Below are 72089 nucleotides of genomic sequence, written 5' to 3' on the forward strand. Positions count from 1 at the left end.
AGTTTCAGTTGGCTATTCATTTTGGCAAAATGGGAAAAAGGGCCTGCTGTCACGAGACATGGGACACCTCCAGGATCCAGTGCTATCCTGTGTATAAACTTACATTTATAAGTGCTTAAACATGAAATGTGTGTGTATAAATAATTCACAAGAGGGCACTTAGAGTGGAAAGTCTCATTTATTTATTTTATTTTAGACAGAGAGAGAGAGACCAAGGGAAAGGGGCAGAGCAGGAGAGAAAGAGTCTTAAGTAGGATCCACACTCAGAGCTGAGCCTGATGTGGGGCTCGATCCCATGACCCTGGGATCATGATCTTAGCCAAAACCAAGAGTCAGACGATCAACCGACTGAGCCAGCCAGGTGTCCCAAGGAAAGTCTTATTTTGACACATGAAATAAAGTTCTTCCATGTAATGAACGCCAAGTCAATAAATGCAGTAAGATTTTTACTAAGATGCATGAGATTAGCAAATTAGACATATATACTGTAAAAATCCATGTAATTGGAAACAAGAATTTCATGCTATCAGTCACCTAGTTAGAGAATGTCACCATGTAGCACTTTCTTATAAACAGCTACTTAACATGAAACTTAGGATAAAATTTCAGACCATGTCCAGAGGATGCTATAGGTAAAATAGGAAATATTTTAGTAAGGTATATACACAATTCTGATATAAGTGAATTTGAAATGCTATATACAATTAACATCAGAAAACAACACGGCAAGTTTTATAAAGCGAATAAATACCAAAGTGATCAATCACATGATATGGGTTACTGATTTAAAAAAGACTAAATAAATGAGGAATTTTTTGGTCCTCTTAAGGTGATTATGATCCATGTGTAGAATCATAAAGGGCATGGTGAATATTTTTTTAAACACATCTCAACAAGTTAACTTTTAGATGTGCAATTAATAATTTAGAAAGACTTAGATTAAAAATTCAACTTTAAATATCACATATTAACTGTCACAATTATTCCAGTAGTAATAGCTTCAAGTAAAATTTGGAGAAGTTCATTATCCAGGATTGGTGTGTTAACGATGGATGTTGACGTATTGTAGCTTGTATTTTCAGTTTTGTGTGATTATACTTGGGACAGAGCTGTGACATAAACCACGTAACAGTTGTCTCTCAGAGATAAAATATTGACCTGGTTAAAATGATTTCTTGATTTTTTTATGTATATCCCTTTTCTATCTAATAAACAGAAAAATAGGATTTCTTGGGACTTGATGAAAATATTTAGAACAAGCACGATTGTTCCTTTAAAATGAACCTGGACAGTTTCAGATATATGCACAAAAATTTTAAAACTCCATGTATTTTTAACTTTAGGAAATAGTGTTACTAGCATTAAATTTGAACATTAACTTCTTAGAAAACTTGGCAACATATTTAGATATTTGTCACTTCACTTTAGAAAGATTTTTTTCTTTTTTCTTTTTTTTGTCTTAATGAAATAAGTTGTTCTAAATGATAAAGTCTAATTTTTGACCTACATTATGGGGACCCTGTATCGCAAACAAGCCTCATTCACTTGTAGCCAGGTTATTTATAACAAAAATATAAAGCGATTGAGGATAGTTCCTCTTATTTTCTTATGATAACCTCATTCAAAGACAACCACACCATTTGACAAGGAAAATACACAATACAGTATACATGAATCTCTCCAGGACTATTAAAAAGATAAAGGCCAAGAATTTTTGCATTTCAAAGGGTCTTGGTCCAATTTTCACAAAACAAACAAGGGAAAAAATGCTGAAAACCACTTATATTTTCCAAAGGTGACTCCACAATATTGAGACTTTACCACTTCAACAGAGCAGATAATTAAACAATTGCATTAATTATAAGTTGACAAAGCACAAGTAAACCTGATGAATTATTACTACAGGTTACAAACATAGCAAAGAGGAATTTAGTAAAAAATAGTTTTTAGAATAGCAGTAATACTTTAGAATTTCTTCCAAAATTCTACATAAATAATAAATCTTACATTGGATGTATCTCATAATATTTCACTAAAAGATGTGCATCACCTTTTTTAGGAAATTATAAACCACGGTCAGGATTTTTGATATGAATAAATGGTTAAGAAATAGAAGTTCCAAGTGCTTTCTTAAAGTTGTTTGCTTATCATTAATTATTCAGGTCATATGTAGGCAGCACTCCTCAATGTATTCAACCAAAAATGAAGATCAAGGTGTCTGTTTCTGAATCTCAGCAACTCTGCTAAGTTCTTGGCCATTTGGGCATTGCAAACTCCATCCTAATTGTCAAGGAAAGAAATCTTGGAAGGTTTCAGTTCAGGACACTTCTTTTCCAGATGTATCAACAAATCTGCAGGGAAAACGTGGCCCCTTACAATGGAGTCTTTCCTTGGGTTAGAAATTTACAGCATCCTTTTTCATGTTGTTTATGGCAGTGGCCCCGATTTCCCCCAAAACACTAAAATAGAACACTTGGGTTACTTCAACAATTAAGGAAAAGTACTCAAGACAATGTTACAGTCCCAATTCTGATGTAAATGCGTCTCCTCCTCCATATTTATAAAAACGTTAAAACCTAGCAACTAAAAAAAAAAAAACAAAACAAAAAACGAAAACAAAAACCATTCTGGAGGTGGAATCCTCATAAGTAAAGTAAAGCAGTTTGACGAATCACAGCCACGATGAGTATGTTGGGATTCCACCCCCTCATCTGGACAGTAGAATCCACCTCGACGAGACATCCCTGCCCCTAATGAATGCCTGAAACAACATGAAGTTACCTTTGTCATGTTGCTTCTCTAGTAAACAGACAGTGCGGCCAAATGCAATTTACAGTCATGTAGGGAAGTGTGAATTCTATTCCACCTGTACATATTTCAACCTAGCTAAAGGACGGAAAAAGTCATCTTCTTCACCCAAATCAGATAAAACAAGAAAAGAAGCCAATCAGTTAAGTTCTAAAAATAATCTGATGTTTTCAAAGTAAAAATATGAAGCTGGCATCACAATAGAATATTGTGACCAGGAAAGCATAAGGGAAGGAAAACATGAGACTACTCTCACTGAAAGGAAAAAGGAAGGAAAGAGGGAGGGAGGAAGGAAAAGAAGGAAGGAAGGAAGGAAGGAAGGAAGGAAGGAAGGAAGGAAGGAAAGAAGGAAGGAAGGAAGGAAGGAAGGAAGGAAGGAAAGAAGGAAGGAAGGAAGAAAGGAAGGAAGGAAGGAAGGAAAGGAAAAGAAGGAAGGAAAAAATGAAGCAAACAAAATTGAAGTAAATTGGGTTTCATGGAAATTAAAAATACAATCATAGAAATTAAAATAGTGTTAGGCAGAAATTAAAGAGCCGATGCAATAATGAAGAAAATCAAATTGTTGAAGTTTTTATAGAATGGACTGAAAAACAAATGATAGATAGCTGTCATCACTGAAAGAGGGGACCAGAACAAATAAACGGATGGATAGATGGATGGATGGATACATAGGTAGATACGTATATGTGAATATGTATGCGTGTGATATGAATATACATAATAGTTATGTGAAAAACAGACATATGTGTTTGTTTATCCATATTCATTTATTTATATCTATAATACTAAAAAGTTCTCCAAGATGAAGAAAAAAATTTACTTCACCAATTCCAAAACAAGTAGTAAACACTGGCCCACTCCCCAGTGCATCATTATGGTAGAGGTTAAAGAATAAAATTATACAAGCATGTGAGAGAAATAAGTCTACCTACAAAGAAACAAAAATAATACAGAATGCATACTGTTCTGGTCTATAATAAGTATCAGAAAATAATGGTATATCATCTTCAGAATTTTGAGATAAAGATTTCGAGTTCATAAAAATAAACACACATAAGCAAAAATCAGGAAAAAACGCACGGCCATTCTTGACAAAATAATTTTTTGTAGAATTTTTAACTTAAAAATTATAATTTAACTGTGGAATATGGCATTTTTATGAATGATCTAAGATAACTGAATATGTGGAAGAAGAGGGAGGGAAGGAGAGACCCCAAAGACCTCGGGAGACCATCAAATATTAACAAATAACATATGTGAAAGTAAATACGGTAAGAGAACCTGTGAAGAGAATAAAGTGTGAAAAATTATTTACTAACATTAGTAGACACATTAAAAGACATGTAAAAGGAGATAAAAACATTTTGAGGTACCTTTTGTGATAAAAAGAAAAGAAATTAAGACCACAGACATAAACTTCAAAACCTCTATAGTAGTGTCTTCCGTAGAACTTTCTGTGATTATGGGAATGATCTTTAGCTACACTTGCCAGTACCTGTGGCTATGAGATGGTGAAACTGACATTTTAGTTTTATATGTTCAATTTAAAATAGACACACCTAATGGGTACCATATAGGATTACTGGATATTGCAAAATATACGCTCTAAGGGGAGGAGAGGTTAGCATGTGGCTAAAGCTGTACTTAATTGGTCAGTAACCGGTGGTTGCCTATTCTGGGGGTGATGATGGGGAGGAGGAGAGGTGTGGTATTTTAAGGATGACGTAGTGACCAGTTTTTGCGTCTTCTCAGATGAAATTATGAAGTGGCCTCCATCTGGCGTATTTTATCATGGTCTCAGTAACTTTGTCTGAGGTTGGTGCTCGGCGTGATCGTTTACAACACGGTCTGGTGGTGAGCACCAGGCTGGTTCTTGAATGTCCAGGACTGATTCTTTTATTTTCCTCTTTTTCACCAACATAGGCCGGGTAGTACATTATTGCCTGCTTCCAACAGGGCAACATGTCAGGTTTTTGTTTTTGTTTTTGTTTTGTTTTGTTTTGTTTTCCAATTTATAAAATAGCCAAGGTACAGAAAAACCAATTTTCAGAATATACTTCTTTCTTTAAAAAAAACTAGTTCCTTTCACTAGCTTTACTTTTCCTCCTCCGGAACTATATTTTGGGGAGACCTCAATTGTTTCCAGCTCCCTGACACTGTAGTAGGAGACAAGCAGGGAAGGGACACTGTGTTTTATCCCAGGAAACTCAATTTATGCCACCTGACTATGTCACTCACGAATTCTCATCGTTCCTCTGTTTTGTGGAGATCCTGGCCAATCCTCTTACTTTTGTGAGTGCTTTCGCTCCTGGCTCAAGGCCACCCTCCCCAGTACTTCTCAATTCTTGGCGACTTCAATATCTGCAGACGTGGTCTCTCCCATGTCCTGACATCTCCGTCATTTGACCTCCTCTTCTTTACCCATTGATTCCAAGGCCATTCCCTAAAATTTATCACTCAAAACCAAACACCCTGTCAAAATGATAATTCCAAATACCCCCCTTCCAAACACCACCTTCAATTTTTCCAGCCATTCCTCTAATCTTCTGGCTCCCCATCTCTTGCATCCCAACAAGGGCCCACAATGCCCTGATCTTACCACCTGTTTCATCCACGAACCCCACCTTTCCTTTTATTCCTTTGAAACCTACCTCAATTTCAAGGTCAGTCATTTAGAAAAAATTGGGGGGGCACCTGGGTGGCTCAGTCAGTTAAGCTTGCAACCCGGGCTCAGGTCATGATCTCACCGTTCATGGGTTCACGCCCCACATCGGGCTCTGTGCTGACAGCTCGGAGCCTGGAAGCTGCTTCAGATTCTGTTTCCTCCTCTCTCCACCCCTCCACTGCTCGTACTCTGTCTCTCTCTCTCTGTCTCAAAAATAAATAAACATTAATTTTTTTTAATTTTATTTATTTATTTTGAGAGAAAGAGAGCACAGAGAGGGGCAGGGAGAGAGGGAGAGAGGGAATCTCAAGCAGACTCTGCCCTCTCACAGTGCACAGGCCCATGTGGGTGCCAAACCCACCAACCACGAGATCGTGACCTGAGCTGAAGTCAAGAGTTAGTCACCTGATAACCGAGCCACCCAGGCACCCCTCCAGGTCAATCATTTTAATCATTCCCATGAATATACCATCAGTCCGGTTGCCTAATCTGCCTTCGCCTTACTAGAGGGAAAAACCACATATCTGTTTAAATCTGAATCTGCTCTATCCATGCCTACACTTGCAAGCTGGACATATTTGGAGATAAATATAACTGTGTTAACTTAATCAATGTAAGAACTCTTACTCTTAAGCGCAGTTAAAAGAAGAGAAAGATAAGTCACGGGGTAACAATATCTGTATTTGCACAATCTATTCTGTAACATAAAGGCATGATAATGAGTTCATACAATTCCTTTCAAATGATTTCCGTTTTGTTAGCGATTATATTCTTCGATGGTTTCTCTTTCCGTTTTTTTCTTGATACAGCTTTAATGAACTAGGACACCTAAAACTTGCTATGAAGACATCGTAGTTCACCTCGACCACTTCCTTCTGCAGCTTTGAAACATTTGTATGTGTGAAATATAAACAATAAATACAAATAGCTACCATAATATGTATACCGTGCCTTTTTATCCCTGTAATTAACATTGCTTAATAAGGATTGAAAAATTAGTATGCATTGTGACGTAGAGAATGTGTGGATTTCTTATACAGCAGATGGAAATATTTGAGACAAGGCTCTCGTAAAATGGACATTAATGGTACCGTTTTTCAGTACACACAATTCTAACTGCAACCTAGCGTAGGCATAACACTAAGTGAAATTGGGTAGTTAAACATGGACGGAGGCACAAAGGAGTACGTGTTGAGTCACATAGAATAACATATGGTAAGGAAATGGGTGATAGCCAATCAAGTCATGGTTTTATGACAGATTCTTCCCTTAGAGAAGTAAAATTCTCCTATCAAGTTCAGAAAACCATCTTGTTCACTCCTACTGAGATGTTTACACTCTAAAAAGCAAGTCACATCGATGGAGCGACCAAAATGAAATTGGACAGTGGGGGGTGGGGGGAGAAGTCTCTAAACAGATCTGTGCTATACATGCTAAAAAATTTAGAGTATTAGGCTAGGCTAGTCAATGGGAAATATATACATTTATATATTTATTTATATTTATATATATTTATAAATATTTATATATTATAATATATTATAATTTTTAATATTTATATATTATATATTTATATTAATTTTTATATTATATATTTATATTGATTTTTATATATTATATATTTATATTATATATTATATATTTATATTATATGTATTATATATTTATATTATATATTATATATTTATATTATATATTATATATTTATATTATGTATATTATATATTTATATTAATATTTATGTTATACATATTTATATATAATATATAAATATATACATATATTCTTCAAAAGAAGAATTGTTTACCTGTGAAAGTGACTTAGTTAAATTACTTTCACATTTTGAGAGAATTTGATATTAAATAATGATAAAAAAGTGGATTGTGTTAGTCATAAAATAACCGACAACTTTGGTGATCCGTGGACTTGACATCTTCCACTCATACCAGCCTCATGGCATAGCTTATCCAGTGTTTCTCCTCCTAATCAGTCAAGCAGGAATATCAGAAAACGAGTATTTTGTGAATACTTATCATGTAATGACACTTTAATTACTGCAGTGAATCTTTACAGGACCTTATGAGGTATACATTAACTCTAATTTATATATGCAAACAAGCTCAAAAGGATTAAGTAACTGGTAATGATATAATATAATCAGCAAATAATATGGTCTAGAACCCTACCTGTCTTTTAAATATAAGCTCTAGCCCTGTAATGCACTGCCTCAATGTCATAATCTTTATAAGTTTCAATTCACTCAGATTTTTTCTTAAATGAGGTTATAATGCACAAATAAAAATGTTTATCTTGAAGACTCAGAGTTTTTTTTTATTTTATTTTTAAATATTTATTTATTTATTTCTTTTTAATATAAAATTTATTGTCAAATTGGTTTCCATACAACACCCAGTGCTCATCCCAACAGGTGCCCTCCCCAATGCCCATCACCCACCCTCCCCTCCCTCCCACCCCCCATCAACCTTCAGTTTATTCTCAGTTTTTTAAGAGTCTCTTATGCTTTGGCTCTCTCCCTCTCTTTTTTTTTTCCCCTTCCCCTTCCCATGGTCTTCTGTTAAGTTTCTCAGGGTCCACATAAGAGTGAAAACATATGGTATCTGTCTTTCTCTGTATGACTTATTTCACTTAGCATCACACTCTCCAGTTCCATCCACGTTGCTACAAAAGATCATATTTCATTCTTTCTCATTGCCACATAGTATTACATGGTGTATATAAACCACAATTTCTTTATCCATTCATCTGTGGATGGACATTTAGGCGCTTTCTATAATTTGGCTATTGTTGAAAGTGCTGCTATAAACATTGGGGTGCAAGTGCCCCTATGCATCAGCACTCCTGTATCCCTTGGGTAAGTTCCTAGCAGTGCTATTGCTGGGTCATAGGGTAGATCTATTTTTAATTTTTTGAGGAACCTCCACACTGTTTTCCAGAGTGGCTGCACCAGTTTGCATTCCCACCAACGGTGCAAGAGGGTTCCCGTTTCTCCACATCCTCTCCAGCATCTATAGTCTCCTGATTTGTTCATTTTGGCCACTCTGACCGGCATGAGGTGATACCTGAGTGTGGTTTTGATTTGTATTTCCCTGATGAGGAGCAACGTTGAGCATCTTTTCATGTGCCTATTTGCCATCTGGATGTCTTCTTTAGAGAAGTGTGTATTCATGTTTTCTGCCCATTTCTTCACTGGCTTATTTGTTTTTTGGGTGTGGAGTTTGGTGAGTTCTTTATAGATTTTGGATACTAGCCCTTTGCCTGATATGTCATTTGTAAATATCTTTTCCCATTCCTTTGGTTGCCTTTTAGTGTTGTTGATTGTTTCCTTGGCAGTGCAGAAGCTTTTTATCTTCATGAGGTCCCAATAGTTCATTTTTGCTTTTAATTCCCTTGCCTTTGGAGATGTGTCAAGTAGGAAATTGCTGCGGCTGAGGTCAGAGAGGTCTCTAGGGTTTTGATGGTTTCCTGTCTCGCATTCAGGTCCTTTATCCATTTTGAGTTTATTTTTGTGAATGGTGTAAGAAAGTGGTCTAGTTTCATTCTTCTGCATGTTGCTGTCCAGCTCTCCCAGCACCATTAGTTAAAGAGACTGTCCTTTTTCCACTGGATATTCTTTCCTGCTTTGTCAAAGATTAGTTGGCCATACTTTTGTGGGTCTAATTCTGGGGTTTCTATTCTATTCCATTGGTCTATGTGTCTGTTTTTGTGCCAATACCATGCTGTCTTGATGATTACAGCTTTGTAGTAGAGGCTAAAGTATGGGATTGTGATGCCTCCCGCTTTGGTCTTCTTCAAAATTACTTTGGCTATTTTGGTTCTTTTGTGGTTCCATACAGATTTTAGGATTGCTTGTTCTGGCTTCGAGAAGAATGCTGGTGCAATTTTGATTGGGATTGCATTGAATGTGTAGATAGCTTTGGGTAGTATTGCCATTTTAACAATATTTATTCTTCCAATCCATGAGCATGAAATGTTTTTCCATTTCTTTACATCTTCTTCAATTTCCTTCATAAGCTTTCTATAGTTTTCAGCAAACAGATCTTTTACATCTTTGGTTAGGTTTATTCCTAGGTATTTTATGCTTCTTGGTGCAATTGCGAATGGGATCAGTTTCTTTATTTGTCTTTCTGTTGCTTCATTATTAGTGTATAAGAATGCAACTGATTTCTGTACATTGATTTTGCATCCTGTGACTTTGCTGAATTCATGTATCAGTTCTAGCAGAAGTTTGGTGAAGTCTATTGGGTTTTCCATGTATAATATCATGTCATCTGCAAAAAGTGAAAGCTTGACTTCATCTTTGCCAATTTTGAAGCCTTTGACTTCCTTTTGTTGTCTGATTGCTGATGCTAGAACTTCCAACAACACTATGTTAAACAACAGTGGTGAGAGTGGACATCCCTGTCGTGCTCCTGATCTCAGGGGAAAAGCTCTCAGTTTTTTCCCATTGAGGATGATATTAGCCATGGGTTTTCATAAATGGCTTTTATAATGTTTAAGTATGCTCCTTCTATCCCGACTTTCTCGAGGGTTTCTATTAAGAAAGGATGCTGAATTTTGTCAAATGCTTTTTCTGCATCGATTGACAGGATCATATGGTTCTTATCTTTTATTTTATTAATGTGATGTATCACGTTGATTGATTTGCAAATGTTGAACCAGCCCTGCAGCCCAGAAATGAATCCCACTTGATCATGGTGAATAATTCTTTTTATATGCTGTTGAATTCGATTTGCTAGTAGCTTATTGAGAATTTCTGCATACATATTCATCAGGGATATCGGCTTCTGGTTCTCTTTTTTTTGCTGGGTCTCTGTCTGATTTAGGAATCAAAGTATGGTGTCTTCATAGAATGAGTCTGGAAGTTTTCCTTCCTTTTCAATTTTTTGGAAAAGCTTGAGAAGGATAGGTATTATCTCTGCTTTAAATGTCTGGTAGAGTTCCCCAGGGAAGCCATCTGGTCCTGGACTCTTATTTGTTGGGAGATTTTTGATAACTGGAAGAATCAGAGTTTTTCTATCTTCTGAGGAAAGGGCCCAACTTTTTTCTACCACAACTAAATGGAAAGAAATATAATGGAGATATTTAGTAAGGGAAGCTACAACATGTCCTATTCATTTTATGAGAGCACATTATAAAAATTAAAAGATCTAGGATGAGCAGCATTGCCATCTGCTCTATTCTTTCACCCCCTCAATTCCGTCCCCAGATACCGCCAGGTACAATATTTGGGATGTTGGCGATTCTGGTAGTCACCGCCATGACTTACAGATGCTTGCAGAACCACTGATTTATCAACTTTGAACATTACCTATTGATGGTTGTCATTAAGTCATGAGCATTCCAGCTGATTTAAATTACTCTCTACCTCCTTAATTCTTTTCTCCCAACCTGATGCTATATGATTTTACCCTCACCTATTATTGGTTGTTAAGTAATATGCTTAACCTCCAATGTCCTCTCTCACCAGTTTTAGTTATTTCTTGTCTCCCCACCATGTAAAATAAAAATATCATGTCTCACTACTACCTTTAACAACATCTCGACATTTTCCTCTTAACAATTTTATTGTCTGTTTCAATGTCCAGGTTATTGATGTCATTTTTATTCTTTATAAATAAATCGTTAAATAAATAATTATATGCTCAATTATTCCTCTGAAATGTCTACATCCTCTTAAATCATTATAAACAGAAATTACTGGGTTGCCTGGGTGGCTCAGTCAGTTAAGTGTCAGGCTCTTGGTTTTGGCTCAGGTCGTGATCTCACAGTTTTGTGACTTTGAGTCCCATGTCAGGCTCTGCATTGTCAGTGTGGAGCTTGCTGGGGAGTATCTGTCTCCCTCCCTTACTCACGTTGTCTCTGTCTCTCTCAAAATAAATGAATGCACTTAAAAAAAAAAAAAAAGATGAGGCACCTGGGTGGCTCACTCAGTTAAGTGGTCAACTTTAGCTCAAGTCATGATCTCACAGTTCTTGAGTTCAAGCCCTGCATCGGGCTCTGCGCTGACAGCTCAGAGCCTGGAGCGTGTTTCAGATTCTGTGTCTCCTTCTCTCTCTGCCCCTCCCCCACTCATGCTCTGTCTCTCTCTCTCTCTCTCTCTCTCTCTCAAAAATAAATAAACATTAAAAAAATTAAAGAAATTACTGAGAAAACATTTGTCATTTTCCTGAGCTAAGTGGTAAGCTAAAATTACATTATTATTACATTTTTCAATTATTTTATTATGTTACATTATTTTATTTTTATAAAATTTTTATCACTACTATGTCACATAAATAAATCTGTTATTGCAGGGAAAACAATATTATTGTTTTATTCCTGTTTAACTGCTCAAAATAATACCACATTTAATTTTGCTTTCCACAGAAGAGAATAAGACTGGTTAGAAAAACAAATAGTGTTAAAATATCCATGCAACTCAAACCAATCACGTATTTAATGCAATCCCTGTAAAAATACCCAAAGTATTTTTCACAGAACTAGAACAAACAATCCTAAAATTTGTATGGAACCAAAATAACCTCAAAGAGCCAAAGTAATCTTGAAAAAGAAAAGCAAAACTGGAGGCATCACAATTCCAGATTTCAAGTTATATTACAAAGTGTTAGTAATTAAATCAGTAAGGTTTTGGCATAAAAATAGACATATAAATTAATGGAATGAAACAGAACCCAAAAATAAATCCACGATTATATGATCAATTAATCTTTCACAAAGCAGGAAAGAGTATCCAATGGGGAAAAGAGAGTCTTTTTAACAAATGATGTTGGGAAAACTGGACATGAGCAGGTACAAGAATAGAACCGGACCACTTTTTTGCACCATACACAAAAACCAACTCAAAATGGATTGAAGACCTAAATGTGAGACCTGAAAACATGAAACTCCTTGAAGACAGAATGGGTAGTTTGATTTCTCTGACCTCAGTTATAGCAACAGTTTTCTAATATGTCTCCTGAGGCAAGGGGAATAAAAGCAAACATAAACTACTCAGACTACATCAGAATGTAAAATTTCTGCCTAACAAAGGAAACAAGCAAAACTAAAAGGCAGCCTACTAAATGGGAGAAGATATTTGCAAATGACACATCCAATAACGGGTTAGTATCCAGAACTGATACAACTCAACTACCCACGAAACAAATAACCCAATCCATAACGGACAGAAGACATGAACAGACAGTGGCCAACAGACACATGAAAAGATGCTCAACATCACTCATCATCAGGGAAACGCAAATCAAAGTGAAAATGAGATATCACCTCACACTTGTCAGATCTGCTAAAATCAAAAGGACAAGAAACAAGGGTTGGTGAGGATGTGGAGAAAAAGGAACCCTCTTGCACTGTTGTCAGGAATGTAAATTGGTGCAGCCGTTGTGGAAAGCAGTATGGAGACTCCTCAAAAAATTAAAAATAGAACTACCCTATGATCCAGAAATCACACTACTGGATATTTACCCAAAATATACAAAAATACTAATCCAAAGGGATACATGTACCACATATGTGTATCGCAAAATTATTTACAACGGGCAGACTATGGAAACAGAGCAAGTGTCCGTTAATAGCTAAGTGGATAAAGATGTGGTATGTATATACAATAGAATATTCTTTAGCCATAAAAAGGATGAAATCTTGCCATTTGCAATGACTTGGATGAAGTTAGAGAGTATAATGCTAAGCGAAATTAAGTAGGTCAGAGAAAGATAAACACCATATGATTTCACTCATATGTGGAATTTAAGAAAGGAAACAAGCAAAGTCAAAAACAGAGAGAGAGAGAGAGAGAGAGAAAGAGAGAGAGGTACAAAACAAAAAACAGATTCTTAACCATAAAGAGCAAAATGATGATTACCAGAGGGCAGGTGGGTAGGAAGACAGTGGAAACAGGGATCAGGATTAAAGAGTACGCTTATCATGATAAAATAAAATAAATAAATAAAATAAAATAAAATAAAATAAAATAAAATAAAATAAAATAAAATGATTTTTAAAAGACTGGTTGAAGAAGATCTAGAGCACACTTCACAGTACAATGATTGATTATCTGAAATTACACCAAAGTATATCAAATTAAAAAGAAATTAAAATGAATACCATAGCAACCCTCTGAAAGTAGACATCAATATTGTTATTATAAGGCTAAAAACCATCAAGAGACTCACCAAGGAAACATAGCTAACAATGAAAGAGCTAAGGTTTATCTTTGGTGCATACTGCCACCGTTAAATTATGAGCTCCTTGAAGAGGCTACAATTTACACAGTATTTTTTTTTTCCTAATGATCAATGCAATAAATAGAAGATAGTCAATGATTTGCTAAATTTACCTTTTTACTTGTATATGTCTTATCATAACTGGCAGTCTTACAATGATACATCATAAAATGGATATAACAAATTATGAAAATGATACTGTAGTTAATGCGGTAAATTAAAAATAATTTCAGCTCATTTTATAATTCACTGATATTTGTCCAAGGAGCCCTGCAAGTAACAGGGCTCACACTTTGAAGGAGCTCACAGTCTAATGGAAAATTCATACACAAATAGAGTACAGTATAACACACACAATAATAGAGGACCACAAAAGGAACAGAAGACACTCAAACGGGATTCGAGGAAGGTCTTCTAGAGGAGTTTGTACCTGAAGCAGAACGTGAAGTGTTCATATACATTGCTCAATTATGTCTAGGGGGGAAAAAGTGTTTCAGACAAAGCAACAACATGTTTAAAAGCAGATTCAAGAAAAACAACACAGTGTGTTTGAATATTTAAACACAAGAGCCAGGGAATGGAGGGAGTCACAGGCAATCATGCCAGGTTCTGAATGTGATAGGCATCTCTACAATGACTCCCCAATATCCCCCTTGCAAGTATTAATGCCTTTTTATCCTTTCCTCTTTATTGTGGTTGGACCCAGTGGCCCTCTTCTAACCAGGAGAATATGTCAGGAGTGATAGGATGTCATCCTCGAGATAAGGGCACAAAAATACTGTGATTTCCATCTTGCTTGCCTTTTCTCACTCTCCCTTAGAGTCTTACAGGGAAAAAGCTGTCTTTTTGTGATTAGCCTTAATGAGGCCCAAGTGGCAAGAATCTAATGGTATCTCGTCAACAGCTTGGGAGGATTTACGCTCTGCTAAAACCCCAAAACCAGTTAAACTAAGATGACGACAGGCTGGTGGACAAATTGAGTGTAACTTACGGAAGGACCCCGAGCCAGAGGCACCAGCTTAGCTGTGGCCTGGATTCTTGCCACAGAAACTATGAGAAGGTGCATGTCCATTGTTTTAACCTGTCAAACTTTGGTATAGTTATTTTCTGCAGTAATAGCTAACTATTACCATCGGATAGGGGCAGGTAATAATGAGCGCATGTATACAGATCACACTGAAAACTCTGAAAACAACTAAAAAACAATGGGATATCATAAACATTTCAGAAAGAGTGGCTGGATGAGGAATTTGAATTATAACAAAAATGACCTAAATGTAAGTGATTATCGGCGTATGGTATTGGAGGCGGGAGTATCAGATAGAGAAGTCTAATGGGAGAAGGATCAGTCTTAGCAAAGAGCAGTGAAGTGGGAGTGTAGGAAAAGGATCTCAGACATAGATAGAAGGCAGACACAACAGAACTTTGTGATAATCAATCCAAGGCAGGCAAGTGAAGAGGGAGCATCTACGATGATGTCACGGTTTTCCATTTAAATGGTTCTTGATGAAGGGGCCACCATCAGTCCCAAGAAATACCACCTAGGAGGAGTATGTGCGTCGGATGGGGAAGGACAGAAGCAAAGAGTGAGTTCCATTTCAGACATGTCAGACATGGAGCGCTTAAGACAGGCTGAGGTGCAGATTTGAATGAATGAAAGAATCTAAGGGACCAAAAGTGGGGTCAGCATTCATCCTGAACATCAACATCTGCTCACTGGGAAGAAGGGGAGGATAAAGTAAAAGAGACAGAAAAGAGCCTTGGAAAGGGACACAGGGGGTCAGAGGAGCCCAGTGTGGCAGAAATTGCATCGGAAAGAGCACTACGCAAGACAGGAGGAAAGTGCCGAATTCCAGCAATAAAAATAGATGCTCGACGCCTGGCAAGTGGAAGCAGCTGGCCACCAGAGCTATAGCATCTGGCAGACACATTCTCACAACCGTTGTAGATACGCTGAAGATCGCTGTTCTGTCTTCAGCATCAGAGCCAGTGTTTGGAGGCCATTAACTCTTCTTCCCTTGTACATTCCAAGATGTGTGCTCCGAGAAGGCTACGTGCCATGAGTACACGGACTATACTCTAAATCGTTCCTACTCTATTACCAGGGAGAGGAAACAAAGACCTTTCATAAACTGGCTTATCATGGAGGGGCGTCAACGAAATCTGATATTAGTGCTATCTTCAGACTAAGAGGAGGGACATCAACTTCACTCCGGAAAAACAAGGGAATAAGATTGTTATGAGCTGTCTAATCACGAAAACACCTAGAAGAAAGAGCAAAACACCCCAACATGTATTTTCTTGGTATCTCCAACAGACATTCTCCCTTCTCCCGTCTTCTAATTTATTAATAAGATAAAAATATCTTCCTACTTGTTAACTGAAATAACTAAATTAAAGCCACACCGGTTGCTACTAAGACCATTAGTTGATTAAACAATTTCACTTGCAAAGTAGACCGTTATTTTCCAAAGCGGAATAACCTCTGCCTCCCCCGCCCCCTACCATTTAGTAATACCGAGATAAGGGTGATAGTGTTCTCTTTAGATATTTTCATTTTCTCTATTGTCTGTTTTGTCTCGGTAGTTATGTGAAACACTAGGGCAGAGAGAAAGTTTAACAACTCATTTATGTGACCCCAGTAACAAAGTTGCTACGTTCACCCTGGAGGTTGGAAGATGAGTTGAATAAAACAGATGCTAGGGCATATGGGCCTTAAGGCACAACCACCCTTGGGATATCATTTCATGGGTATTTGGTGCACCAATTGGAAAGTTAGATGGCTTTCCGTGTACATTTATCCAAGCGAGTAGTGGGAGCGTAAGTGCTCCAAAATCCGTGAGGGTTTGCACTTGCCAAGTCCTGTGGTTCGTGACCATAAGTTGTGCTCTGATCATGCTGTTCATTATGTTCCTACTTAATAAAAAATGGAAAACACTCAGCTTTCCAGCAGGATAAAAGCATATGATCAATGTGTTTTCTTTTTCAACTGAAGAGAAGATCTTTTACTTTTGCAATGCCAGATGGATCCAAATGTAATTTTAACTAAAACCCTGTGAGTGAACAGTTCTAAAGTGAGAATTCTGAAACACATGCTCGTTCCTCAAACATTTTACAAAAGGAGGGATGAGATGGAAATATTTAACCAATGTCATTATTCTCTCACGCTATATTGGTGAAAGATACTCAGATTTGTATTCCTCCTTATTCAATGATATAGTTGCAACTCAAGGAGACAGGATTATGTACAGCCTATAGGCATCTCAAATCTCAAATAGGCATTTCAAATCTCTTATCATGCTGCTGTTTCCAGCTATTATCCAGCTATGAAAATTATTTATCCCATCAGCCCAGGACCTTGAAGATAAATGAGCAAGAGATTTTCTGGACATCCATGGCCAAGCTGAACTGAAGGTCCTTAATTACCTCTCAAGACAGGTTTTTTGTTTTGTTTTTTTGGTTTCATATTTTCTGATACCTTGGTCAAGGTTGTTTTTCCCTCTTACCCCATTCAGTTTTATGCCATAATCTTCTAAACTTATTTCTCATTTTGAATGTATGGTTTAATCTTAAGTTCATGTAGACTTTTTCTATTTTTAAGTGAATATCATTAAGGCAAGCCAAGAAAACAAAACAAAACCAAACTTCGGGTATCATTTGTAATCACAGTCCTGTCTACAGATGGGCCTAGACATTTTGTTCCTCTTAATTAATCATACTTTAATAAAAATCTAATTATTTAGATAAGCCTTAAGTTCACAGCAAAATTAAGATGAAGGTACAGAGATTTCCCATAAAAAATTTACAGCATTCTGCATTACCAACATCCCTGACCAAAGTGGTACATCCGTTACAATTGATGAACTTACATTGACATATCATAGTCACGCAGTCCATAGTTTACCTTATGGTTCTCTCTTGGTAAAAACATAAAAGGGTAGGTATCCACCATCATAGTGACATACTAATTATTTTCACTGCCCAAAAAATCTTCTGTGCTCGACCTTTTTCTTTCCCCGCTCCCCACTACTCAATCCCTGGAAACCACTAATCTTTTTACTATAAACACAGTTTTGCCTTTTCCAAGTTGTCACATAGGTGGAATTATATATTATCTAGCATTTTCAGATTGGCCTTCTTTCAATTCATAATACGCATTTAAAGTTCCCTGCATCTATTCATTGGTTTGATAGCTCGTTTCTTTTTAGCAGATATTCTGTTGTCTGGATGTACCAGGTTATCCATTCAACTTTGTTTTCCTTCAATATTGTGCTTCTCTGGGTATTTTGTTTCTCCATATAAATCAGTTTACCAACATCCATAAAATAATTTATTGGGATTTTGATTGGGACTGCGTTAAATCTACAGAGTAAGTTGAGAAGAACTGACATCTTGACATTATTGGGACTTTTTATCCATGAACATAGGATATATCTCCATTAATTTAATTATTTTTTTCCATTTTATTCATCTTAGTTTTATACTTTTCTTCATATGGATCATATGCATACTTTGTTAGATTTATACTTAAATGTTTCATTTTTGCAGGTGCTAATGTAAGTGGTATTGTGTTTTTAATTTCAAAATTGACTTGTTCATTGTTGGTGTATAGAAAAAAAAGTCGACTATTATCTAATAACCTTGTATCCTACAACCTTTCTATAATCAATTACAAGCTCCAGAGCTTTCTGTTGATTCTTTCAGATTTTCCACATAAACTTTGCAAACAAAGACAGTTTTCTTTCTCCCTTCCCAGTCTGCAGGCTTTTCACTTCCTTTTTTTTTTTTTTTTGTCTTATTCCTTTAAGCATTCCTTTGAATACAATGTTAATACGGATTGATGAAGAAAGGATATCCTTCCTAATTCTTTATCTTAGTGGGGAAAATTTGAGTTTATCACCACTAAGTATGATGTTCACTGTAGGTTCTTTTTGTCCATATTCTATATCAAATTGAAGAAGTTTTCCTCTGGTCCTGGTTTACTGAGAGTTTTTATTATGAATGAGTGTTGGATTTTGTCAAATGCTTTTTCTGCATCTACCGATATGATCATGTGATTCTTTTTAGGCTCTTTACGGATTACATTAACTGATTTTTTAAATGTTTATTTATTTATTTTGAGGGGGGAAGGGGCAGAAAGAGAGGGAGAGAGAGAGAATCCCAAGCAGGCTCCACACTCAGCATGGAGCTCAACTTGGGGATCTATCTCAGGACTGTGAGATCATGACCTGAACTGAAATCAAGAGTTGGACGCTTAACCAACTGAGCTACCCAGGTGCCCTGGATTATAGTAATTGATTTTGAATGTTGAACCTGGGTTGTCATGTGTATCTATTCTTATACGTTGTTGGGTTTGATTTGCTAATATTTTGCTGAAGATCTTTGCATCTATGTATGTGAGATATTTGTCTACAATTTTCTCAGGTGAAAGAGACAGTTGTGGAGTCAGAGATCTGAAGATAAGAGAGAACATTTCAATCATCATATGGGAGAACAGAAGAGAAAGTTCACTAGGAGATGTAGAGGAATTACTGGTGGTATCGAGGACACAGCTGAAATCTGGCGTTCTTTCTCGCTCATTATTGGCATCGACCTGTATTGCATATACACTTTTTAAATAGCACTGAGAACCTGGGTGCAGTCATGAAGAAGGCATTTAACTGGATTCAAGTTTTAGTCTTAGGAAAAAGTATGTTGAGGAACAATGGGACAAAAGGTTACAATATGGGTAGAAGAATAGTTGAAATAAGGAGACCTCCAAGAAAGGGAATGATTTCAGCTGAAGCGGAAGTTTCAAGGCACTGGGGTTTGCAAGGATCTTAAGGAGATGTAGAGCAGTTAGAGCCATGATATGCAAAATGTTAGGGCCAGAAAAGAACCTTACGTGTAATTTTACAAGGATTGGTGAGTGCAGAATTGTTACGGGACACCTGCAGACTCAAGCACCACTGAGAAGCTTAGGGGAGATGAAGAAGCCAAACACTGGCTATGTCATTATTCGGGAGCTTGAAATCACCCAGACTAGGGATGGTAAAGTTGAGTGCGAAACGGGTACCCAAATCTTTAATTAATGAGTGAAAATGATGAAGAAGTTAATGAATGAGAATAGCCCAGGAGTATGGCAATGCCACACTTCATCCCTAAAATTATGAATAGTTTACCTTACAAGGCAAAAGGAACTGTGCACGTGTGGTTAGGGTTACCAGCCAGAAGGCTTTCAGGATTTTGCAGGTGAGTCCTAGTAATCACATGAGCACTTAAAAACAAAACGAAGGGGTGTGAGGGACTCAAAGTTCAAGGGAGATTTAGCATACCACTGCTAGCTTTGAGGAGGAAGGGGACTATATGTAAAGGAACGTAACCTTTACGATTTGAGGTTGGCCCCCTCTGGTAGCCAGCGAGTAAATGAGGACCTTATAACTATGTGAGCGAGGCACTATATTCTATCAGCACGCTGAATTATGCTGGAAACAGATGCCCCGCCCCCAAGACCCTCCAAATAAGTGCACAGACTGATGCACACCTGAGTTTGGCCCTTATGAAATGCTAGACAGAGTACCCAGTTGAGTCACCACGCAGCTAATGCTCCTGACCGACAGAATTATGAGATACTAAGTGGGTGTTACCTTAAGCCGATAAACTTATGATGACTGGAGATGGTAGCAATGGAAAAGTAATTCATACCCAGTTGTAAGGATCATTACAGCTTTTTGTAAGGTGGTGGAAAAATAATCATATGGACTCAAAAGCAAGCAGGAAAGGATAGTGACCCTTAGGAACATGGGAGGTACAATAATGAGATTGGCGAGTGGTAGAAGGAATTTATCATCTATGCAAAAAGAGAGGTTTCAGTTGAGGTGGGACGTGGAAGGACCTTTTAGAAAGGATTAAGGATACAGAAGATGGTGAGAAATTGGCCAGCGGGGGAGGTTCAGAAGCTGAGCGGGCATTGGTAGAGATTCCACCCTGTGAGGGAAGGTCATTTGTTTCATGTTGCGAGGGAAGGGCAGTGATGGGCAGCACACAGCTTGAGTAGGAAGTGCTATGACACTACATAGCATCTTGAACGATGTGATGAACATAAGAACCAGTGATTTCACGCTAGGTGAGGATAGTAGAGTTCATATGTGATGTAAACTTGATGTAAGAAAGTTCATATAAAAAAAGGCTATTATTGATTTGGGTATTTCTTTATCCCCTTGGCCAAATACCATATTAATCTTACCCTTTTCAAAACTCAGAAGTTTTCCCAAGCTTTCCTCTTATTTACCGTTGCTTTATATAACATTCCTATTTTGCCACTTTTTCTTTGTCATTTGCCACCGTCAATCCTTTGGAAGTATTCAAGACACCGACAAATGCGTGAGTAATCTTAAATGAAATTGCAATTAGTATTTTTTAAATTTTTATTAAGTTTTAAATTTTAATTCCTGCATAGTTAACATACAGTGTGATATGAGTTGCAGGTGTATGGTATAGTGATTCAACGATTCTCTACATTAGTGGTCATCATGATAAAAGTCCTCTTAATCCCCCTCGCCTACCTTCCCCACCCTCCAACCCACCTTCCCTCTGTGAACCATCAGTTTGTTCTCCAGAGTTAAGAGTCAGTTTCTTGCAATTCATATTTATTCAAAATTTTAAGCTAAACCTTGATCTTGTCAAGCAACCATGTACTATTAACTCTAGTCACTAAATTATTTAAATAAATATAACATCCTCAAAATTGTGAGAAGAAAAGTATATCACAGTATGTCGTAAGTGGCTATGTCATGAACCAGAGTGCTATTAAAATGTGATTATGTAATAAACAATCATTGTTTCAAGGTAGAAGTGCGAAACTTTAAATAAGAAAGGTGTTTCTCCCTGTGGATCATGTTTGGCTAGTAGAGTCCATTTGGGGCATTTTACTAGCCCATAAAACAGTGGATGAATTTTGTTCAGTGAGATTTACTGTTTCTTTTGTAAGAGGCAGTTCGGCATTAGAAACACTCTTATTTCTATAATATTGAACTTTCTCGTGGACGGAGAAAAAACATTTTATCAGGTAAGAGCTTTACATATTGTAGTGAGTGAACACACACTATAATTCAGATCAGACCTTTTAAAAATGTCCTTTATTTTCAAGCTGAAATGTAAATGACGTTGTGTGCTTAAAACTTTAGCATCTAATCTAACTTCAAAAGGGAGCCTTGAGAAACAGGACATGTTTAATACTTGTATGTAAATTAATGTGGCACAACCACGGGCATTAATGATTGTATTTCATCTCAATTACATTTCTGCGTGGCTTTATTAAACGCTTTCTCATAAGAAAAATCGAGCGTGTGCTATTAGGAATATCTATGTTCAAGTTACAGTTTTTAATTTCTGTTACTGTAAGTACACACTGTCCTTTATAACTGCTGCTGAACAGAGATACCTACCAGAAGTTAAGGAAACAGGTCAAGTTATAGGTTACTGCTCTGAACCCTTTTACACATGACTCTTAGACTCACTGTGGTCTTTGATTTATTGCCTCTTTAATGCAAAATGCGATATAATAAGGATTCAGTCGCCTGAGACAAGCTATTCATCTGTCTGTCCCTTTATGTGCAATCTATGGTTTACTAATTCGAGGAAGCATAATTTAGTCTGGGTTACCCTGAATAAATATACCCCACATTTATTATACTAGAGGTTAAAGCACAGATGTTCTTTGCAGACTACCATTTTATAATTCAGAATCCCTCCAAGTAACTCTAATTTTATGAAGCAAGTTTAGACTTGGCAGCTAAAGGGAACACAGATTTCGAATCCCATTTGTACTGTGCAGCTAAATTATTGCACATGCCTTTCGGCCAGGTGGAATTATCTATTTCCTTTTTTTTTCTTTTGAGTAATGGACTTTTTTCTCTTGTTACTACTGTGCAAGAATCTTCTAGTCATTTAATCTATGCATCAAAAACTTTCAGGAAGCACCATGATGGCTGATGGAGGAAAAACATAATTGTGCTGAATATGTTTGCCAACATTTCAGAAAATATCTACGGAAATTTGTAATTAAATTTGCGTACTTTAAACCATATCTTTCTAGCATTGTTCCAAAAAAAGTCTCCTGTATTAAGCAAATACTACCCCCTCAGGACAATAGCACAGACTCTGGAAGAGCTCTGTTAAGGCACAATCCATTCCTTTGATGAGATTCTAATCTATCTGGATAAAGAAAATAAAACATATGGAAAATAGTGTCTATAACGAAGTACATAGGTAAATTCAGAATGGTGCCATAACTTTATCAGATGAAATCCAAGGATAATAAAAGATAGAAATATCAGGAGGAAAGATTCATATGATTGAGAGATTATAGCATAGAAATAAAACCCATGGACTTTGATCATATAATCTAGTTAATAATCCAGGCTGCGATTCTTTCAAGGTATGTGACCTCAGGCAAGTGAATTAAAGTGGCTAAATATCAGGAGATTTTTATCGCAAAAAAAGAAAAAGTGAAATTACTAATAGGGTTTTGATAAAATAAAATGAGATAACGGTATTTAGCAATCATAAAACACCGTATGTCACACTTTCAAAATGGTTTATTTATTAACTCACAGCATCGTCACAACAGCTCTTTATCAATATCATCATTCCCCCTTTTCATAACTGAGATACACAAAAGATAAGTAGCTTAAGGTCACATCTATGAATGAAGGAGCCAAGATTCTGGCCCTAGAGCTCATGTGCTCGAACACTATATTGTGTTACTCAATAAATTTTCCGATTGTCCTTGTCATAGAGTGAGGTCTGTCCTAGACCCCGAAGCATTATTAGGGTATAAAGAGTCCGAAGAGAGATACCACATACAGCAATGCTTTAACACATGTATCTGCCTCGTGGTGTGCAAGCTCTGATGTGTGCTTTAGATGTATAAAATTGTAACCATACCTCAAATTATTTTTTTTTCAAAAGTTAGTCATTTTTCTTGCAGATTAATGATAGACAACAAGTTGAGGGTTGCTGAAGGGAGTAGGTGGGAGATGGGCCAAGTGGGTGATAGGTATTAAGGACGGGACTTGTGAAGAACACTGGGTGTTATACATAAGTGATGAATCACTGAATTCTACTTGTGAAACCAATATTGCACTCTATGTGAACTAACTAAAATAAATAAATAAATAAATAAATAAATAAATAAATAAATAAATAAATCAAGCAAGCTTGTGAGAAATTAGGATATAGGTGATACCCATCACAACTCACTCACTTCCAAAGAAAGCAACCACGTTGGTAATCCACTGAAAATCTATGACTATTTCATTGCTTCGCTTTTTCGATTGGCGTTCATAGGTGTATGGAAAATATCTAATTAAAAACTTAGTAGTGATGCTTAGATGTTAGAAGTTGTTACCCTCAACAAAGCAATATTTGACTAAAATACTGTAAGAATATAAAATGAACAGCAATGATGTAATTGATAAATTTGAAAGCACATGCCATTATATGAACTGGGTTTTCTCTCAGAGACACGGTAGTCGCTGATGTTTACTTCTAGGCAAAATACACGAGGAAACTGACTAAGGGTTTTGATATTCTCTGCATTTGTTATTCATATTATCCTGGACACCTTACGTTTTGCTCCACTTCACAAGTAAGATTTTTTTAAAGGGAAATATTCTACTGCCTTAGGATTTTAAGTAGTTTGCTGTTATTTTTATTTCAAGGGAGGGGAAACAATGTCAATCATGTAAATCTATTTACTTCAGTGAGACATACAAAGTCTTCTCAGCCCACTGGGAATTGAGTTATTTACCCTGGGAATTGACTAATACTATATGGAAAAAGGATATATTGATATTTAATTTTCCACATGACAGTTTACTTAAAGTTCTGTCACCGCTACTGAAGAATCAATTTGTTTCCAACATAAATCTTAAGAACTAAACTACTCATAAGTGCCGATATTACACTAAAACAAGTTAGCTCCCAGTTTCAACACTAGTAAATAGCATTTTCTGAAGAATGTAAAGAGTCTGTAATTTGGGGATGCCCTGGATATCTCTAAGGAAGGCTTAGAGCTATCAGAAACACCATCATAATAGAACTGCTGTCTGCAGGGAGTTAAAATTAATACCACACACGCGCAAATTTAAACATGTATCATTAGTAGAGAAGATCCACTTCCCAAAAACTTCCTTGGTTTTAGTGACTCTTGCATCGTAGAGATTCAGGGAATCTTTTGGACTCAATAATGTAGAGTCGAATGATATCTCATTACTGGACGTTCCCACATTCACTAAGCTCCAAATTGCATCGTCCAGAATATTATCCCTGAATGAGGCACTAACGTGATGTTTAAACACAGGGACATCACAAAGTTTAATGTGTTATCCTCCACACGTATTGAGGGCCATCTCAGGAGTCGCAGAGAGGACATCCCATTCATACAACCATTGACATGGGACAGCTCTTTCCCAGCTTGACATACACGTAAAGGAAAAGGGCATGTCTGTGGTCCGAAGAAATAGATAATAATGCCCAAGTCTCCCTTGGACAAAGCATTTTTTTTTCACCTTCCATCCTATCCCGTGTTGTTTATGACGTGGGCTGTGAGCGATAATAGCAAGAATGAGGACTCTACTTGACATGATTATGAATGGCAGCCTCAAAAAGGACAGCTACCATAAAACAGCAAAATCACAGACGAAGGGCATGTTCAGTACAAGCCCTGCATTACAGAATCTACTGCAGTGTTGGTAGCTGAAAATTAAATCTATTTCTTGATGTGTAGATGGGGCTGACATTCTCCATTTCTGTCTCGGATCGCAAGATTTACTAGGCAGCAATCAAAAAAGCAACCTCAGTTACTGTTTCTTGAATGTACCAATTGAGCCATCAAAACACATATTTTGAAATTTTGATTTTGAGCGTTGTTTGCGTAGATGAAGGAGATTTCAAGACGAAGTCAGGATTAATCATGGTTATCATGTTTCTTCCAGAGCATGTCTGAGGGAAGGTGAAAAAATGATTGTTTCAACTGTCTACCTTGCAAACAGGTTGCAGTACATGTATGCAATTGGCTGTATGTTGTCAGCTATTAGTAAAACATATATTTATATACCATGTATGGTTTTACGTACTTTGTATTGACCATAAACACAATCTTCTGGGGTGTTTACTTTGTACCTAATAAGAATCCTTTTTTGAATTTTTAAAAATGTTTGTTTGAGAGGGAGAGAGAGAGAGAGAGAGAATGAGCAGGGGAGGGGCAGAGAGAGAAGGGGACAGAGGATCCAAAAGGGGTTCTCCGCTGACAGCACAGAGCCCGATGTGGGGCCCTAGCTCACAGACAGTGACATCATGACCTGAGCCAAAGTTGGACACTCTCGGACACTCAACTGGCTGAGCTACCCAGGTGCTCCTCAGAGAAGAATATTTAATTGTGCTCAGTCATTTTTCCTTACACATAAAGTTTTTACATTGATATAAACCATGGTAAAATCTATGGCATTTTAAAGGTTTTTTTTCAACTAAGGGTGCATATTCTATGAAAAATAATCCATCAGTCTGTAACCAGAGCTTTGCTTTTTTCTGTTCTTCGGTAAATACATATACACATTTAACAATCTCAAATGCGTAAATAAATCCTCAACGATTTTGAAGAAAAATCTTTATCCCAGGACATCAATCTGAATGTAGTCAGGAAGAAAAGTCACTGCAAAGTTACAGAATAAGAGAGATTTATACCAGGGCTAGAGAGAGCAGGCAAATTTGAGAAGCGCGGTGTCCAGGAAGGGCTGCAAAGTGAGAGCCCGTGGAGGAAGCCATAATTGCATTGACAGTGGCCTCAAGTTCCCAGAAGGTGGAGCATTTGGCGGGACGCAGCCCCTGCAGTTCTCAAACAACGTCCTCGGCAGAGAGCCCTGCACCTGAGCATAGACGTGCATGACCCTTGGGCTTCCTGGTAGCGAGATACATAGTTAATTGACAGAGTTTGGTGTTTCCATAGAAGAAGAGGAATTACCTGAAGGTTAGGATAAGCAGGTTGGTGCAGAATAGTTTTTTCACCCACCAGGAATTTGAAGTTAGTGGAAAAATCCTGTTCTCAGAGTGGCAGTCTGACCTACTTCCTCACTTATAATTGCTATCTCGCACACCATTCACCACCCTGAGATCAAAGCTTGGACTCAGCTGAATCACCCTTCAAGGATCCAATTTCCAGGAGAATTGCCGCTCTCTGAGGCTTACATTTCTGGACATTGTAATAGACAATAATTTGCAGTTTACTAAAGATGCTTATGGGCGACTTCTCCACGTCATTACTCAAGATACACTTATTTCTATAAGTGCATTTCAGCATTTATGGGATAGACTCAAGTTTTCTTACTATCAAGTTAAAGCAACAAGAGATCAAAATCACTACAAGCAGCGGTGGCTATTTGTTCTAGAGATCACTACGAGCAATTCTTACTCCAACACTAGATTTTTCATCGTGTGAGACAGTTAAGTTGTTATCACAACTACCAAGTATAGCTTGCGTGTGATATCAGCATAAATATGGATATTAGAGAAAGATAACTTAAAATAAAGACACAGCTCCCATTCACGTCTGTATGTGGATGCGTCTATTCTGCGTGGTCTTCCAGGAGACTTGGTGACTCCCTAATCCATGCCCGTATATCAGAGATGCCCAGGGACCCAGTACTACACATCTGCTCTAACAAAAATCAAAGCAACTCCCACAACTGGAAATAATAACAATAAAACCCCAACTACCTCCTGGTGCCTCGTGTTCTCACGATAAACACTGTAGATACAAATATACTCCATCTATACATAAATATACTACATTTGTCACTCATTTCAATTATTCATGTGCGATGATGCCTTGGCAAACACAGAGGAATCTTATGTGTACATAGATATATTAAATAGGAGAGTCTGAGAAAGACATACTGTATGGTTCCAATTATATGACATCCTAGAAATTATAGAGACAATGGAAAGATCAGTGGTTGCCAGGGGCTTGTGGGGAGATGGGAAGATGAATATGTGAAGCACAGGTGATTTAGGGAATTTATACTAGTCTGTACAATACTATGATGGTGGATATAGGACATAGTTCATTTGTCAAAAACTCTAGAACCGAATGACAAAAAAGAAGGCAAATTAGAAAATCGTTAGGAAGTTGGGGCATCCCAGGAAGGAATTTGACACTCTGACAAGAGATTCTGTTACAAATGTACACAACGACCTCACCCGAGGGGAAGGGGGGGGAAGGTGCTCATCTAAGTAACTCTGGAAATGGGTGGGATCTGTAAGACCAGAGGCAAAATGAACTGCATATAAGCACTTCCTTCTAGTTGATAAAGTTGTTTTTCAAGGGGGCATACAGGTTAGCAATTCTGATACGTGCATATTGCTGTTGAACATGTAAACAGATAGATTTCTCAATATTGGGAGAAGACTTAAAGATAAGCAGGGTGAGGAGGCTAGAATCATCCACATGGTAACACACTAGAGGTGGAGACATCAGTGGGAACTCACGTTTCACTCAATACAATACAGATAATTACACATAGAAGTATTTGCAGATATTTATAGGTTAGTATACACACATATATTTCCTTGCTTAGTCAGGTGAGATGATCTCAAAAAAAAAAACAAAACAAAACAAAACAACAAAGCTTCGGTAGCAATCGGCATGCACAGCTCCTAAATCTTGGCCTCTAATACCATTCTCTAAAACAAAAACAAAACAAACAAAACAAAATCAGAGCTCTTTGGAGAAATGGCCTATTCTGGGATTGAGACAGAAAATATGCAAGATGAGCCTACAACACCTTGGGGTGTCAGAAGGTAGGGAAGTGCTAACCACACCCACAAAGGCACACGGATGGGAGCGTGTCACAGGGACACTGAGAGAGAGCTCCCGAGAGCCAGAACAGGAACTATTGGACCAAGAGAATAAATAAAGGTGTATTGGATTATAACCCAAAGTATAAAATAAATATCCATGAGTACTTATTGATAGCTAGATAATTGGATAAATTAATAAAGGGTCGAGAATTCCTGTACCAAATAATTCAGAATAATGTATGGGTTCTCCACCCCACAGAAAGGATAGCCTAAGTTTCTACTCATTAAGTGTAGACTGTGCATATTGATTTCCTTCCAAAGAAAAGACTACAAAATAGAAAGGGTAGAAAGTGTGTGTGTATGTGTGTGTGTGGGGGGGGTGGTTATACAGTAGAAAAACCTGAAAAACTTCAGTCAGGTGATCAAGTCAATATGAACAATGATAAGGTATTTGATAGTATATAGCCTTGATATTATGTAATGAAAATAGCATTTTACCTCTGTGCTTTTCTTTCCAAAAACCCATAATAGAAATCTACTTATGAGATAAATATCAGACTAATTCCAATAGTGGGGAATCTCCCAATATATTTGACCAGTACTGCTGTATACCTGACCTCAGAACTGTCAAGGTCATCAAAAAGAAAGAAAGAAACAAAGAAAGTCTTAAACAGTCACACGTAAGAAAAAAAAATAAGGAGGGACTCGACTAACTGTAATGTTGCATCTGGAGGGGATCGTGGAACGGAAATACAACATTACGTAAACCTAAGAAAATCTGAATAAACTAAGGACTTTAGTTAATTATGTACTGGTATTGCTTCATTCATTTTGATAAATGCATCATACTGATAAATGATGTCAATAGGGACACTGCGTGCAGAGGTACATGGAGACTATGTACTATCTTCTCAATTTTTCTGTAAATCTACAACTCTGTAATGTCAAGTTTATCATTAAAAAAACACAAACATGAGTAACAGACGATCTCTGTTCTTGAGGAACTCACAGTCCGAAGATGAGGTAAGCACCCCGGTACGTTACAGTTTGAGCATGATAGGTTTTGTGATAAAAGGAAACAGGGGGCATCGATCTTTCAGTGGAGGCGAACCCAACAGTGGCTAGCGGACCTGAGGAATCTTGGAGGAGGGAGTGATTCTGAACTGAGGATTACAGGAATCAAGATGTAAAGAGGAAATGAAAAAATTCAAGAAGCAATGAAGTCTAACCTTGAGCAGTTAATTCTCTTTATCACCAGCATCAAGAGGAATCCCGTCCCAATTTGATTGCAAGTTTCCTTTCCTGCTACATATCCCACTCCCTGACTCTGCCCTATTATTAACTCTCACCTCCTATCAAACGTGGATACATTGATCTCCTGAGCCTTGTGCTGTCTGGCCTCATCTGCACATATCACCACTTTGGGGATGGTGAGCACTTTTTTGCCTCTTGAAAAGGCTATGCAGCCTTCGAACCTGCCCTGTACCCCTACTGCTGGAAAATTCCCAAACTTTACTAACAGTTTATGACTTTCCTCCCTTCTTCAAACTCAAAGCATTTTTTTTTACCATACTCTGAATCTAATTTGAAGAGTTCTACCATTATCTTCCACGAAATTATTGCACATAACTTTGGAATAGTTTATATTTCCGTGTATTTATATATTTTTTCATCAGTTAGATTGCTCAATTCTCGAAATAATGGGATTGTCTTGGAATCAGGGTTTTAGAATGATAAGACTCCTTGAACATCATCTTCCTGTTATTTGATAGAGAGAAAAAATAGGAACTCCTATTTATTGATTGCTAGTGTATCGGGAATTAAGGCATGTAAAATATGTCAACTTTTCAAATGCCCTGAAAATGCCTATGGGATAAATGTCGTTATCTCCATTTTCTGTGAAGGTAAAACTACTGACCCCACCCACCGTGGCTGTACAGCCCACCCAGACATGTGGTCTAACCAGAATCCTGAGTGGGGAGTCCAACCAGCCACACAACCCCGACCGTTTCTTCTCTCGCCCGCTACCTCCTGTGTGCAATCGAAGGAACGGAGATCGAGAGGGGCAAATTCATTCCTCAACATCACACAGCTATGTACTGTCTGGGCCAGACTGATTCTCAGGCCTAGACTGCTTTGCCGGGACACAGGACCTAAAGCAACTGTGCAACCCCCCCCCACCGTTCATGAGTTTGCCCGACTGTGAAATGGGGCTGAAAGGAGAACCTATCTCCTAAGGTTGTTGTAAGGGCTGAACGACATATCAGGGGAGGCTTTAAAAGCATTGCTCTGTTGCTATCTTGACTCCCACCGCTAAACCTAGCTGTCAGAGGACTTCTCATTTTCTCTTTTCCGTCCCCTGGGGCATGGAAAACACCCAACGTTCGTGGATTTGTTTTACAGTTTCTGGTTGTACTTCGAGGACGGTTCTCTCCATACCCAGAATATAAAAACTGAAACGGGATTCGACTTCAGTTCGAGAGCCTCTCCCTCGTTCCAAACATCTTCGTGCACAGAGAGAGGGGACGCTGACCTTGAGAGCACACGGAGAGGAGATCCTATTTCAGAGGAAGCAGTAAAATGTGTAATATATGTTAGTAATTAGAGAAACTGCTTCGTTGTCTTCTCAGGTTTAATGGCTTCTCAAAGGCTGTGAATAAGTTAAGGGAGTTTTTAATATTCCTCTGAAATATGAATCCACGTACAACCTTGTATTACATAATTAAAAATGTCTTCGATCTGAAGGTCTTAGATTTATCCTAGCAAATTAAGTGTTGAACATCGGATCTCTAGGTTTTATTCATAATGCAAACAAGTAAAGGCAAAGCAATGCCCACTTTAGGGGTGGTGCGCGACCCGGAGGGAGGACTGTCACATATCCTCACCTGTCATCTGAGAAGGGAGGCTGATTGGTACCATGAGAGTGAACCCGAACTCTGTTCATCTGAGAACGGGTGTGACGGCTTAGATGTCAGGGTCAAAGTACACAGCCAAAGACTCAAACGGATCCATAACGCAGAAGACGGGGGACTCAGCAAAGACACCGCTTTGTTTTGTCATCACATCCCACGAACTTGAATCCACGGCTCTAACGTTTCCCCAGAAAAAGATGTAACACTCTTCAAAATAGAGTAATACTACGTCGTAGAGAAGACAAGCTAAATGCGTGCGTCCGGGAGATGACCGGTGGTGCCCTCCTCTGCGGGCAGAACACTGACCCGTCGGGTCCCTGCGCCAGCAATGCCCGCGGTCACCAGGCTTCCCGCGTGCGAGTGACATGACGCTTGTGCGGTTTCAGTCCACTCCCGGCCACCGAGGGCAGACGGCAGCTATTCAGACTTTTCGCCCTGTGCGTCTTTACGTGGAGGTTGAAACTCCATGGCAAAGATAATTAAAAAACGCTTGATCTCAATGACTCGTCTTTCACTCCACGGATTATACAGAGGCTCTAAATCGCACAGCTGGCCTGGAAGAGAGGACCTCCCTTCAAAGTGTGTGAAGTCAATGAGACAGGCCCGGCGTCATTATCTTCTGTCACTTTGCTGTGGCTGCGAAAGGGCTATTACACGTGAAAATACTTTGAAAATGAGGAATGTCATCAATACGTTTGTTGTGTTTTTATTCCTTAAGTGGGTCGTGCCCGTGGCACGGTGTTACGAAAAGAAAGAGGAGGTTATCAGTAAAATAAGTGAATCAAGTAGGGAAGGAAAGATTTGTTGGAAAGGCTGGGTTTTTATCTGGGATTGATAAAAGGATGCTGTTAATACTGAAAGAAAATCTCATTATCACAGCACAAGTCTGCATGTGGTTCATTTACTATAGTAAGATGTCACTTGTCATTTACACTGATGTGTCGTGCCAATGACGTGTTCAGGTGTGAAGGTGCTGTGATATTGAAGGGATGAGTCTAAAAAACAGCTTTGTACAGTTGAGGGGAAAAAAAGGCCATGGAGATGCCAGGGATCGAACCTGGGGCCTTATACGTGCAAAGCACACGCTCTACCGCTGAGCTACATCCCCAGCTCTGAGGAGGACCTGACAGGGAGATGAATTGGTACAGTTGTTGCTTTTAGAAAGCTGGACAGTTGATCTCTATCTAGGGGATTCAATAGCACCGGATTCCTATAGTCTGAGGTTCCAGTCACAGAACATTCTTAAGCATTCCTCATGGAACGTTTTGCACCATTAACGTAGAATAGTCCTGCTGCTTTGTAACTCAGCATCGCTCTAGCTTCCCAAGCCTTATTTATAGACATGAGGAAGCACCAGTTCCCTTCAAAATTCACCTTATTTCCGTGGTCTCCTACTCATCGATCCAAGAAAATATTTTAATTCTATTCCACCACGTCCCTGGTCCTTCTATAGGGGAAGGGAAAATAACTTTCTCCTCTCCTCCTCTGGGTTCTATGCCTGAGGACTTGGAAATTAGACCAACAAAAGGTGGACTAACGAGAGAAAAACAGAGTTGATTAATTCCCTCCCACACTCCCTCCCACCCCCCTACCTGCACCCTCCCATGCAGGAGGAAGAACCCCAGTGAGGAGTAAGTAACTCAAAGGGGTGGTTAGAACTCAAGAGCAATCAATCAGGAGAGAAGCGACAGGACAAGGGAAGAGGAGATTAGTTTTACAGGTATAAACTGGGGAAAGTAAATGCCAGAGAAACCAGTGGAAGATAAGGGCTTTCTAGAAAGGTTAGAGGATGGGGCACCTGGGTGGCTCAGTCAGCTAAGCATCTGACTTTGGCTCAGGTCATGGTCTCAGAGTTATGGGTTTGAGCCCCATGTCAGGCTCCACACAATGTGGATCCTGCTTGGGATTCTTTCTCTGCCCCTCCCCCATTTAATCTCACTCTCTGTCTCTGTCTCTCTCTCTCTCAAAATAAATATTTAAAGCTAAAAAAATGAAGGACTGGATGTATAATCTTCTTAGTGCAGTTGTATCCAGGGACAGGGTTAGAATTCCCTTCCTGGTACTGTGTGGGCTGGGGGCATCACAACAGTAATTTAGGCAAACAGGGGAGGCCAGGGACTTCCTCCTTCCTCTGCTTTTCCTCTGTTGCCTTCATCTCAAAATAATCCATGCGCCAGAGTGCCTGTTTTAGGCTGGTATATTCTGAACCACTTTCACGTCCTTCCTTCCTGGGGTAAAGGTCGGAATAGGGGGTCTTGTTGCAGAGAAGGAAAAAAATAAAGAAGGGGTTTACTTGTTGCCATAACAATCCTTCCCTCAGGACGGGGAAAGGGCATTCTGGCTCTAACAGTCCATCGCAGTGGCCAGAAGACACAGCCTTGCTCTCGATGCAGTATGTTCTAGGAGACAGAAGTCCAAAATGTGGAAAACTACCAGCCCTTGATTTTCACTGGCTATGATGATAAAGACGTAATAGCTGTTTGATAAATAACGTTTCCACAATGAAAGCACGAAAAGAAATACCGGAGGTGAACGAAAGAGCTATTCGTTGGTTTCATCTACTTGTACCACAACCCATAATGCTGAATGCAGCATATCCCTTGATAGGATTATTAGCATAGGGCTCTCTAAATATTTGATGAGCTCATTGGAGCCTTACAGAAAATCTAATTTCCGGGTTATCACTAACAGCATATACTGGCTCTCACACTGGTTCCCTTCGCTAAGATGCAAACTTTAAAGCACACCCTTGCTCTCTCTTAGCAAATTTGGACATTCTTGGCCAAGAGAAGATCAGATGCTAAGAACAATAAACACATTTATGAGCCCACCCAACGGTGTAGGATACACTTACCTACGTCAGTGAAACTAATAGGAGGCAAGGTCCAAACAATTACCAAGAGAAACAACAAACAAACAAAAAACACCTCCTTTCTCTTTAGCTCTGCTCCCACTATAATGATAGCTTTAGAAAACCTTTATCCTGATATTGTTTTCTATAATTCTAGACCTTTAATTTCCAACGTATATGCTGATATTCCTTTTGAAAACTGGAAAGTATAGAATAATTAAGTATGGATTAAAGTCCAAGATATTGATTAAAGTCCAAATCTCTTGAACAAGCAGTGAATTCCATTATCATTTAATCCCTAAATCTCTTACCGTAACAATGTTGGCTCTTTTACCATCAGTGAAAACACGGCTAGTAAAAACAGATGTGACTGAGGTATAAACTGCTACCTCTATGCCAGAACTCAGTCCCACCATGTACTTGACTGTGAGATACTCTATACTAGAGACTCAGAGAACAGAGCAGTGCCTCAAACTTTTATCCCATGACTGTGTCCAGGAGAAGGCATACAGATACAGAATAAACCTAAATGTAAATTTACTTTAATCCTCCAGAATATTCATGTTCGTTTGTCCTGAAAAGACAGGACAACTTTGAGTTTATTTATTAACGTATTCATGATCATGTGATCACGACCTGAGCCAAAACCAAGAGTTGGATGCTTAAGTGACTGAGCCACTCACACGCCCCTGTATCAGACAGAACTATCTATATATAAACTATATATTTATAACTACACAACCGTATATATATATATATATATATATATATATATATATATATATATATATGTACTGATATTAAGTTTATTGTTTTGAGAAAGAGAGAGAGATCGTGAGTGGAGGAGGGGCAGAGAGAGCGGGAGAGAGAATCCCAAGCAGGCCCTGAGCTACCAGCATGGAGCCCGATGTGGGGCTCAATATCACAAATCAGGAGATCATGGTCGGAGCTGAAATCAGGAGTCAGCCACTCGGCCGATTGAGCCACCCCCGTGCCCCCTGAAAAGACCTTTGAGCTTGAAACAAAATGAGCAAAATCATCAATGCTATGAAGGTTTGATAGCTTCTCCCAGTCCATCAATGTAAGACGCTTTCTGTAAAGTTATATCGCAAAGAGATTTATGCTAGTTTGGTTACCTATCTACTTAACTGTCCAGAATCCCTGTACATGAGAAATTCACCCTTTTTCTGCTGACACATACTTTTTCTGCTGACACATTATGGGACCTTATCCCAAGTTAGACATTGAATTAAGTTGAGTGCTGTCCTTGCTATAACACACAAAAGACCATCAATGTAATATTTCCTCTTAAGAGCACAGAAGCAGGAGAGCGTACATTTGTACCTCCTCTCTCCCTCTCCCACTCATCTTCACACAAGTACTCAGACAACATTTGTGATATGAAAATTAGCTGTCAAGACTTCTCTTTCTAATCAGTGGGTTTGCAGTTTGAAAGGTGCTGAGGACGGTAACAAGTTCACTCTTGTTTTTGTTAAATGCCCTTTTATGAAATAATATGGTTTTATAGTCAGTATGCATGGATAAAATTTGATTGTGGAAGTGTATAGAGTTATTGCAAATATAGGTTGCAAAATATACTCGAACTTCCTCTATGATGAGGGCAGAGAAACTTGAGAAACAGAACACGGGAGGACACTACATAAGCAAGAACTTTTTTATTAGTTATTTTACTCTTTGAAACACCATCATTAAGCCAAATATCTTTTATCACCAAGAATATAATTAAAAGAATTATTGTTCTCTCTCTCCAAAGCTCACCATCTCACAGAAAGAAAAACATATATAGTAAAAAAAATGCACGTACTGTGGTTCCACTGAATACCAGCTGATATAGGGGACACCTGGGTGGCTCAGTCAGTTAAGCATCCGACTCCTGATTTTGGCTCAGGTCGTGAGCTCATGATCCTGAGATTGAACCCTAGATTTGGCTCCACACTGGGCCTGGACCCTGCTTAAGCGTCCCCCTCTGCCCCTCCCCCTTTTCCTCTCTCTCTTTCTCTCTCTCAAAAAAAAATGTAATAAAAAAATAAAAATGTATACCAGATGATATGGACAAATAACCCCAAAATAGCAGTGACTTTATCCTCCAGAAAAGGTTATTTTTTACACATACACAATGTCTTAAAACATATATGAGATAAAGATAGGGTGAAAGTGGGAATTCTCTGCCCCACCTTGTTCCTCGGGGACTCGTTTTGATAGTATCTTTAACTACCTTTACAGTCCACCCCATCAGCAGAGGAAAGGGGAAACTGCAGAAACATCTAGGGTTTTTCATTGTTGTGATCTGGAAGAGTAAAGATCAATTTCAATCACAGCTCCTTGGCAAGAATACCTGGGTCACAGGAAGGAAAGGGAATATAAGTATTAGTTAACACCAGTAATGTCCACCGCACGGAGTGCTGGGATAATGCAATATGAAACCATTGACCTTTCTAGAAGTGTGTGAAAGGGTGTGTTGGGGAGCTCACTGTGGACATAAGAAAATGTTCAAGACTCCTAGCTGGTCAGTGAGCCAGTGCCATCTACTCCCTCCCTCAGCTGGTACCTGGCAACACTCTGACACTACCTCAAATAACGAACCCCCACAGGAAGTAAGTCTTGGTCCTAATCCCCAGAGTAACTTGTTACTTGACCTGGCCAAAGGGATTCTGCAGATATGGTTAAATCTAGGATCTTGAGCCAGGGAGATTATCTTGGAGGACACGGGTGGGTCCAAATTATTCACAAGGGGGAAAGAGGGTAAGATAAGGAATTCTGACAACAGAAGCAAAGGTGAAAGTGAGGTGATGGCTGGCTTTGAAGATGAAGGAAGGGGCCAGAAGCCAGGGAATGCACTTGCTTCTAGAAGCTGGAAAAAGAAAAGAAGTGGATTTTCCTTGAGAACTTCCAGAAGTAACTAACCCAGCTGACCCTGAATTTTAACAAAATTTTTAGTTTTTAGGTGTCTAAAATAAATAAGTACTTGCCTCTAGGCATCATTTTTGGCTGGACATTCCACACATGTTTGGAAGACCTTCACCAACTCTTACCAAACCTTCAGGGCCCATCTCAAGCACCAACTTTTCCAGAAGCCCTTCTCAAAAGACTTGAACAAATCTTGGAAAAGAGTAATGGTATCTCTTCAGGGAGGTTGTAAATTATTTCCTTACACATTTTATATTTAATCTTTCTTCTTTTAATGAGACTTAAATAAAAATTTCTTAATTAATTTAACATATAAATCTTATTCTAGATAGATAGACTTTTTTTAAAATTCTTTTTTTAACATTTATTTATTTTTGAGACAGAGAGAGAGCATGAACAGGGGAGGGTCAGAGAAAGAGGGAGACACAGAATCTGAAACAGGCTCCAGGCTCTGAGCCATCAGCACAGAGCCCGACGCGGGGCTCGAACTCACGGACCGCGAGATCATGACCTGAGCCGAAGTCAGCCGCTTAACTGACTGAGCTACCCAGGCGCCCCGACATTTTTTTTTAAGTAGCTAAAATGGAATTGCTTTAGAATAATTGTCCCAGTTTTGAACTGGAAGGTTCCAAAGGAGAGCTTTAACATTCTTTTCAAATTTCATATTTATTTCAGAGAATCAGAAAAAAAAAATTGCAAATATAAAATACCAAAAAATGCCATCAAGACTGTTGACTTCCACAAACATAAAATCACAAATGTATACTGTTTTAAGCCACAAAATTTGTGGCAATTCCTTACAGCAACAATAATAAATGACTATATCTTGCCTCCTTTATTGGAACCTTGTGCTACAGGTTCTCTATCAGTGTCTGGGGATGCGCTGTGAGGGGCTCAGGGTGATGTGCAAAATGGAAAACCACACACCGAGGAGTCTCTCCTTGATTCTATTCTCCCCTTCATGCAGTCTGGCCTCTTTTGTATCCAGTCTTCCGTTTCTGTCTGTCATGCAGTAAATTGTGCCCCCCAATGTTCAGAACTTGAAGTCCTAAACTCTAGGACCTCAAGGTTTGACTTTATTTGGAAACAGGATCATTGTAGACATCATTGGTTAAGATGAGGTCACCCTGGAGTCAGGTGGGCCCTAATCCAATATGGCTAGTGTCCTTATAAAAGGGAAATCTGGACACAGGCACACACATAAGGCCTCAATGTGAACCTGAAAGCATTGAGGTACGGTGATGAGTCTACAAGTCAAGGATTGCAGGCAAGCCACCAGAAGCCAGGAGAGAGTCGTGGCAGATTCTGTCTTAAAAACCTTAGAAGGAATCAACCCTGAGGCCACCTTGATCTTGGATTTCTAGTCTCCAGAACGGCCAGAAAATAAACTATTGTTTAAACCGCCTTGTTTGTGGTACTTTGTTTTGGCAGCCCTTGAGAACCAAATTGCCCTCCACCATGACTCAGCCTTCTCTCCCCAGCAATTTCTCATAATTCTTGGGTCAGCTTTCAGAACCCATTAACTCGGCTTCCTTTTGCAGCCTCCCCAGGGTTGCGTTAATGGGGAGTCACCCTCAGATTGCATTTTCTTCTCATCTCAGCAGAAACTGCCTGTTTATATTTTTAGCACGTACAACTTCTCAGAGAGTAAATATACATTCACTTACTAGTTTTTAGCATTTAACACAAAGTTCTTTTTAGAATTGATTTCATTTATTATCAATCACATTTTCCTCTTACACCCTTTTGCCGTTGTTAATAATTCATCCCAGTATTAGAAATAGTTATGTCTTCTCTGACTTGTTCTCCCTTATTATTATTTTTTTTTTAATTTTTATTAATCACCGTAAGTAAAGTCAGCTAATTCTGTCTCTGGCGTCAGTCAACGTGAGGATGTCCCTGAAAGTTACATTGGTTTCTGTTTCACTGTGTCCCTGTTGTAACAGACAATTGCATGAGAATATCAGCATAGAACTCTACTAAAATCTTTCTTCCCCAGGTATTTCTAGTCTTAACAAGGACATGGGCAAAAGATCATAATATGACAAGAACTCAAAAGGATTCAAGTGTGGCAAAGAATACTTTTCACATAGGCAAATTGGATGCCATAGAAATAATTTGTGTTCATATTATGTTATGAATGAAAAAATGTTATGACAAAGTAAAATAAACAAAGGGATCTAAATAAATTCATCCCAGACAGTTTCTTTTAGTGGTAGCCATTTTATCATTGTGAATTGCATGAACTTACTTCAGTTGGAATTAACACTGTCAAAATCAAATTAATTTTCCATTGCTTGTTTGCAGTAAAGAACTCTTGCAACCATAAATATGCTTGCAGTATGCAATCGGTGATGGCCCATGATGTTTGGTGATTAGGTGTTCTAAATAAACGAATTATTTGTCTCTAGTCAACATTTGTAGCTTATTTTGTCACATTTTGTAGACTTTCATCCAAATCTTACAATTTCTTTAGGGTCCATATTAACCACCATTTCCTCCATAACAGCACTAACAGATGTTAAAAATAGTAAGCGTATCTGTTTACATAGTTTAAAACATTATTTTATTTATTTTGAAGCATGTTTAATTTTTTACCTTTTTTTGTTCTGAAATATTATGTATTGTTTGAATGCAAAATCTTTGAATACACAGATCAGGGCTTCCATTTTGTTTCTTTCTTACAATGCCTGCATAGGGGGAGGCACAGGGTGGTACATAAACGTAAATGTCCTAATTAAGTTACCAGGTCAATCTGATCTTGCGTATATGTTTAAAAATTCTACTTCACAAAATGGAACGGCTTTAGAAAAGTCGTTTTGTTTTCAACAACGTAAAATCTCAAAGGAAAGTTATATTCTGTTTCAAATTTCATATTCAGTTGCAGGACATCAGAAAAACTTGTGAACATAAGATGTATCACAGTAGCAAGATTACAGAGATGGTTTTCTATAATTTTCATATATTTACACTTCTTAAAATACACCCTCCAAAAAAGCACTTCTGCATGAAAACCGACATTTGTTGGTTCATCAAAAAGCACTTATTGAACATCTATAGTAGAGAAAAGAATGTTATACATCATTTTAATAGTTTCAACAATAATTTTCTCGACATATGCTTCCCCGTGAGAATAAATAGCATCCGTCTTCTGTAATTAGATAACCTTAATACATGGGATGAGCGCCGTGGTTTCCTTGAGGTACAAGTGCTCTGTTTTTGGTTTTGTGTTTTTGTTTTTGTTTTTGAGAACATCATTTTTCCCTCTTACCCTGAAATAACATCTCAGATTGTGATTGTCAGGATGGCAGAAATAATCGAATGATACCATCTTCAGCATCAAATGAAGCCGTAATTCTCTAAGTTGACAGATAATTCTGCAGAACTGTTTTTCTACAAATGCGGTAATTTTCTGCTTATGTAAGTATGTAAAGGTAAACATGGGATGAATGTGAAAAGTATTCTTAGCATCACATGAGTCACATACCACCAAACCGTCACTTACGAAAACGTAAATGCAGAGATATGTCAAGTGAAAGAGAATGCCACCTGCCAATCATCAACAGCCAGTGGTAGAACTGGAGGGGAAGCAGAGTCTTGGAGAAAGCTATTATTATCCCTGAAAAGCAATTTTGTACTTCAGAGTGACTACAATAGGGTTTGATTGTGTTAATTTTATCGTCTAACGTGATGGATGATAGATCCACAGCATTGTCAAAACCTCAGCAAGCAAAATAGTTAAACAAGTTTGACTATTGGAGAAATGCAAAATAGAACGAAGCAAAAACAAAGGCCAGGGGCATCACGCTGCTGCCTCGAGCCTTCCTGTTCAGGTAGAAACAGGAAAAGCAGCGATTTATACCCCATTTCTATCGTCCTCAGGAAACATTTGACAACAGACTGTAAAATGAGGTAAATGCATCGGGAGTGCACTTAGTGCCCTACAGGGAGGCACCAGGGAAGCAGAGAACAGGTGGGAAGAGTATCAGATTTAAAATCTGAGAACTGGTTGTAGTTTCCAGTCTTCACCCAAAGTGTCCCAAGCCAGATGGTAAGAATTTGCATCATTGGATTATTCCCGAGAGCCGAGATATGGAGGCATCCTAAATGTCCGTCGATGATGAATTCTGGACGGGAAAAAATAGTTTCAGAGAGAGAGGGAGGCAAACTATAAAAGACTCTTAGATACAGACAGCAAACTGAGGGCTGATAGGGGGGCAGGGGAGAGGGGAAAATGGGTGGTGGGCTTTGAGGAGGGCACTTGTTGGGATGAGCACTGGGTGTTGTAAGTAAGCAATGAATCATGGAATCTGCCCCCAGAGCCAAGAGCACACTGTATACACTGTATGTTAGCCAATTTTACAATAGATGATATCTTAAAAAATGGAAGAAAATATGGTACATATAATGGAATATTACTCAGCCATATAAAAGAAGGAAATCCTACAATTTGTGACAGTATCGATGAATCTGAAGGATGTTATGCTGTGAATAAGTTAGACATAGAAGGACAAGTACCGTATGATCTTCCACTTAGGTGGAATCTAAAAATGTAGAACCCACAGAAAAAGAGAGTATAATGGTAGTTACTGTGGGCTGGAGGGTGGGGGAAAAAGAGATGTTGGTCAAAGGGTAGAAACTTCCAGTTATCAGATGAGTAAGTTCTGGGGATCTAATGTACAGCATGGTGATTACAGTTAATAATATGTATTGTATACTCAAAATTTGTTCACAGAGGGGATCTTCAGGTTCTCACCGTCAAAGAAGGCAGCTCTGTGAGGTTATGGATGTCTGATGAACTTGACTGTGCTAATCATTTCACAGTGGGTACACATATCAAAACTTCCTGTTGTGCACCACAAATAAATACAATTTTGTCTGTCAATCATACCCCAATAAAACCGGGGAAAAGGCACCATCGGGTAAATCATCTAGCGTTTTATGCCTTTTGGCCTAGGAGTTAGAAGACTCAGAAGTATTTTGAAAATATTTGTCTTGTTCTTGTCACCATTCTTGGTGACCGTGGGAGATGGAGCAATTTCAAAAATGAAACGCGAGGGGCGCCTGGGTGGCTCTGTCGGTTAAGCGTCCGACTTCAGCTCAGGTCACGATCTCGCGGTCCGTGAGTTCGAGCCCCGCGTCGGGCTCTGGGCTGATGGCTCAGAGCCTGGAGCCTGTTTCCGATTCTGTGTCTCCCTCTCTCTGCCCCTCCCCCATTCATGCTCTGTCTCTCTCTGTCCCAAAAATAAATAAACGTTAAAAAAAAAAAAAATTTAAAAAAAATGAAACGCGAGCCTACACATAAAGAAGGAGCATATCCTCAATATAATGATGCTGCTTATAGAAATCTCAGGATCACCCCCGTGTGCTGATAGAGCTAACGGCAGCCGGCTGAAAGATTGGTCTGGAACTGCCATTTTGGAGTCGAGCCTAGATTTGGGTCCTGGCATTCCCCGATCCTCACTCTTGATAAGTCACCTAGAGCCATCCTTAAATCATCCTTCTTGGTTTCCTCCAACGTAAAATGCGAATAACAACGATGAGTATTTTGTAGAGCTTTTGAGGAAAGTGTGGAAATAACTTATTAAGGGTTTTAGCACCGTACATGACGAGGTAAATACTCACTGAATTAGCCACGATTCCCACGATTCCTTAATTGGAATATGTTCCCTGGGGTTTTGTTCTCCGTAACTGCTTCCCATAGGACTTTCTGTGATTCTGAAAACGCTCTGTATCTACACTGTCCAATACAATGGCCACTGGATCCATGGAAATTGAACACGTGAAACATGACCAGTGTGACTGATGAACTAAAGTTTTTATTTGATTAATTTAAAATGCCATTTATTTACTTATTCATTTAGAGAGAGTGGGGGCAAGCAGGGGAGGGGCAGAGAGAGAGGAAGAGAGAGAATTCCAAGCAGGCTTCACACGGTCAGCTCAGAGCCCCACACGGGGCTCGATCTCGCGAACCGTGGGATCGTGACCTGAACCACAATCACGAGTCTGACGTTTACCCACCTGAGCCACCCAGGCACCCCTTCATTAACTTTAAATTGAAATAGCCACATGTGGCTTCTGGCTACTGTATCAGACCTTGGCAGGCTGGCGTCTATCCTCATTCAACACTGTCTCCCAGGGTGATCCCTCCTACATCCGCAGCCTGGGCGTGGTCACCTGCACCCAGGCGTCTCCATCTCACCACAACACAGTATCTAATATTTATGGGACACTTTTTAGGTGCCAGGCATTTCTGAGAGCTCTGCATACAGTATCTCATTCCAGCCGCGCAGCACCCTCGTTCCATAAATACAATTATTCTAGCTACGTCGCAGATGAGAAAAACAGGAACAAGCTGATTCATGTTTGAATGTGAAGTTAAACAAAATAACCTTCATAGCTAATGCGATGATCTGGGCACATGAGCCCAAGTTAAATGCTTCGCCTAAGGACATGGCTATTTCTGACAAAGCTGGGACCAGCATGCAGGCAGGTTTCCTGCTTTTCATCCAGTTCTGATTTCCACTCTGCTACCGGTGGAACGGACGCCCTGCTGTGTCAGCACAAGTATGAAAACCTCCACGAGCAACTAGGGATCCGGGCAAAGCTTACTTAGGAAATAGGGGAGAGGGGGTAGAAAGGATGCTAAAAAATAAAACTAAGTTTGTTAGGCAAAGTGCTAGAATTCTGTGTGACCAGTTCTGAGTTTATAAAGACTATGTCTCTCTCTCTCTCTCTCTCTCTCTCTCTGAAATGCACACAGATGCATCTTAAAGTTATAATAAAATGGGACTTTTCAATGTGTACTTTAAGGGAACCAGGTTAGAAATGAGACTTTTCTAGATTGTCTAACTAGAAGTCTAACTGCCCATCGGACCTTTGAAGACTTTTAGCTCTCTGATTGTACGGGATGCCAGACTGTAATTTGACTTCAATTTGAATAGCGTGCAGAACATGTTTGAGAAGAAGTCAACGAAACTCAAAGAAAGACACCAGGGAGAGAGAGTGCAACGAGATGTTGATGCTTCCTTTTGTTCAATTTTAGAGAATCAAATATCTCTTGAAGCTGCTAGAAAGGACATGGAAAAGGTCATTTCCCAGCCAGTATAACAAGGCTATATTCAATCTTAGAAACATCAGAGAATATAATTTTCTTCTAAGAGCTTATGCCTCTTTTTTCTATCCCCCAAGCACTAGTATGTGCACTGGTAAGAGGTTAAATGTAATAAAAATAATTAAACATTTTACAAGTGATTTGACACGGTGTCATAATCATCTGAAATTCACAAAGAAACAACTCAATTGGCCAGATTTACCAAAGGAAAAATACCAGCTTTCTTTTCTAGCAAACTATGAACTGATTTAAAAATTTTTTTCAAATGTCATCCAATCTCTTAAGTAGTATTTAACTTAAAATTATTCCGTCGTTAGGGGCACCTGGGTGGCTCAGTCCGTTGAGCGTCCGACTTCGGCTCAGGTCATGATCTCACTGCTCATGGGTTTGAGCCCCGTGTCGGGCTCTGTGCTGACAGCTCAGATCCTGGAGCCTGCTTCGGATTCTGTGCCTCCCTCTCTCTGCCCCTCCCTCGCTCGCACTCTCTGTCTCTCTCTCTCTCAAATATAAAAAAATAAAACATAAAAAAATTAAAATATTCCATCATTAGTATTATAAACCTCAAGGTAGAAATATGATAATTGTGTCTAGAAATATTTCTTCAGAATGAGAGAAAATATTCATATTCTGGCGAGGAAAACACGCGTGTAACTACAGAAAAGTAAGTTTTCTGTTTTTTATACAAATATGCAAATTTGTTTATAGTGCCTACACACCTTTAAAATATCTCGTCACATTTTATATTTTCACAAATATATTAGCCAAAATGAGCAGTAATCTTTTTTATGATGTGTATTTATTTATTTTTGAGAGAGCGAGCATGAACGGGGGAGCGGCAAAGAGAGAGGGAGTGAGAGAATCCCAAGCAGGCTCAGCGCTGTCAGCACAGAGCCCGATACCCGGCTCGATCTCATGAACCGAGAGGTCATGCATGACCTGAGGTGGAATCAAGAGTCAGCCATTTAACCGATTGAGCCACCCGGGCACCCGGAGCAGTAATCTTTTTACCTTTGAATGAGCTGTGGCTCTATTTAACCGACTGCAAAAGCTAGTGAACATCACTTGACAGTTTGGACTGAGCCCTGAGATGAAGCTGGACATGGGGGTGCAAAGCTACGAGGTTCTGATTCATTGACCAGAGTTCATTATTTGGGAGCACTCCTAATACACTCAGGGCATGTGTCATGTGCAGAATTTGAAAGACACACAGAATTAGATCATCCTGGCCTCTGCCTTCATGTTGCTACTTCTCTATTCCCCTTGTATAAAGTAAGCACACCAACCGACTCTATAATAATCTCTTTGAAGAAGCCTTTTGACCACATCCATTGATTTGGGGAAGCGGACCCTCCAGATGCACATGACAAACTAGCCACGTCTCTATCACTACCTTTACCATATGATCACAATAAAGTAATCTCTCTGTACACCTGCGCCTTTCACCAAGCTTAGAGATGCTTAATAGCAGAAGGTGAATGTCAATCATCTTCCAATCCCAGATACCTAAATGCTAATTTGACACTTAGTAACGGCTTAGTTAAATTCTGCTGGGAAAAACAACAAGTAGATGAAACAACGAATGCGTGAATGGATATGAACTTGACCGTCACAAAGACTGACGTAACATGTAACTTCAGCTTTGTGTGAAAGAAGTAGAAACCAAAATACTTCATGATCTGTCTTCTACCGAGAGTTTTAGGCCCTTCCAGCATTCAAAGACAATTTAGAAATTTAAGTGCATCTATGTTTTCAACGTTGCTCTTAGGAAATCTCTATTATTCCATTACAATTGACTTTTATTCCTCCACTGAGTCTCCATTACCCCATCAAAGGGGACCATGGGCAGGTCTTCTCAAACCATAATCAACCAAATCATTATTGTGACTCAGAAGAACATGTGGGTTGGAGACACAACCACAGTGCTGCCTGAGAATATGGAGCTGAACCAGGAACCGGGGCTGAGGATCCGGCGTGTGATGGGGTGAGGTGGTGATGATGGGACTGATTGAAGCTCCACAGCAGCAAAAGGGAATGAAAGATGGGAGAAGGAAAACTGCTTCCTGCCTGAAGAGCAGCGAAAATGGAAGAAACCCCCCTCTCTTCTTTCCGCTTTTCCTTCTATACTTTGCTCATGATGCATGAGATGCAGCCAGAGAGCTCTCTAGAACTCTCCACCTTACAGCTTGCTGCTGGGCCCGGGATTGCAGGGTCCTGAATGAACTCGGTTCTAAGACTACTCAGGCTTCTGTCATACCACAGGATACATCTCTGCTAAATTCAAAAGCTACAAATTAAAGAATAATGTTTATAGGATAACAACGGCAGAAGACATTCTCGATTGATGGGGAATGGCTTTCTAAGCATCAGTCAATGCAAGAATTCTTAAAAGATAAATAGACGACCATTTTTTAAACTTTTTCATATCAAAATGATCCAAATATTGTAAAAGGACAGAGAAAGTGGAGAAATGCAGTTTGTACAAGTATAATTGACAAATTCTGGCAAAGAGAGGTTATAAGATCAATAAAGAAACCCATCATGCACTCATTAGTCTCTCCAGTGCACAATGCAGAAGCCATGCTTGGTCTTTCCCGTCCTTCAGATGCATAACCCGGTTCTTTCCACCTCCCCCCTCAGAGCGCTCTGACAGGTGCTGTGGTGGAGAAGCCACATCCCTCCCTCCATCCTGAGGTCCCTCTTCCTCCCTGGGACAGGCACCTAGCTTGCATCTGATGGCTGACCTTATTTTTTCTTTCTTTTTTCTTTAGGAACTTATTAGTTCGTTAATTCCTCTCCAAATACATTACCTCCATGGATGACATTTTTTACAATGCCTCACATTACAATTTATTTTAAATTCCAGGCACTTTAATACTTTCGACAATGCAGTGGGTGCTGTGGCGTATATGCGGATTCTTTTTCAGAACTGAGGTAGTCATTCTTCTTCCACTTGTCAGGAGTTTTGGCTGCTGAAGATTCATGTCTGATTTCTTCTCTGGAATTCGCCCTTGGCCAATGGGAGCTGTCTTACTCAAGGTTAGATCCTTGAGGTGAGGGAAGCCCGCCCCCAATGGCTGGTCCAAATGGGTGTAGGAGGACCTCAGAGGAGGACCTCTGTGCCTCAATTAGGGACATCCCTCAAGAGCCATTTCGGTGCGTGACTGACTCCTGTCTACCTATCAGACAGAAGTCCCAGCAGTTAGGAGCTCTGCAGGACGGAGCGTGATGTTCTGTCGGGATACTGTTTGGGGCTCATTAGTGGTTCAGAGGGGCCTTACGCACTGTCTCAGGTTTTTACTCCCCCGCCACTCTATCCAAAGGAATACATGTTGTTTCCTTTACGGCACCTAAACTTCCAGAAGTATCTTGTTTATATTCTCCTTCACTCCTTGCTGCCTTCTCCCTTTTGCAGGGATTATGTCTCCCTGTTTCCTACCTTCTTCCCTGCCCCTCTGTGGCAGCATGGAAGCTACACATGACACTCCCTTCGAGAAAGGGCTTCAGCTCTCCCTGTGGTGAGGGCAGAGAGCAGACACTTCAGCAACGGTCCTGGGATCCACCTTCTCTGGAAACTCTTAACCAGTGGCTGAGTGTGGTGGTGACCCCAGGACGGGCCGTTTCTGCCCAGGGCAGCACAACTACCAGCCTGCGCCCGGGGGCTCCTTGCTGGGCTGGCCAAGGATTCAGCTCAGGTTCCTGGGGGGGGGGGGGGTTCCTCCCTGGCCAATCCTGTTCCCCCCGCATCCCCTCACAGGCACGTTAGATGTTAGATCAGCATCCTAACCAATCTGAAGGTTGTGCTACTGTTGCCCTCCTCCCACGTTTATTGCTTCGCGGCATCCCTCCTGATCCCCAGCAAACCCACAGGCTGCTTGCAAACCGCCTCATCTCAGCATCTGCCCCCCTCCACCGGAGGACATAACAGGCAAAACTGGGCACAGCAAGGGACAAATAATAAGAATTAATGGCTTTTGCGGCTTGAATAAGTCAGAACCACTAAAACCACACTTAAGAAAAATGCAAAGAAGGAAAAGCAAATTCATGAAAGAAACCCTCTTCAAACTTACCAGGAATCAAAATAATATGACTTTGAAACAACCAAATTATCGAAATTGCAATAAAGTTCTGCTACTGCTTTCCCGGCGTGGAGGAGATAAGCTCTCGCACATTTAGCTGTTATTCCCAAAAATACAGTTGTGCTTTTCACACCGCACAGTCTGGTTTCATCCAAACGGCGGGCGTGGGAATTGGAGACTCAGATACGCAGTTGATAAGAATCTCACAAAAGACCTTGAAAGGGACTCAGCTCCCTCTGGGTCTCAGTCTCCCTCTCTCTGTGTCTTTGTGTCTGTCTGTCTCTCCATCTGTCTCTCACTGCATCTCTCTTTACTACTCTCTCATTTTTTTCCAGGCAATATGCGTTTAGTCCTGAAATTTAAAAAATTAAACAAAACATGGGGCGCCTAGGTGGCTCAGTACGTTGAACGTCCGACTCTTGATTTCAGCTCAGGTCATGATCTCATGACCAGAGATCGTGTGAGTTCGAACCCCAGGTCTGATTCTGTGCAGATAGAACGTAACCTGCTTGGGATTCTCTCTCTCTCCCTCTCTGCCCCTCCCCTGCTCGCTCTCTCTCTCTCTCTCTCTCAAAATAAACAAATAAACTTAAAACAAACCAAAACAAAGGAACAAAAGACTTTGATGGACTAAAAAAACTACTTTAAATTTACATTTAAAAAATTTACATTTAGGGGCGCCTGGGTGGTGCAGTCGGTTAAGCGTCCGACTTCAGCCAGGTCACGATCTCGCGGTCAGTGAGTTCGAGCCCCGCGTCAGGCTCTGGGCTGATGGCTCGGAGCCTGGAGCCTGTTTCCGATTCTGTGTCTCCCTTTCTCTCTGCCCCTCCCCCGTTCATGCTCTGTCTCTCTCTGTCCCAAAAATAAATAAAAAAAAAAACGTTGAAAAAGAAAAAAAAAATTTTTTAAAAATTTACATTTAAAAAAAACTATTTAAATTTACATTTCTTTCAGTGTGTAAGCCTAAACCCTTCCAATTCATTTAAGTAGCATCCTACACGTGAAGGTTCTCAAAAGAGTCTGTGTAGCCAAATTTTCTATGTGGGTAACTCTGAAGGAAACATGCCCAAAATGCTTCCCCTGTGTCAGGAACCTCCAGTTCAGGGACCTGAAGCAGGTAATGAGTCTTTCTGAGAATGCTTGTAGATTTGGTGCTTAAAAAAAAAAAAAAAAAATCCGACTTTAAAATAAGGCTTTAATTTAGAAAACTCAGATCTATTATTTAAATAATCATGGGGCGCCTGGGTGGCTTGGTCGGTTGAGTGTCCGACTTCGGCTCAGGTCATGATCTCACAGTCCGTGAGTTCGAGCCCTGCGTCGGGCTCTGTGCTGACAGCTCAGAGCCTGGAGCCTGTTTCAGATTCTGTGTCTCCCTCTCTCTGTGACCCTCCCCCGTTCATGCTCGGTCTCTCTCTGTCTCAAAAATAAATAAAAACGTTTAAAAAAAATTTTTTTAATAAATAAATAAATAATCATAAGACTCTCTGAGCCTCGTGTTTCCCCATTTTAAAATAAGTCTGAGAAAAAGAATATCCACCTCAAAGCTGTGAGCTCAAGCGAGACAATCTGCTAGAATATGAAGTGCGGTAAATGTCTGAGTTGTCAGCACAGAGCCTGACGTGGGGCTTGAACTCACAAACCGCGAGATCATGACCTGAGCCGAAGTGAGACGCTTAACTGACTGAGCCACCCAGGGACCCTTTAATTATCTATGGTTAAGTAAGTCAGCGATCATGTAACAAAATGTGAGGGCGGGTACCTTGGAAAGTTCAATGAAACCCCTTGATTTTTCTGTGTCCTTAATTTTTTTCAGGTATTATGGAGGTAGTCCTGCAGTTTAAAAACAAAACAAGACTTTCTTTTCAGGAGACTGAAAAGAAAGAAAATATTTCTCTCTTTATTCTCTCTTATTTAACTTTAAACGTCTAAAATATTTTCAGTATGAGAAGCTATTGCTATCTTTTTAAACAATACTGGGTATTTTTTAAACAGTTTCAAACAAACTTGAAACAAAGTTTGAGGGCAAACTTATGAGGTCGTTGACTCCTGTTGTTTATATATGATGTATCTCATTTATTATAAATGTATATGCTATATATGCAGATTAGGATACATACTAGGCCATTTAAAGACATGAAGGTGATTTATGTGATTACTGGCTGAATTTCTGTATGGACACTTAAAAAATTGAGACTTTTAAATTTTAGATGATTATAAAATTAAATATAGATTTGGAATTAGCTTTCCTAAAATATTGCCAATCGTGATTATAATTTCATTTAGATCAGTTGTTTGTCAGACATGGAAACAGAGTGATAACCTGTAAACTTTATCTAATTTAAATTTATATTAAGTTTGAGGTACTTTCCACTCATGCACTGTGGGGTGTGTGTGTGTGTGTGTGTGTGTGTGTATGTGTTGGCAGATGTGGGAGGTTCATTTTGTGAGAATATTTTTGTCATCTTCAGCTTAGGCTGCTACAACGAAATACTAAAGACTGTGTGCCCTCTATTTCTCACAGTTCTGAAGGCTGGGAAATCCAAGATCAAGGTGCTGGCAGATCAGAATCTCTGTCGGGAGAGTCCCCTTCCTGGTCTGCAGGTGGCCACTTTCTTGTCGTGTGCTCACCGGGCAGAGAGAGATCGTGGTTCAAGAATTTTCTTCGGCCAGAGCTGAAGCTGAAGCCCTGGTGAACCAGCACCCTACCCCCATGACCTAAGCATCGCCCAGAAGGTTCCATCTCTAAATACCACCACATTGTGAGGGTAAGGCTTCAACATGTGAATTTTAGTGGACACAGTTCAGTCCACAGCAATCTATTGACTTACTATTTGAAAACATCCCCCGGGTAAATGAATGCTGATTCTGTCTAAATGTATGGTTTATAATTCCCACATAAGGGTCAGGTTACATGAAATATTACCATGAAGTATATGCAAAATGGGAAATGTCTTAATTTAAAAGCTATTAAGGATCATATTAATAAAGTTTATAACAGGTTGAACCTTGGGACCATGAATGTGTCTGTTACTTGAATATAAAATATGTTTTTGTGCTCAGTATTTTTCAAAAAAAGAAATAGGTGCTTACTTTTTAAAAAAGTGATAGGTCCCTTGTCCATTTTCTTTAATTATACATTTTATTTTAGCCAAAATCTGTGCTATGCTGTTATTGTCCAGAAAGATAATGCTTTTCTGTCGAAATTGTTTAGGTCTGTAGCAATTTATCATACTTTCCCCGCACAGTCCTGAGTGCTTTGAATATTTTTACCTTCTTAATGTTTAAAATGAAAAATGATTTCAAAAATGATTCCCCATGCAAAAAAAAAATATTTTCCTTTCTCAGTTTGGCCTGTTTCACTTAGCATAATGCCCTCGAGGTCCATTTATGTGTTTGCAAGTGGCAAGATCTCATCTTTTTTTATGGCTGTGTATTATTCCATTCCATTGTGTGTGTGTGTGTGTGTGTGTGTGTGTGTGTGTAGACCACATTCTCTTTGTCTATTCTTCTATCGATGACACTTGGGTTGCTGCCATATTTTGGCTATTGTGATAACGCTGCAGTAAACATAGGGATGCAGATATCTTTTCAGATTAGTGTGTTACTTTTCTTTGGGTAAATACCCAGCAGTATAATTATTAGATCATGTGGTAATTTTATGTTAATTTTTAAGGAACCTCTGTACTGTTGTCCACAGTGGCTGTACCAATTTACATTCCATCCAAAAATGCCTGAGTGTTCCTTTTTTCCTACCTTCTTGCCAATACCTGCTAGTTCTTGTGTTTTTGATTTTAGCTATTCTGACAGATGTAAAGTGATATCTCATTGTGATTTTGATTTGCATTTCCCTGAAGATGAGTCGCACCATGCATCTTTTCACATATCTGTTGACTGTCTGTATAGGGTTTTTTTTCTGTATTTATTTTTAGAAAAATGTCTTCTGCCCATTTTTAATAAGATTGTGGGGTTTTTTTGGTTGAGTTGTATAAGTTGTTTATCTATTTCAGCTTTTAACCACTATATCATTTGCAAATATCTTCTCCCAGTCAGTAGGTTGCCTTCATAAAATTAGTCAGACTGAGGAAGACAAATACCATATGATTCCACTCATAAATGGAATCTAAAAAATTAATAAACAAACAAAAAGTAGAATCAGGACTATAAATATAGAGGGGCATCTGGGTGGCTCAGTCGGTTGAGCGCCCGGCTTCTGCTTAGGTCATAATCTCACAGTTCATGAGTTTGAGCCCCATGTCAGGCTCTGTGCTGACAATTCAGAGCCTGGAACCTGCTTTGGATTCTGTGTCTCCCTCTCTCTCGCTGCCCCTCCCCCGCTCATGCTCTGTCTCTCTCCGTCTCTCAAAAAAAAAAAAAAAGAATAAATGTTAAAAAACGTTAAAAAAATTAGAACTAAAGAAAAAAATAGAACTATAAATATAGAAAACAAACTGGTGGTTGCCAGAGGGGAGGATGGTGGGGGGCGGGGGGGGATAGGCAAAATGGATGGAAAGGAGAGGGAGACACAGACTTCCAGTTATGGAATGAGTACGTCATGGGAATACGGAATACAGTAAGCAGAGCAAAGCAGAGCATAATAAGTAAGCAGAGAAGAAGGAATACGGTCAGTGATATTGCGGTAGTGATGTAACGGGACAGAGGGGAGCTACACTTGTGGGGAACATTAGCATCGTGGATAAACTTGGCAAATCACTAAGTTGTCCACCCGAAACTAATGTAACATTGGGTGTCACCTATAGTGAAATAAAAACAAATCTAAAAACATACAGAAAACTAAAGAAAAGCTTTTCAAAATCATTTTCCAAGGCTTTTCAAACATTTAGTGAAATTCCTCCCATACGTACTCCTACTTTTTTCTTTTTTATACTTTCGTTTTAAATTTGCATCAAAGTAATATATGTACATAATTCTAAAAGTCAAATAATACTATGTCTCACCAAAAAAAAATGGTAGTAGCTTCTCTTAGACCCTTCTGCCTTCGTGTATTATTGATTCAAAAAGGCATTTATAGAAAATGTCTGTGATCACAAAAAACAACTTTATAAGATATTATATGACACTCTCTAGAATTTTACATTTTTCTTTCTTTGTCAAGGCTCTTGTTGGGCATTCGCAATTATATTCCCATTAAGTCAGTCTTGTTTTTAATATCAGTGCTATTGTCATAAATAATATTTAGCATCTGTACTTTTTTATTTAAGTGTAGTTGATACCCAAGGTTACATTAGTTTCAGGTGGACAACTTAGTGATTTGCCAAGTTTACCCATGATGCTGTGTTCACCACAAGTATAGCTGCCATCTGGCCCCTTATATCACTATCACAGTATCATTCAGTGTATTCCCGATGCTCTGCCTCCTATTCCTGTGACTTACTCAGTCCATAACTGAAAACCTGTATCTCCCAGCTTCTTTTCCCATTTTTCCCATCTCTCAACCCCCTCCCCTCTGGCAACCATCTGCTTATTCTCTGTATGTATAGGTCTGATTCTGCTTTTTAATTATAAGTTCCTAATTAAAGTGGCATATTCTAAGACTAGTTTCTTACAATAAATGTCACTTTGTGATAAGGGACTCTGTTTGGTAGTTAAACTCAAAAACTCAAATAATGTTATCTATGCTTTTTACGAATGTTATTAATCCATAAAACTCATGTGTATCTAATCATGTTATTTCTCTGTTTATCTGGGAATTACAAAGCATAAATGGTTGGATCAGCAATTTGACCATTTTGAAATCATTATTATTATATAAGGTATTTGAAGGATGCCGTCTAAATAAAATTTCCACCACTGAAGCTGAAGAAAAGCCTAAACATAACACCTAAATAGTGTATGGACAAGTTCTGCCAAATGTTCAAAGAACAGATAATTCCCATCTTACACAAAGTATTCGAGAGCAAACAATGGAAAAATACCCAAATCATTTCCTGAGACTTAAATAACCATGGTATTGTGCCAGAAAATGACAGCGAAAGGAAGAAAACTACAATTCAGTATTAGTAATAAGCATAGATGTACCATCATACATAATCTTTTACCAAAACACATACAAAGTACTCAAATAAAAACATTCCGTGATCAACTAGGATTTAGCTCTGCAATCCAAGACGGTTCAAGTCAGACAACCTGTTATTGTAATTTCTTACATTGATAACAGTAAAAACCATGGTCACTTTAGGTCCAAAAACAAAACAAGCAAACCATGAAAAAATATTTAATTTGGATCATCTAAGAAGGATTATTTAGGAAATATGACACAATAACAAATTTTAAAAGTGGACGAAAGAATAAAAGTTTATGAATATTTGAATAAAGAACAAAAGATGAATTTATGCCTTTCCAAATACTAAAAGTTACGTACACTTAAATTTGAGTGAATTCAATACTAATTAAATTGTTGTGGTGTTGATACGGGAATACACAATAGGAAAGAAAGCAGGCTAAAAACAGAGTTACATAAATATGTTGGAATTTGCTTTATGTTTCTAATCATTGAAATTGCATTCGACAGAAACCCCAGCTAACACAAGAGTAAATGGATTATGGTTAATATTTCAGCACTGAAAACAGTGGTTTTGTGATGCCACCAGAGACTAGGCTCTTTTACTTCTGTTCCACTGTTAGTCCTTGTTTGTCTTTGTCACACATGGCTTCGAGATGTCTGCGCCTTCAAACTCACATTCATATTTTAAGCAGGAAGATCTTGGAGGAACAAAAGCCCAAGGGGGCACGCTAGTTTGATCCCTAGAAAACCTTTTGTGGAAAACCCCTTCCAGTCACTTCTGCAAACATCTCCTTGGCAAGAACTGAATCATGTGACCAGCTAGCAGCAGAGGAATCCAGGTAAGTGAGTGTGTAAGCCTTCCAACATCTACAGAAAATGAAGCAAAGTGCGAAGGAGATCGCGGTCAGCTTTTGTGTGGCCAGCCCTCTGGCAAAAACAAAATGTGGTATTCAAATTAATGGGGGGGGATATAGAAATTATGGTATTGACAGAGTCCTCTACTCATATTTAAATCTATAAGGTTAGAGTCACCCATCACTCCATTTAAGAACATTCCAGATGGGGGCACCTGCGTGGCCCAGTCAGTAAAGCCTTGGACTCTTGATTTCAGCTAAGGTCATGATCTCATGGTTTGTGGGATGGAGCCCAAAATCACTGACAGCAAGGGGTCTGCTTGGGACTCTCTCCCTCTTTCTCTGCCCCTCCTCCACTCTCCCTCTCTCTCAAAAATAAATACATAAACTTAAAAAAAAAACTTAGAGAAAACGCATGTTTAAAAAAAACACAAACATTCCAGATGGATTTGAAGAATCACAAAACAAAAATATGAAATTATAGGGGGAAAATATTGCCACGTTCATAAGTTGAGGCTAAACAGATCTAAAACAAAACATAAACATAAAATCCACAAAAGAAAAGAAGTTTATGGTTTTAAATTTTAAAATTGCATGTAAAAATATTATAAATAAATTTAAAAGTAAAATGACAGATTGGGAGAAATTATCTACACATATATATCAAAGAATTCATATGCAAAATACTTTCCAAGGCCTGTAGATCTGTATGCAAAAGCAATGAAGTGAAAGAAATAGTCAAAAGAATTGAATACTTGATTCACTAACACATGGCTAAGAAACCTAGAAAAAAATGCTCAGTCTAAGTAATAATCAGTAAAATGCAAAGTAAACAATGGGACATAATTTTTCTCAACTACCAGGTTGGAAACATTATGAAGCTTGAAGATCAAAATTTGTTGTGAAGATGTGATAAATGCTGATGAACTTTTTAAATGCTACATATCTTTTAGTGGGAAGTTTTTCCTAGACTGTTAAACATTTCTCAAAGCCAACCATTATTCACATACCACTGAAAGATCTGAAATTGCAAAATTTTATATTCTTTTAGGAAAAAAATACTTGCACAGATACAAAAGGTGTTTATAATGATGTACATTGCATGGTTGTTTGAGGCAGAAAGAGGCGTGAATTGCCTGAATCTCTACCAAGAGAGGGGGAGACGTACCTAAAATATATGAGATTCTATACATAGAAATAGGAAAGCTCTCTGCAAACATTATTCATTAAGTGAAATTAAGCAAGAAGCAATACAATACCATTTCTCTTTGAAAATTAAAATATGACAAATTACATAGGTAGATAGATAGATGATTGATATGTAGATACAGAAATTTACGTCATTGTGTCTGCATGTATTTGAAAAGATTTGCAAGGTTATAATTCAATATGTTGATGGTGGCTCTTTCCCGGGCAAAGACTGAGACTGGGGTAGATGACTGAGGCTCATTTTCTCCATCATTGAATGATCCCTCAATCATTGAATTTTTGTTCAATGAAAATATATCTATTTGCATAAAGGAGCAGATTGGAAAACATAAGAAGCTGGCATGAACACAAAATCATTTAAAAAAACATTTTTAATATTTACTTATTTTTGAGGGAGATGGAGAGCAAGAGAGCAGGGGAGGGGCAGAGAGAGAGAGGGAGCCGTCAACACAGAGGCTCTGAGCCGTCAACACAGAGCCTGATGCGGGACTTGAACTCACTAGCCAGGAGATCATGACCTGAGCTGAAGCCAGACACTCAACCAACTGAGCCCCCCAGTTTCCCCAAACACAAAATAATTTTTAAGTGAGCATTTCTCCTGGCACTTTAACTGTGATAGAGAGAAAGGTGAATACCATTTACGATTCACATTTCCACATTTGGAGACTGTCACCACTGCAGAGCTGTGAGACTGAAGTCCCAACATATGCGCAGAGGCACATATACTGTGGATATTAAACAAGATGACTTCGTTCTTAACACCAGGCTACCTCAAACCCAGAGTGGCAAAGAAATTTCTACTCGTATAACAAAAAACAAGAACGTCTCTTATTTTCACCTACAAATGTTAATATGCTATGAGAATTAAAAACACACACACACACACACACACACACACACACACACACACACAAAGGCCAATGACTTGGATCGTGGACCTACGGAATCAAGGCTGTTCTAGAAATGAGGTCACCAGACAAATTTGTTGTAACATGTTTTACTGAACTGGCTTGGATGCACTGATATTGTAGTATTACCGAAGGGCAATTTCATTTGGTGTATCCCAAAGCATCTAGGCAGATAGAAACAAGGAAAGAAAATCACGTGCTAAGTTTTCCTGAGATTGTTAAAAGGGTGAAAAAAAAAATTGTGAATCCTGTTAAACTCTCCGTGGCATTGTGAATGTAGGAATAGCAGAGAAAATGCACAACTGTGGGCACTGAATGAAATTTAAATGTCGTTAGTGTACATTAAGTGCCTTTGGCGCACAATTCCGTAAGCAGAATTTTGTAGCAGTTCCTTAATTACTCTAACTCGCTGTTCGAAGGTTACACTTTCAAACTTATCCACCACATAAGCAACACTAAAGCACACATTCAAGTAATTCAAACTCCTTGGAGCTTCAGAACAGGTCATAAATTCTGGAAAATTGGAAGACAAGCGATGTCAACAAATGCTTAAACGATACGTTCCCTGGGTCAAAATTGGACAAGGCCGCGGCCCCTTCTAGAGATATCTTGCTTCTGGTGAGCTCACATTGCTTGGCAATTGATAGCATTCGATTTGATAGCATTTTGTTGATTGACTGACCACAGTGTAAAGATTGGCTTCATTTCTGCCCATTTTTAGCTGTAATTGACCCAAATAAGCTAGGGTTCAGAGAGAAGAAAAGTCACAACGGTTGTAAACACAGGGAAAGATGTATGACAGTAGCTTGGTGCACAAGAATTTCCCGGGAGCTCCTACAGTTCTGTAGAGCTGGACCAGGGTTTTATGTGAAACTTGGCAATGTAAGAGCAACTTCTGCTCTGGCTGAGCCGTCATGCTCGAAAGTTAACTTTCTCCTCTTGCCTTTTCCATCTGCCTCCAGCCGAGTCATGCTGTAGAGTCTGCTCTGTCATTCTGTAGAAAATGTTACTTTTCCAATATATTTTGTTCGGCCATCTTGGGATTGCCATGGCATTCCTAGACCCGCTAAGGAATAGGCACTAGAGGCTTAGGACACCTTCCAAATGTGATGAGACATTACAGTTCTTCGTAATGGGTTCACGTAAGATAATTATTTAGTTTTTTTTAAATTTTTTAATGTTTATCTGTTTTTGAGAGAGAGACAGAGAGAGCAGCCAAGGGGCAGAGAGAGAAAGAGAGAGACACAGAATCTGAAGCAGGCTCTAGGCTCTGAGCCGTCAGCACAGAGCCTGATGTGAGGCTCAAACTCATGAGTGTGAGGTCATGTCCTGAGCTGAAGTTGGGTGTTCAACCGACTGAGCCACCCAGGTGTCCCAATAATTATTTACTTCTTAGGATCTTTAAATCTGTGTGCAGCTTAATCACCTGTAGATGTTTAAAGAGTCTTCAAGCAACATGCCCATGATGTAGTCTCAAGTGTATCTAAAACATTTTCTGTAGAGCCAAACGTTTGTTCTCTGAGGCAGGAGTTGGTATTATAAGCTGCATGCACACTGTAACTAGACCTATTTCTAGCCTTGGTGTTTGTATCCCCCACAATGGCATTTGGAACGTTTTCCCTCAGAGATTATTCCTGGTTCTATCAGCCAGCTACAAGGCCAAAGCCCCCATCTCAACATTTGTGCATACTGAGTTCATATTGGTTTTGGTTTTCCTTTAGTCTCTCTTGTAGAACATTTTTTCAATTTTTTTTTATTTATTTCTGAGAGAGAAAGTGAGAGCAAGGGAGGGGAAGAGAGAGAGGGGGACAGAGGATCCAAAGTGGGCTTTACGATGACAGCAGAAAGCCCAATGTAGGGCTCAAACCCACAAACCACGAGATTATGACCTGAGCTGAAGTTGGATGCTCAACTTACTGAGCCACTCAGCCACCCCTCTCTTGTAGAACTTTTTAATTGCCCAAAGTTAAGGTAATAAATATGAAGTTTATGTTTGTTAGAAAATAAACCCACTCTCCTCCCTCCCTTCCTGCCTTCCTTCCTTCCTTCCTTCCTTCCTTCCTTCCTGTTCATATTATGCTCAGATGTCATTCATAATGGACCTCCTGAATGACATAGTGGCCATCACTGTCAATGCACATGATATTTACCATCTTCAACACTTTCTTTGCATAGTTCATTTCAAACTGTTTGGACAAAGGTACATCTTTTTAAAAAGTTGGTGGCTTAAGTAGCATATATAAGCTAGAATGTTTATTACTGTGTTTTTTAAATAATATGACAGATATAATAAGGACAAATCCATAAATGAAGAAGAACAATGACATCTTAGTCAAAAGAACAAATCAGTCAGCATACAACTGGACGTAGCCTTTACTTTGTCTTAGGGTAATAGTAGCAATGAAGGTAATGATAAAAGTGGGATTTGTTGATACAAAAATAAAGCTACTACTTTTCTTAAATGGAGTTTGGCAGGAATTTAATCAAAATTATACAACACTGTTATATTGTACTTGAAAGAAAAAATAGTCGGATAAGATATTTATTAGTCAAACTCATGGTCATGTGAAAAAGGAGAACCAAAGAGGGTAGACCCATGAAATAGGTGCGTTGTCAACACAGCCTGCCTCTTAACTAATTAGCAAGTCAGTCCAAAGGGGAATGTCAGCTTCCAATGAGCCTCTTATGGCTAATTTATCTTGGACTTCCTGCATAATTAACCGAATTCATATTAGGAAAAAAATAGAATGTTAATCTACATAGAAAAATAATGTGGTGCTTTTTTCTCCTATTTTATGTTGTTTCATAGTGTTGAAAGTAAAGATTCTGTAAGTTGATAAAAGATTTACCTGGCATGTAAGGAGATCATGAGTAACATGTGATGTCACTGTGGCATATGACATATTCGTGTCGCACGTAAGAGAGGGACGCAGACTGAAAGAGTGAACGGACATGCACAACTTCCTCTGTTGCAGACAATGAGCAGGACATTTTGGCAAATATACTCATGAGCATGGAACCTTCCAATACATTTCATGTGTCAAGTTAAGTTATTGAATACACTTGGAGAGCTGCAAAACTCATTTCGTTTCTGTTGAAATTGCATCAAACATCCAAATCAGACCTTACTGTAAGTCACTAAAATATTAAAAATAGGAAATGAAATTGATGTTAGTTGTCTACTGACCAGTAAATTCACAGCATGGAAGGACAGTCAGATAGATAATTCCGCTTCTCTCAAAAAAAAGTGTTAATAACATTCCATCTTTCTTCTGGTTTATGTGTTAACTCTCTGTGCCTATGTCTACATTAACAAAACACATGTCAGGGGTTAATCTGTAGAGAATAGAAGAAGAATAAAGGGCAAATGTCCCTTCTACATTTGCTTTTCTCGGATTCTCTAGGACTTCCTCTGGAGTCCTTTCTACTTCCCGCTAATCATTCCATAATCTTTCTCTGAATTCCTGCCATTGAGGAAATCTCGAATAGACTCTGAGTAAACAAAGCTTTTGGAGGCGTGGCATTTCTTTATTCAGATCAAATCAAGAGATCTGAGTCAATCCTGCAATATTTCTAAGCACCTCTTAAAATTGTATACGTAGCAACTGGACGTTGCTTCTATAAACTGTTCTGGGAGACTTTAAGACTTTGAATGGCATTCAGAAAAATATCCCCAGGTGAGCTGATTGAGTATGAAAATCAAATAACTTCTTGCTTCACTCTTTTTGACCCAGAGCAGTACTTATTACTTGTGCAGCTGCACATCTTGGGGCAAGCCTGATTACAGTAAAATAGCAAATTATCTACAATTGTGTTTGGAAATCATTCATTTGCATGTGGCAGAAATGCCAAAGAAAAACTCATTTAAAACCTAAAGGTCATTTATTCTTTCCTTAACTGAAAAGGTGACAATGTTTTCAAGTGCAATTTGATCCAGTACTCAGACACCCTCAAAATTCCTGTCATGACTTGGTTTCCTTGCACACAGTTCACCCTGGGGATTTAAATGGCCTTCACTGCCCCAGGCTTTTCCTGAAGGGTGCAGGCTCTTTGGAGCCTCGCAGTGATCTTACTGACAAGACCATTGTAGAACTAATTGCAGTCCCATGAAAACAAGATATTCTGCTTGTTTTGAGTCAGAATTCTCCCAAACGACATGAACAGGTGTGGGGAGGGTTGGTTACTGAAGGAAATTTGGAGTCATGTCACCAGGAAAGATGGGAAGTAGGTTTGGGGTAGCAATAAAAATATATCTCTATCAAAAAGGGATACATGTACATTCTTTTACTCGAACACACCATGCTCTGTCATCTAGTTATCTGGCTTTATGTCCTTTCTGCTGGTTACATGATCTGCTAGAATGCAATCTATTCGAGGGCAGAGATCATATCTCACTTTATCTCTCTCTCCTTTGAGCATGGTGCTTGATGGTGAGTGAGAAGGAAATGGTGTTAAATGAATAGACGGATGAGTGAAAGAATTAACGGACGAACAAGAATAACGTGGACAGAGCTTAGACAAGGGATTCTGTGATAAAATAGGGAACCATGGGAGAGTAAAGGTACATTTAAGAAAATAGTACACCCATCCAGTAGGGCTTTGCTTAGCACAACCTATCTTCCTCCACACACGTCCATCCAAAGGCAGCACACACCCTTAAGGTTCTCGGGTCAACCTCTACTTTCTCTCGAACATTGGCCCCAGTGTTTTAGGGAAATATAAATGAAAATGGAAATTGGTTACAGAATATTTGTAGAGTTTATTGACTTTGTGACCGACCCTGCGACACTGGAGTCAGTTAAGTACTGGACTAAATCTCTGAGAGATATAGGCTGTCACAAAAGAGTAATAAAATCTAAAATTCTTGTAATTTCCCCAATAATTCCCCCATCCTAACACCTTCCTTTATCTCTGCATAAAAGCATACCTATGAGGGTGTATTAGAGATGGAGGGTGTGGGAGCGAATGAGAAAAACAAAGAAAACTACTTTCTTCTCAATTTTCACCTTTTTCCCTCAGGTAATTCTATTCTTATGTCTCTGATGACCTCCTTCTTATTTTTTTACAGCCCAGGTTAGCCATTTCCAAACTCGTTGGCAGCTGAGTACAAGCCCCTAAATCTTACATAATCCCACTAATCTAGATATGTACCATATTGAGAGGAATACACAGTCGTCCTTTCTCACGTCTATAAGCTTGTTATAACCTTGTTGACCAGGGTCCTTTAACCTGGATCTAATTTTAAAAAAAGGCAAAAAGAAACATGGCTATTCTAAACAATTAGCTGGGAACTAAAAAGAAAAAAAACTATTTTAGAGTCAAAAAGTCTCTCTTTTTATGAGTACGTTGGTTTTGAGCAATTTCTCCCGAGTTTTTAGAACATTTTGTAATTATTTTCAGTCCTATGCGCAGTTATTTATAAAAAACTCTATGTTCAAACTTACAATAACTCTTAACACCCAGCAATTCAGTGACCGTTTTTTAAGTTTTAGATATGTACCATGAACTTTGTCATAGATTACCTCCTTCTTCGATGAATATAAACATAATCATATGTTCCCATCTCTAATAGGGAAGTGTATAGCATTTTCCTTTACATCGTATCCCAACCCCAGCATTTTGCCCTATGTACTAGCACCCAAACTGATCACGAGAAAGGACTCTGAGATCTCTTTTAAATTGCCATTGCTGGCCAAGGACTTTCTGTAGCTCGCCTAGGAAGTCCAAGATCTTTGTAGCTTATAAATTGCTAATATTTCACCTGTGTTTTTTTTCTATTAAAATACCAAAGACTGTCATATTTTCAAAATTTTGTCTCAGAACTATTATTTTGAAACATAGTACTGAGTAGAGAAAAATCTGAATAACCAATAATTGATTTGACAAAATAGCTTTTTTTACAATTCAAAGATCAACTCTCAACTTCATACTTAAAATCAGGCAGGTCTCTAAAAATACTGTGATTTCTAGATAAATCATTTTTCAAGTTTATGGTAAGCTCTGTAGTCATTTTTCCTTCAGTGCATTCTCATCAAATTGCTGTGCTGACATAGCATTGTCCAAAGTCAACACTAATGCTAAATGTTTTCACCTGCCCCATTGTTTGGAAATCAATGTGTGTAGATTATTTTTAACAATCACTGTCACCCATTTTTGAATCAAAATTGAGCTGACAATATTATTGATGGCAAAATAGAGAACACTCAAGCAGATGAGGAGGCTCCTACTGTCACATAATGCCAATAATCTGTAACTTATTTTTCACTGTACTGGTTTAGCAGAGAAAACTGAGAGATACCGTATCCTCTCATTTGCTATGTCTAGCATAATTCCCAGTACACAGTGATATTCACTAAACATCCACAGGATATATAAAAAAGATTTCAATGAAAGAAACATGGGTAGTTTATAACCTTCATGACATCCTTACTCTATGGATATGACAAGAAACTCACACAATGTTATTTTTCAATCTTTAGTTTGCATCTAGAAATTCTGAAGCTTGGTTGACCCATCTGCATTTGCCATAAAAACTCCAGGAGATGCGCTTTGAGAAACAATGACCTATAAGCAAAGTTATATGGTTAGAAACACCGTGAATCATTTAGAAGTCTAGAAACATTCAGCTGAACGTCACATGTGATACAATCCGGTGGATTCTAGCTCATTCATTCTGGGAATAAACATTGACATCCATTGTAGATTAGTGGTACGCTATCTCAGGTTCCAACCCTTAATGATCCTTTTTATAGAAATAAACCTACTAATATAAAATGACCACTACAGAGGAGAACCAAATGCAGCTTTTTAGAGGTTGAATCAAAATTATACATGGAGTAATCTAAAAAGAGGATTTAGTGTTATTCTGACTTAATACCCAGCCTCTCTCTTAACCAAGAACTCAGTGAGACTACCTGCCAGACAAAACCAAAAGAGAAGTCTCTGAGCTGAGCTGTTTTAAGACACCCTCCTCTTTATACCATTACGATCCCTTTTCAGTGACTGATGCTATTTGTGTCGTGCACCATCTGTATTGAATTGATCTTTTTCACGTACCGGGACTGTTGGCACGCATTGTGCAAAATCCTGAATTTCTCCATTATTATTCAAATTTCATACTTTTAAGTTCAAAGCCTCCCTGACCTGTGTTTCTAGTGTTCTACTTTCCCATTTGCACAGATATGGTCAATTTTCTTATTTAATGTCTTCTTGGTTTTATCATAGCATGTACTGGCAACATGCCAATGCTTCTAATTCAGTCACTCCATTCAGTTGCCGCATCTCCAAATGTTCTATCTTCCTGAGGTCAACAATGACAACAGAAATGGTTATGCAGTGCTAGGGCGGGAGGGAACCCACCGCTAATAGGTTGAGTACGGTTTAGACAAAGGTCCTTCTCGTGCACAAAGAAAGAAATCTGGGTCATCTCCTGAGTCAAATATTATCATTCTTACTTCCTGAATATAGCAGCTTTTAGTTTTATCATTTTACCATGGTATGCTCCAGATTTACAAAAAAAATACTTTTCCAACTTAAAAGGCTCTAATGAGACAACAGTGTCCATGGTGGAATTTATGTTCACCACAAAGCTAAAGCCTGAGTGATATATAAGCTTATTCTAAATAATGTTTAGTTAGAACGTTAAAAGAAAGAACAATGTGAGGGTGTGACCTCTTTTGACAACTTCTGGCGTGTGTGTGTGTGTGTGTGTGTGTGTGTGTGTGTGTGTAATTGGATTTATGCCAGGAGACTGTAGAAGGATTGAGGTTTTAAAGAAATTATTACAAATGAGAAAAGAAAAATATGGTTTGTTTTCTTCCTAAGCCTATCGGTATCTTGAGCATTATGATCACGAAAATGTATACAATATTTTAATTAAATGTTTGCATTTATCAGTTAGATAAATAATCCTCTGAATGGGGTAGTAGCAATGAAGGAAATGTTTGGAGCGAACAAAGTCTGATATCTTCATTTCATGATTGGAAAAAAGTGAAAAGCCAAAGATTAAGTTGTCTAAATAATATCACATCTGGGACATCTGTCCCACATTTTTTTTTTTAACTTCGAGAATGGTGTTCTTTCCTCCCTCTTTGATTTCTGTAATCACAGATCCAAATACATGGTTCGACTTTTGTCTTTGAGTAAAAATACAAGTGATATAAAATAACATGATTTTTCTTTTCAGAGATATATTATAAAAATTCTTTCTCCATGATGAGAGTTATCTAGGTATTAATTATTTCTACTTGGAAGTTCGAAGCCACAGATTTTTGTATATTAGTATGTTTAAACAATCATTGGACCTCACTGAAGAAACAAGAACTGACATTGCAATAAAGTAGGTGGGACAGTTACCTGCATTCCAACAAGCGGGGACAAGTTAACTCAGAGTTCAGGAGCTGAACTCTGAAGAATCCCTTCAAAGACCTCCACTTTTCACACACTGGGACCGTCCTTGCACATAGAACCTGAGCTTGCCTGTTACTTGGGTGAATGACTCAAATGTGGGAAGAAGGGACATCGTGCCCGCGCCAAGCTCTCCTTAATGGGGACTGACTGTTCGTGTCCCATGGCTCCTGGAACGCTGGAGTTGTGGGAGCCATGCACCACCCCGTGAGAAGCTCAGCTATTCTGCCAGGCAAGCCAGGGCAGTGACCACAGAGAGGCTCACTCTTGGGTTCCACTGCAGAACAATCACACCAAAACCCTTTGCTCTTAGTAATCTCAGGGAAAGGCTGAGCAGCATGTTCCACAAACTGGGGACCCGCAAGGAAGGAAAAGAGGGAATAGGGCCATTCGATAGGCTTTTAAAGGAAGTGTGGTTAACACCTTCCATGAGAAACAGAAGCAAGAGTGCCCATAAAACAAGATACCGGGTTCCCAAGCATGAACGCAAGGAGCAGAGGTTAAGAATTAAAAAAGAAAACTAAGAAAAGAAAATGATTCAGTTCTTAGGAATAAAAATATTTCTTAGGCAAAAGAGACCAACAGTATATGTTGAATACAGAACCGAGCACAACTGAAACGTGAACTGCTAACAGGAAGATTTCACTGAGAATGCAACTAAGAAAGAAAAGAGCACACACCAGAGATGAAAAGTTTTCAAGAGCAAGTTCAAGCTCTGGAAGCTAGATCTGCCAGCTCTAACATACACCTGGTAGAAGGCTGGGGAGGCAATGTTTGAAGAGATAATGGCTCAGTTTCTCAGAGCAGAAAGTCACAAATCTTCATTTTGGAAAAATCATCAAGCATACATGCTGATTTATAGTGACAGTAAAAATAACAGCAGGTACAATGAATCTAAAGAAGGAGACAGAGAAAATATTCACATCAACTAGACAGAAAAAGCAGGCTGACCAGCAAGAAATTGGAGTGAGATGGATATCAGAATTCTTGTACGCAACACCAGAATTGAAGATGTCTGTGTTTAACTGTCTGTATCTCCTATCTATGTATCTATGTATCTCTGTCTCTATTTATCTATGTATATATGTATGTATGTATGTATGTATGTATGTATGTATCTACCTATCTATCTACCTATCTATCTATCTATGTATCTATCTACCTATCTGTCCTTCTATCTATCATCTATCATCTATCTATTCATCTATCATCCATCATTTATCTACCTATCATATCTATCTATCTATCTATCTATGATCTGTCTGCATACCTATAACCTTACATATCAATATATATTTAGAAAAACACTGAATTAAGTTTCTATACAAAACTATATTAGGAGGTGAAAGATGAAATATCCAGGAAGGCTAAAAAGTAAGACTTTGGTCTTATTTGGAAAGAGGTTAGAGATGACAGTTTGTTTTAGCACTTGCCACAAAAATTCAAATTTGAAATATGTATTAAATATTTGAGTGACCACAAAAATAATATTAGAATGTGTAATTTCTAAACCACTGGAAAAAATTAATGACAAGAGCTAAAAAATTTAAAATAAAACATAGAAGCACTCTATCAATCCATCTGAAGCTTAAAAAAGAGAAAAAGTAAAAACTAACAGGACACATGATAAATAATAAAGAGAAATAATAATAAAGAGGAATATTGTATGGAAACCAATTTGACAATAAACTTCATATATTGAAAAATAAATAAATAAATAATAAAGAGGAATAAAAGAGGAATATATAAGATGACAAAAATAAATTCAAATACATTTGTAATGAGAATAAGTAAAATAGATAAACCCCCCAATAAAGACATCTGATAAATCAGTTAGATAAAAACAACAAATACAATATCAATAAGTGAAACAAATCAAATGTATAAGATCTCTCCAAGTGACCGAAACTAAATAGTACCAAAACATTAGAAAATGGAGATCCAAATCGATACACAAAATATACACAAAATAGCTGTTAGGACAGACTATTTGAAGAGTGGAGAAAATTCCGATGTAATTTTAGATGCATGCATACATAAATAGATTATAGAAAGGAAGAGAGGGAGGGAGGTAAAAAGGAAGGGAGGAATGAAGGAAGGAAAGAAGGGAAGGGGAGAGAGATAAGGAGGAAGAGGGAGGAACAGGGAGAGGGGAAAAGGGGAGATGGAGAGGGGGAGGGAGAGGAAAGAAAGAAAGAAAGAAAGAAAGAAAGAAAGAAGAAAGAAAGAAAGAAAAATAAATTAGATACATATTAATGTTTTGATCCAAAGGGAAGTATCTGGATAAGGTTCTCGAATCCACAGCTATGATACTTCACAAGCTAATGATGGGCAGAAAAACAGAAACTTCCCCCTCCTTGCTCTCACCTCTACTACCTCTAGGGAAATGGATGGGGCCCTTCACTTGTTTCAACAAAATTAAACATTCACTCACCACTGATTTTCTTAGGAATCCCAGATGTACTAAGAGTCTCCAGATACTCATTGCTTTCTTGCCATGGAAAAACTGGCTCCTCAAGAGTCATTTCACTGAGGTTCAGGGGCAACTAATAACAAGCAATGAAAATAACAAATTCAAAGTAGCCATGTCTAGGGGCGGGCTGACACCAGGTAGCACCTGTTCTCCAGATCAGAATGTGCACATCACAGAAACCACGTGTGGTGAGAGTACTTACATCAGACAATTGGCACATGTTACATGTAGGAGCTACTCGGAGGGGGAAGTTGTTAAACATTTTAGCACACTACTGCTTACAGGCCACAAATTCTTATTTCATTTTATTGGAAAATATAGATATATTTAAAAATGTTTTAATGTTTATTTATTCTTGTGTGTGTGTGTCTGTGTGTGTGTGTGTGAGAGAGAGAGAGAGAGACAGACAGACAGACAGACAGAATGGGGGAGGGGCAGAGAGAGAGGGAGACACAGAGTTCGAAGCAGGCTCCAGGCTCAGAGCTGTCAGCACAGAGCCTGACCTGGGGCTCGAACCCACAAACTGCGAGATCATGACCTGAGCCGAAGTCAGAGGCTTGACCCACTGAGCCACCCAGGTGCCCTAAATATAGATGTATTTTAAAAAGTTGAATATTATATATAAGTATATAAATTTAATTAATTAATGCATATCAATAAGTCATTTAAGTGCTAATAATGCACTTACCTTTTTAAATGAAAGGCAGCGCTTCCTATAATTTGAATTTAAATAATTAATTTTAATGCTAATGAAGAGAAAGAATGAAGAACTGTACTTCAGAATCCCATTCTTAACAGAGCACCATCTAAAGGCACTATGCCAAGAAGGATAGATGTACACATTTACACATAATTAGTCTTTTCAGTGGGACTGTAAATTTCAAAATAATCGGTCAAGACTCAGTCTTTGCTGATAGCTTTTTTTTCCCCCTCCCAAATGATGCCATCCTTCTCTTAGTGCCTTGCCTGGTTTTCTTAGGCTTCTGAGGCTGAACTGTGGACAAATGTTTCCTCTTTTTGTTAATGCTTCCTTTCTGATCTCTAGATATTTCCATAGCCTGGGAACTGTTCTCTCTTTTGAAAGTAATTCTGTGTACGTCTACTCTGATATCACTGTCATGACTGAACACTCAGAGGGAAACGTGGTTTGCTTCACTTCCAACTGTACAGAAGAGCCTCTACGTTTCCCCCATTTGGAAGGCAACCATTATAACTCATTCACATTAGTTTTGTGTCTCCAAAGTAAATTTTGGTCTTGGACAAATGCATAATTTCATTTGTCCAAAAATATAGTACCACACAGAACGGTTTCACTGTCCTAAAATTCCCTATCTCTGTTTTTCCCTCACCCATCTGTTCTGTTCCACCACATCCCCCACCCCCACCAAAGCCTCTGGAAACCACTGATGTTTTTTACTGTCTCTAGAGTTTTGCCATTTCCGCGAAATCATATAATTGGAATCATGCAGTAGGAAGCCTTTTCAAACTGGCTTTTTTTTTTACCCAGAAAACAATATGTGTTAACATTCCTCCGTGTTTTTTCTGCCTGCCTGATCTATCAATCACTGAAGAGATGTTGAAATCTCCAACAATATCAGTGGATTTTCTGTTTATCCTTTCAGTAATCACCATTTTTGCCTCGCACACGTTGGCACTCTACTGTTAGGTATATTCATATTAAGGAATATTTTTTCTTCTTGATGTTTTGACCCCTTGGTCATTGTGTAATGCTTTCTTCATCCCTAATATTTTCCTTGTTCTGAAATCTGCTTTGTTGAAATTAATGTAGCTGCTTAACTTTCTTCCAATTAATTGTGGCATAGTGTTTCGTTCTCCATCCCTTTACTTTTAATCTGTTTGTATCTTTATATGCAAAGTTACTTTCTTGTAGACAACATGGAGTTCAGTATTTTTCTTAACCATTCTGACAATCTCAGTTATTTAATTGGTGTGTTTAAGCCATTTATACTTAAAGTAATTATTGAGGGGCACCTGGGTGGCTCAGTCGGTTAATCCCCTCTCTTTGCCCTCCCTGCTTGTGCTGGCTCCCTCCAAATAAGAAAATAAACATTTTTTTAAAAATCTCAAGTGATTATTAATATAGTTGGATTAGTATCTACTTTGCTCGTAAATGTTCTCTATTTCTTGTAATTGTTCTTTATTTCTTTTTTCTCCACTTGTTCTGCCTCCCTTGGCCCTGGTTGAACCTTTCATATGATTTCATTTCTCTCTTCTCATAGTGTATCAATTATATTTCTTTTTAAGGAAAATATTTAGCAGTTGCACTAGAGTGAGCCAAGTAATCAAACTAATCTCAATCAACTTTTGAATGATAATTTATAAAGAGCACAGATATAATGGAGTAATTCCAATTCTTCCATATCTTACAATGCTACTCTCATTCATTCCACTTGACCATATAGTGTTAAGTACCCAGTATATCATCACTCTTAGTTATTAGATTCATTAAAAACAAGAAAATAAAATGTATATTTTACCTTAATTTACCCCTTCTCCAATACTATTCCTTTCTGTAGGCCTAAGTTTCTGCCCTGTATCACCTTCCTTCATCCGGAAGAACTTTATGTTTCCTAGAGAGCATTTTTGCTGGTGATGAATCCCTTCAGATAAGTTAGAGAAAGTCTTTATTGTTCCTTCCTTCTGAAGGATAATTTTGCTGGACATAGAATTCTAGGTTGGCGTTTGTATTTTCTTTTAACACATTAAATATTTCACTATCCTCTCTTTTGGCTTGCATGGTTACTGACAAGAAGGACAGTTTGATTTTAACCCTGTTCCTCTGGATTCTGTCATGGCAGCCCATGTGGCTATTAAATTCTCTACTGTTTTGCTGTTGCCAATTTTCTTTTGCTGGATTCCTTCTAATTATGGCAAGTAAAATATTCTGCCAAGGTTCCTGACACAGGAAATCTCCTCAGCTGAGAAAATAGTCAGTGGTGTCCACTCACCTAAAAATGACTGCTCACCCTTTGGAATTTAAATTTGTCTAATCCTTGATCACAGCTCTCTGGTATCTTTAAAAGCTATAACTTTTATAATTTTCTTTATCTTGTTGAAGCAGTGATAACTTGTCAGCTTGGCCTGCGAGGCTCAGCCAACATAACTGATTTAGAGTATACAATCTATAATCAAATGGACCTGAAGGGCTACGACTTTTAGTGATTTTGCAAAAATATATTTGTAGCATGTGAAAGAGGAAGCAGCTGCTTTTCATCCCTGAGTGCCTGGCAACATATTTCTCTGATATGAGCACATTGCTCTTGCCTTTTAATGTAAAGAAAGTTGATCACAAAGAATGACAAATGACTGGATTCAGTGATGGTCTTCCTATCTTCAAACACACTTAACTTTTAATCACACTATTTTAAACTTTTCTTAGTAATACCATTAATACATAATAGCATCCAGGCCTAATTAACGAAAATATTCCCATCATTTAGGGAGGAGTTGTAATTATGTTCTGGCCTCATGGCTATCATTTAGAAAATTGCAAACACAGTTCATTAAAGGGCACTTTCATCAAGTGACTTACTTTCCATCCAAGTGCTTATTCACAGCAAAGACAAGTCTCTGATGAAAGTTTACAAAGGACACCAAAATAGTCTATTATTGCACAGTCAAGCTACTGTCAATATCACATTCACTAGACGTAGCTCAGACAATGCTAAATCTCAACAATGAAAAATTGCTTCTTGTTTATCCAAATACCAGCCGAGTGTGTTTTCAGGTACACATAATTTTCATTATTTTGTTGTCATACTTTC

General features: G+C 38.6%; 1 non-coding gene across 1 annotated transcript; it reads right to left on the reverse strand.

Annotated features, from left to right (window-relative positions):
• Window positions 1-32499: 32499 nt before the first annotated feature.
• On the reverse strand, window positions 32500-32571 carry TRNAA-UGC. The gene has a single exon. It is a non-coding gene; the product is annotated as a tRNA-Ala (tRNA).
• Window positions 32572-72089: the final 39518 nt, after the last annotated feature.

Source organism: Panthera leo, chromosome D3, assembly GCF_018350215.1.
Source record: "Panthera leo isolate Ple1 chromosome D3, P.leo_Ple1_pat1.1, whole genome shotgun sequence".
Taxonomy (NCBI): domain Eukaryota; kingdom Metazoa; phylum Chordata; class Mammalia; order Carnivora; family Felidae; genus Panthera; species Panthera leo.